The sequence below is a fragment of the Aquila chrysaetos genome, chromosome 1 (assembly GCF_900496995.4).
Source record: "Aquila chrysaetos chrysaetos chromosome 1, bAquChr1.4, whole genome shotgun sequence".
NCBI classification, from domain to species: domain Eukaryota; kingdom Metazoa; phylum Chordata; class Aves; order Accipitriformes; family Accipitridae; genus Aquila; species Aquila chrysaetos.
In genome coordinates this window covers 77,550,768-77,622,856 of record NC_044004.1, presented here as the reverse complement: position 1 = coordinate 77,622,856, position 72,089 = coordinate 77,550,768, and the positions used below count along the sequence as shown (strand labels likewise).

The following is a 72,089-nucleotide window of genomic DNA, read 5'->3' as shown; positions in this document are numbered from 1 at the left end:
TGGTTCTTTCTGCTTGTAATTCCCAAAGGGCCAAACTCAGGGCTGTATGCCTGACCCCTGTATCCAGGCCACTGGGCAGACTGAAGCAAGGAGGAGGAATTCCTTTGAAGTTGTGGAGTGACTGTGGAGCTGCTCCCCAGAAGCTGACTTGAGCCCAGTGGTGGATGCAGCTTCCCGGGGTCTTCATGCTGCCTTCCTGAAAGGGATCTGATTCCCGTTTGTCCCTGCAGCACAACCACATCAGTTCTGCTACAGTGCAGCCTTCTCCCATTGCAGAGCAGTGGGCTGAGCCTGGCTCTAAACTATCTCAGAATGAATGACAGACACTCGCAGAAAACCCCATTACAAACTTCCTTTCTTAAAAGCCAAAACACACGCTAGGAGAGCCTAGAGTCTATGACTTCCAGTTAGGACAGTTAATCAAAACGATTGCCATGTATTGTGTGAGCTCCTTCACAGTTTGTGCATTTATCTTTTAAACATCTGCAGAACAGCATGGCTTGGATAGGTTTCTGTTACTACTCTGAGCCTTCATTGGCTCTTGAGAATGAGTGAAGAGGAGCCAGACAACATAAAGGGCAGACAATCAAAGCTTTTGACGTTTAGATCCTTGCAGATGGGCCTTCTGATGAAATGACTAACAACTGTTGCCAGATCAGCAAGTAGCAACCACAAGGCACCTGTATTTATTTAACTTTCATTTTGTCAGATAACTTGTCTTTATGCTCCTGCAGTTTTAACTATGGATTATAAGTCACGAGGCTTCCTTCTGATCTCCCTAGCACAAGTGTAAAATGAGTCACTTGAGACTGATTGTTGATAAGAGTTCTTCTACTGTAAAAGCAGTGTATGCAAAGGCAGGATCAGGCCAAGGTGCAGATGATGAGTCCGGTGTCTAGTTTGTTTGAAACATCTTTATTGTCAGCCTCCAGGGTGAAGTTGACTAAGGGCACATACTAGAAGGAGGGAAGGTTTTTAGCAGCAGCCTTTGGTTATTGTTAAATAAATAAATAAAAATCAATGACCTCATCTTCCTTTTTTTGAATGGCTATGCATCTTGTGAATTTGACTCTGAAAAAAAGAAAGTGAGACTATCTGCAGCCAGGGCCCCCCAGCTACTTCAGTCTGCCCTGGGTGAGACTCTAGGTGAGGGGCAGCCAGCTTTCCTGACCTTGCAAGCTGCCTGCCAAAGCTAAGATGTTGCCAGATGCCTCGGGCTACAAACTGTGCACCTCAGAGCCCTCGTTCCAGGAATGGCTCGCAGGTGGCGTTGCCAGCAGCTCCGCAGGAGCTTCGTTGCTCCGGCCATTATGGAAAGGAACAAAGCTGTGTATATGGCTGTGTCCCAGGATGACCTAGTGGCATTGGCTTAAGTAGCTCCTGCTGTCTTGCTGCCTTTCATGGGCACAGACTCTGATTGCCCAGTCGCCCCTGTGCCAATCTAGCCCTGCTGCCAGATGCCTCAGTGTAGCCCTGGCACATGGAGTACACTGCTTGCTCATGGGTCATACGAGGCTCGCCTTATTCTTGCCCATTCCCTTGCCTTCCTTGAAGGCAAATATCCAAAACGTGCAGTGCTGAATATTGGCTTCTAACAGAACAAGTTAGAACGTGCTTTGTGGCTCTGATTGCTGCTGTTTTCAGGTGCCGTAAAGGGGCTGAAGGTGGGTGCTTGACTGTTCCTGGAAAGCAGTCAGCTTCTCTGTTCCTGGAGTCAGATATCTGAACAATGGCAAATGCCAGATCTGTAATTATTTCTGTATGTATCATTCTCTGGTTTTATAGCTGATGCTTTACCTGTGTCCTTTTGGTCACTAGTGGCTTTTGTTCACCAAATAACATCCTGCTCATATATGTGATATGGCTTCTTGACATAAGATAAAATAACAAAGCGAACCTGCTCAAGTGTTAGAAGCAACGTTGCTGCGCTACTGTGAGACTTGGCCCATGTATTTTAGCAATCCGTGTAGCTGTCCCTATAGCTTCATGACTTAGGGGTATGCTTTTGTGTCTAAACGGGCAAACGTATTCTCTTTCTGATAGCGCAAACTAGTTAGAACATAGAGTTCTGCTAAATTTGATTTTCCTTCTTTTCTTTGTATATCTACTACAAGATCTGGTAGTTTTAAAAGGCTTTTATTGTGACTTCTGCTGAGGATGGTTTTCTTCGGTCATTTCTATCTAGCTCTCTTCTGATTCCAAATACAATGAAGAGGAGACATAGCTGATATAAGTATTTCAAGCTAGTGGAATTAGACCAGATTGGTTAAAGGTATGGGTGGTAAGCATAGTACTCGAAAGCTAACCATTTTTTTCCTCCTGAGAAATGTTCTTGCAGAGGGGCTTTGAAATTCGGATTGATCCCAAGTTTTTAGTATCAGGATTATTTAAATATTTAGCTCTGCTTTATTGTTAACTTTAGGCTATAGGGTATGATCCATCTTCAAGTTAAGTAAAACTTTCCTTTGCAAGGAATTCTGCTGAAAGAAGTGAAGGGAGCGAGGGGATGCTGTGGTGTATGGTGTATCACCCAAGTAAGATAAGTTGATGTGTTGGCTTTGCTGTGGCTTCTTTTCCTGGAGTCATCTCCTGCAGGGATTATCTTGGATCTGAATTTATGCAAATATAAGAGCACTGAAAAGTGTCTTACATTGTCCAGAATTGTGATCATGAAATGAAAATGCTGGTTTTGCTCAAAGGTTAGAACTAAGGTTAAGTGCGAATTTCCTGGCCTTTGTGAATTTTGAAAATAAAATTTACTTTTGCACTAACATCACATCTTAAAATCAAATTTCCTTGTTTGTTTTTAAGATAAGGTGAAAATGAGGATTTTATTTCACCAAGAAAATGTGGTGAGGCCAATTTTGATTAGACTTTACTGAAACAAGCAAACAAATAAACTGGCCACGCTCATTAGTTGTAAATCAATGAACAATTTCAGTCAGGAATATATATTTTTTTTTTAAATTTTTTTTTCCCTCTTACAAAACAATGTCTGATGTTTGCTTCTATGCAGAGGCTTTGGCAATATTAATGTTATCACGCAGCTTTTTCTAGAAATTATCACTGGCAGCAAGTATTACATAAAGGGGTATCGACCTAGCCAGTAACTCCAGCCAGAATTTCATTCCCAGGAAATGTTAGGAAAAAGCCATCAGCATAGGACCTAGGGGCTGAAAATGAGACTATTACGTAGATACATGGTTTCTTTTTAATAATTACAGTTAAAATTTGCTGCTTTGGGAAGTAAATATTTTGTATGTTATGAGGTAGGATTGAACGAGGCATCTTTCACTATCCTATTGTTTGTTCATGATGCTTGAATCATTGATCTTGATCAAGAGTCATAAGCGAATATACAAATCCAAGCCTTTGCATGGTTCTGGACGTGATTTTGAGTATATCAGCAAAGAACAGGGGAAGGGCTGGGTTTGGGAGGCTAAGGCTGCTGTAGTAAATGTTTTTCAGTTGTGGCTTACATGGGATTTGCTAATGTTCTGCAAAGAGCTGGTTTGTCCAGCTTTACAGATAAAATGTATGATTTGCTTATCACAAAAAAAAAAAAGCATGAAGGAGGTTGACAAAGTTTTTATTTTTTTCCTGTGCAGTTCCTGTACCTGTCAAAAGGACTTTGAGAAGGAGAATGGGAGGATCTGTGGTTTCCTTAACGATGACTGAAAGGAGAGGGATTTGTAAGACAACTTTGACAGTACGTTTGTTGCTATAAGGGAACATTTGGGAAATCCTGTTTTGGGCGTTTGAGTGTGGCAATCATCCCGATGCTCTTCCTCATTGCAAACTACAATAACCCTGACTAGCATCAGAGCACATATTACCCCATTTATAATAAAGGTGTTTGTAACCCTTTCTGCACCAGTTTCTCTAACCTGGTAGCTAGGGCTGTTTGTGCTGACTCAGCAGCATTACTGGTTCACTGGCAGCACTGCACACAGCTTGCACATATGGCAGGGCTCTCTGCTTATCGCTTGGTGGGCAGGAACAGGGCACGAGAGCAGGAAAGCTAAGTATGAACAGTGTAAGCATAAGGAATGGGACTCCCGTTTATCTTCAGTGCTGCTGAAATGCTGCGCTCCGTGGCTCACACAGAGTAATGTGAACTTTGTTGCCCTGCTCTCGCTGCTGATTACATGACAGCGTTTCCTTTACTTTGCCATTAGCTAGTTCTACCTCAGACTGCCTGTAAACAAAGTAATTTGCCGCACCTGCTTCCACTTTCCATGTCATGGACAGTTGCTGGTTTTACAAAATGTTTTCTGTTTGTCAAGCTGCTCTGCCTGCCTGGAAATGTTTTGCCTGCTGAAATTTTTTAGGCTCATACCTCAAGGACTTGTTACTAGGTAACAGAGTTCCATTTGCCAATTGCCCACTATTTCCTTCTCACCGTATTACAGGCCTGATTATTAACATTTAGTTCAGAGAAATTGCTGTCATTATGTGAAGTAACTTCCTTTAGAGGTTACTCATTAACCTTAGGTATTTTACTGTGCGATTATAATTGCCAAATGCCATAGGCATGGAAAACCTTTGAACTCCTTAAGGTATTAGTGTATGGGAGAAATGGTATCAGCTGTGATTTTTATACATTCTCCACATCTCCCCTCCCCGCCCCCCAGTTATTTCTCCTTTTGACTGTATTCTCGTTCCATTCTTCTTGGCTTGCTTCATAGCATACAGAGCCTGCTCAGCTGCTGGACAAGAGAAATCAGGAAATCGGTCTCTGCTGTTCCCCTTTATAGATCTGAGATTAGCCCTAGCAAGCTCAGTGGTGTTGCAGTGCTCATTATCTGCTTACCAGTGCAACTAAGAACAGAATTTGATCTCTTGACCTTGCATGAAAAGTGAAATAATTGGGAAGCCAACAGTCTCGTGTGGCATGGTCCATGCTGTTACCATGTACAGTTTTCCAGCATTTAGGATGGCTTTTCTATATTTGCTTTGGGGAGATTCTCAATCAACTCTACTGTTATATATTGTGTTCAAGAAATGGAAATTTTCAGTCAAAAACACCATTTCCCCCCCCTCCCCCCGTTTTTTTTTTCCTTTCATTGTCCATACAAACAGAATCAGCTGTGTACCAAAGTGTTTGTCTTGTGGCAGCATGTGTTCTCTGGAAAAATCTTACTAAGCATATTTGTCTTTCTCCCCTAACCCACTCCTCCTCAGAAGTCCATCGATATTCCCGGTAACTTGATTCCTCTGACAAGATAGAGCAAAGCTGCTGTAGCTGTAGTGTAGGTCTGTCTTGCCATGTGACTTCAATGAGGAAATATGTATCATATTCAGGAAATTAGGGGACAAGTGAGGTATATACGTAGTGCTTAAACAGAACTAAAAAACCCAGAAAAAGTACACAGGCAATAGGCACATTTGTACATGGAGCCAGACCTAGTTTTGATGGTAAGAAACAAAATGTGGTGGGCAAGGAAATCTTAGTCTGGTAAATCTTCTAAAATACAACAGTAGAATAACCAGTGCTATAAATAAAAAGGGGGGGAAGCTAAGATGGTATTAACAAATGAGTACTCTCAAGTCTGAGCTGGGCAGGGGGTAGAATATAACAAGAATATCATGACAGAGCAACTTCTATCAAGCTCTTGATTTAATATTGCTTAGCCACTCTGCTCTATCCTTTTAATCTCAGCATGAGGTTTTTTGGTTTTTTTTTTTTTGGTTTTTTTTTTTTTTTTTTTTTTTAAGGGGGAAAAAGTGAGGGGAAAAAACCCCTCAAAACCAGTTATGTGCTTGTATGCTGCACATAGTACAATCTCCATGATGAAAGTGCCAAGTCAGTACCCTGCTATTATTAATAATGAAAAATGTTTAATAACACAGTTTCTGATAGTGGCCTAACTCTCCTTCTTTCTTTTTTTTTTTTATGGTAATTTGTTTCTTCTTTCATCCTCTAGAACAAATCTTGCTCCTGATTTCAGTGGATTTTCTCATTTGATGATGTGTCAGCTGTAACTTCTCAACTACTGTGTGTTGCAATGAGCTAACTGGTGGAATTTGTGTTGACATGTAATGTTAGTCCCTGGGATAAATTCAGTGATCCATGAAGTCCAAGCAGTGCAGAAGGTGGGTAACACTTTGAAAGTTTTTCTAGTAAAACGGTGCTTCGCTGACTTCATGTTTACTCCTCCTACTTAACCTGCTCACCTGCAGCTCCAGGTCTGATTCATGAGGTATATAATTCAGCACTCTAGGAATTGCTCAGTTTTCAGTTTTTGCTTTATAGGTTTATTGTCAATAAATCCACGTTACTTAATGCAAACTAGTAGTATAGCTTAAAAATAAGCAAACCCCAAACTAGCGTTAACTACTTAGAGCTCTTCTCAAGAATACAGCGCGAAATACAATTTGCTGGTGGGTAATGTGAAAATTATTAGCAAAACTTTATGCATGAGACAGCACTCAGTGAAATTAAAACACTATTAGATGCCATAATCATGTACCGTATCAAAGACTTTGGGTTGCACACAGGTACAAAAGCATGCTCCAAATCATAGTTCCTCACTTTACTTGAAGGAAATTTATGCAGAAGAATCGGGGAAAACAGGGTGCTAGCATGGCTAACACCTGAGACAAGGCGTGTTACTGCCAGCTGTGGCATGTTTCTTGCCTTCAAGAAAACCAGTAAATGCCTCAAACCATTTATTTCTTTATTTATGAAATGTCTAAACTTTTCTGTCCTCTGTGGTACAGGCATTACAAAATGTTTAGCCTTAATTTCATATATGACATTGTTTTGTTTGAGCCAGTGTCATGGAATAACATTTAGTGTCATAGGTGAGGGATCTGATGCTTTTTCTACAGAAACATCTGTGGTAGTTCAAATGTTACATTTTTTTCCATGTGTTGAGTTTGCAAGTGCAGAAGAAACAGGTTTATTTTTAGACTAAAATTAGACTACATGTTGATATACAGTGAAGTACTTTCTCCCACTGAAATTGTGGCAGATTTTATGTTAAACAATGATTATTAGGTTTCCATAGAAGACAGTGCAATGGGGTAAATCTCTCTTGTAGTAACCTGCATTGTAACTCCACTTAGGGGGGGAGAAAAAAAAAAAAAAGAAAAAAGAGAGGCTTAGAGTACAGCAAAAATGGTGCTGTCCTTATGGCATACAATAACAGGCTGAAGTTGTCATAAACACTCTTTATTTTCATAAGGTCCGGATATGTGCCTTTAAGTCTCATTGGAAGCAAGATTTATTGATCTGGAACCACTATAGAAACATCTGTGAGGTTCAGTGTATTATTTTCTTATACAAGTTTCTTTCTTTTTGAAAATGAAATGCATACCAATCTTACAAAAGGGACAAAACGTTATTGATTGGCCACCAGGAAGGTTACATTTAAACATACGGGAATAAAATTACTTTCAAGATGCTTGGTAAAATATTTAGGTGGTTTTTTTTTTTTTTTTTTTTTTTTAATCATTCCTCTTCACTAGTCCTGATGTGATCAGGTTTTTTCCTTTCATCAGTAAGGGAAAATTGGAACCTGTGCTCAGCAGCTGTAGACCTGACTGATGGTATATTGCTTACTAGGCTGGTATATGTAGGAGGAATGATTAGATGTAAGTTCAGGATGATCATGGGGAGGAGTATGTGTAGATATACTTAGGGCAGAAGTTGCTGTCAATTATGAGGCAGGGCAAAAAGACCAAGGTAGACATGTAAATGGAGAAACTGAGTACCTGGCAAATGCTGTGATCCTTCCTATGGTCCTTTTCTTCCCCCCCGCTTTCCTTTTGAATCTCCAAAAGCAGAGCAGGGTGGGTTGGTTGGTTTGGTTTTTTTCCCTGGAGGGGAGGGAATAAGAAGAAATCTTGGTCTCTTAAAAAAAAAAAGGGGGGGGGGGGCAGGCAAGAAACTGATTCTGATTACACATTGTGATTTGTAGGGCCAAGAAACATGGTGAGGTATGAGCAATAACATCTGACTTGCTGCATTGTGACTACAGTGTTTGATTTTTCTCTTTTCTTTTTTTTTCCCCTTTAAATGCAAAGCTGGGATCTGTTGTTTCTGATTAAATGTGTGGTGAGCTGTGTGCCTTTAGAAAATTGCAAAATACTCTCTCCCCACACATCCATTCCTCCTGCTCTCTATTGCCCAATGTGGAAGCTGTGGCTCTATGGGGATTTACCATTTCCTCCTAGGATCACCTGTGCTGTGGCTTAAATAAAAGTTTGTTTCTTCAGCTGTCTGACTTTTGCGTTTATCTGACTCAGGTTGACCCCTTAGTTTTATAATGAGCTAGTTTATTTGCTTGTGCAAATTGGGTTTTCTTAGACAGAAATATAACAGACTGTAAAGAGGCCAATCTTTTGATCATTTCACCTCCGGAAGGGGGAAATCTACAATGCCTTTCTGCACTCACTGGGCACTCTCTGGGTTGTTAATAACATTAAGTTACTGTTCCTGAACACTTTGTTGCAGAATTTTTTTTTTTTTTTTTTTTTTTTTAATACCATGTTGTAAAAGTCTGGTGTGTAGAAAAATGTTGTTTCTTCTGTCTATGCTAGAAATATTGATAGGGTTTAGAGCCTTATTACTTTTCTATTTGCAGGAAATACAGAGCCTTTGCTTAGCAACCAGTCTGACTGTTTCTAATTCTTCTTTAAATATATCTTTACGCTACACCTATAGTCATGCATACAGGGAAACACGAGGCAGAATGCTGGCAGAAAAGGAGGAGTAAACAGTTTGTGAAAATGGTGCCAGTTTTTCCTCGATGGGCCTCGATCCTCTAATATAGCCCAAGAAATCTGGGAGTGTTATGCCAAAATATCTTTTTAATAAACAACGTAGGCAGTAGGAAACAATACTGGTCAGGGCTTGTTTTTCTGGCTCAGAGCCTCATTCCAACCTGTTGCAACCAGCTATTGAACGTCTATGGGGACACCCCCATACAAGAGGCCCCATGGAGGAAAGGAACTTTTACATTTCTGTTTGACTGGGATCCTTGCCAGTGGCTAAGTTCAAAGTGCAGTTTCCAGTAATTTGCTGTTACTACTCTGCATGTTTGATAGGCCAGGACAGAAGCATGCAACCCGAAGTAATATTTCCTGATTTCTGACATTTCTCAAGATATGAATGGAGGTTGCTGAGGCACTAAAACTTGGAAGGGTTTTCCTGACTCCAACACCTTCGATGCTTTTCTTTTCTCCTCTTGTGTAGCCCCCTTCCCTCCCCCCATCTCCTCCTTTAGATCACATTCCCTGCTGTTGTCAGTTCCGTATTTGGATGACATTCATATTGATTGTTTCCCTATGCAAACACTGTGCGGCTGTTCTTATGCAACCAGAAAAATCCTATTGATTTACTGAGTGTGAGGGTTATTTAGATTGATATCCTTCTGTAGGAGTGATAACACTTTCATGTCCCCTTAGAATTATAGTAAATCTTTTCATTTTGGGGGGAGGGGATGCAAATGAATTTCTTTTGCCAAGTTAACTGTAGTAGGAGGGAGGTAAGCACAGGGAAAAGCCAGTAGAATAGCTACTGTTCTCTCTAACATATGCAGTTGTAGGCCATGTGTATGCCATTGTGGTTATGGAAGAAGCATCCTCTATAATTAAGATTATTTAAGCATTGCTATTGTAATCCTTTCTTTTCAGCTTTCCAAAACTTGCCTCTTTTGGGCTGATATTTTCCTGGCTTGTTCTCTGCCATGTCACAACTTATTTATTTATTTTCCAAGCAGGGATACAAATGTTGGAGAGAGTTGAAGAAATGGACCTCTCTTGCCTGTTTGAAAAAAGCTCTTGACGTTTTTGAGAAATAGACCCAGAGTCAAAATGAGCTTTAGGGAGAAAGTTGCCTAGATGTGACGGTCAAAGAGGGGAAAAAGGCTTTTGGCAAACACTATTTTTATTACTGAATAATCTACATCTGTGCAAAAAGTAATGCAAATGTGCTGTGTAAAGGCAGAGCTGAGGTTGTGAGGGCAGCCTTAAATGCTTAAAATCCTAATTATCTTTTTTTACAGTTTAAGTATGCAGGCCTCCTAGATACACAGGGGCGTGGGGGTACTAGTACATCTACCTACAAAAGCAGAGCAGTAGGAAATTTAAAGGTGTGGTATTCAGTTCTAAGTGCACCCCTACAGGAAAGTGAATACTTACATGAACAAAAGTGAAGTACTGAAACTGTGTGCTGATTTTGCACTGAAGCTTCACTTTTTGGCTGAAACTGTCATCTCACCTCTGTTTTGAAAACCAAATAAAATTCCTTTGACTAGTATGTAGCTGGAGTTTTCAAATAAATAAGCAAGCAAATACCTTTTCTTCCAGAGTGCACTGACAGGTGGTCACACCATCCAAGCACTCATGAGGTTTTAATCATTAAACTAGACAGTTCCTTGAAAGCAGAGGAATTCGGAGTTAATTCTGATCTTTATACTTGTGCTGATCACTTCATATCCACTACAGTGTGTCCACTGTGGTGACATACAGAGGACTGCCTAAACAGCAAGCTGAAGGAAACAGTGAGAACATATTTTTGAGCTGAATGTTTCAAATACTGCAACTAGAATTGCATTATTAATGATTAATGCCTTTTTTCCTGATGTTTAGTCAGAAATTCTCTAGGGGGGCAGTGGGAGAAAGCATTGAGTAGCAAATAATCACAAGATGATCTACAGTGGCAATTAATTTGCCCATGAGTGTAGTGCATCACTGGTACCAGAGTGTTTGTCATGTGGCAGGCAGCTGTGTTCCACTGCCTCATGCTCAGCCCTCCTCTTTAACCAGCTGCAGTGCATTGGCCTTCCTCTGTTTTGATTTTTGGCCAGAAGGATATGAGTGGAGGGGAAGGGAGAAGCCTGCAACCTGGACTGTGATTTTTATTTATTTATTTATTTTTTTCCTTAATTTTGTGTGAGAATAATTCACCAAATGCTGGCTGCACAAATTTGTTAAAACCACAATCTCCTGTGGGTAACAAAGCCTCTGGCTATGTTACAAGCACTGTGAAGTGATTGAAGAATGTCGGGTTGCATCATGAGACCAAACAGCAGGTAAACAAAAGGAGCATGCCACATTCAAATGAAATAACTCCTCATAAACCTGGAGGATTGCAGTGAACTTTGTGCAGCGGTGTTGCTGAATAGCTTCCTGGCCAAGAGACGCACCAAAGATGTTACACTGAATATCTGTAATGGGTTACTACGCTGAAACTGCAACCTAACTCTGTTGAGGAAGATGTAGGGCTCACTAGATCATATAGGAAGTTTTCAATATAGTTCTTTGTGTCTTCATTGTTGATATGTGAAACCAGAATGATATTCAAGAGGCTTTCTTTGGTCTCCATAATATTTGCTTGAACGTGAATTGTACAGAGGGAGTTGGTTCTGTACTTTGATATCATCTGTAGAAAATAAGAAATCATGAAAGAAGTAACATGTCCTGTTGCTCATTGTAACAATAAACGTTGAAAATGATTCAATGATCTGTAAAGTTCAGCATGGGTCTTACTCAAATAGTGAAATTTATGAGAACAGAGCAACTGTCACACTAGATTAGATCAAAGGTTATTGTGACCGAGTATCCTGTCTCCAGCAGAGGCTGGTGAGAGAGGGATTGGGAAAAGGCCTGAGAAAAGGGGTATATATTTGAAATGATCTTTCCCCTGCTGTATCTTTTCAGCTTCTGACAGTGTTGTATAGCAGCTTCCTAGTCTGATGTTTGCATTCAGACCATTGTGCTTGATAGCTGCTGCTGGATGTATTTGTCATTCATTTCTCTGATCTCAGTTTTAACCTATGTGCTTCTTTGCCTCGACCAGCCCCTGTGGGCACTGAGTTCCACACTGTAATTGTTATATGAAAAAGCAATTCCCTTTGTTTCTAAATTGCGGCCAGTTTAAAAACAGGCTCCCCGGCTTCCTTTATTAGATATGGTAAATAATTCCCTTTTTTACCACATTATTCCATTCATTATTTTCTAGGTGTCAATTCTGTCCTCTCTTAGCCAGCTGGTGTGTCCTAATTTATTTAGTTTCTTCTTGTCCAGAAGTTGTCTTCTGCCTGTTACTTTTCACATTGCCTTTTTCTCTAGTCTTGTCTAGTTCTACTGTATGCTTTGTGGGATGCATGGTGCGGAGGTGAATGCAGCGCTGTAATCAAAGGACCCTAAAGTGTAGCCCATGGTGTGTAACCCCGTAAGGTTGCTTGTATGAGCAAGTGACTGTGGACTTGAGCCAAAGGTTGTACTGATTAGCCTGAGAAGACCAGTACTGTCAGGCTTTGTCTTGTGGTGTCAGAACAAGATAAAGCTGTACAAGTGCTCCTTGTTACATGCTTTAAGTTCATCATCTCTGTTCTGAGGTTACAGCTGGGATGCCAAAGCTTTGGGTAAACCGTACTTCAAGTTCCAGTACCTAAAACAGTGGGTGCCAAAAGAAAAAGGTGATACCAGCCATCACGGGATGATGAAAGTCTGTGACATGCTGGGGGAGGAGGAGGGGAGAAGTTCCTAACTTGTTCAACAAAAAGCTATTATACGCCCCCCCCCCCCCCCCCCCCCCCCCGCCCCACCCCTGCAATCCTCAAGTCAGGTAGTTTTTCAGGGTTTTTTGTGATCCCTTTTGGTTATTTGCATATGTGGATTTCTGCTTGTGAATGCTGATTATGCATTGCCCTTGAAAAGTGATTTTTGTAGTGGAAGATGGGGATGTATGTTTGAGGCTCCTCTCAAATCGTTGGCTTCACAGAGCACTGAAGGCCCTATGCACTTCAATAACAGCCATTTGCACAAGCTTTATAACGCAGGAAAAATTCAAGTGGTTCCTTTTGTGGCAACGTTATAAGTCAATAATTTGGGCTCAGATTGTGTCCATGTCCAGTGAAGAGTGAGGATTTCATTCCCCCTTCCGCTTGCTGTCCTGTGTAGGGAATCCAGACCCATTCCCTGCAGGGAGCTGAGCAGGCGAAAGGAAGGGAGTGCCGTCCTCTTGGGAGCTGTTATGGCATCCACTCCCCCCAGGAAAGAGGAGGGAGGAATTCCGACAATTCCTTGCCAAGCTATTCCAAGGACAGAGCACTTACACCCCACCAGCTAATCAGGGCTGTTCCTGAAGGCTTTATTTTAGCATCTGGACTTCAGTAACTTTTTTAAGCCTAGTTTTGTACTGAGGATTACTGTGAATTTAGATCCAAACCATTGCTTGAGTTGCATATCCAAAATAAGCATTGTTAACAAAAGCCAAGTGCCTTATGCATTTTATTCAGTGCTAAGAGCAGCTTGACTGCTAATATTTCATGTGCTGAAAGAAATGGAGCTGTAGTGTTTCAAGCTAATTCTGGAATTTTGAAGCATATCCTGCATGGCAAACTGTAATGCCCATGATTATGCTAGTGGCGATTGGTTTGAGGCCGGTGAGACATGGGTGCGGAAAGATACAGGACTGAGTCCTTATAGGAAGACAAACGTGCTCTTTGCCATGTTTGTTTAATATTGTATTATTAGTTTTTGAAGTGCCTTTGTGTATAATGTCTGCCCATGTTACCTTTTAAAATTTGTTCCAGGTCTGCTACTGTTCAAATAAATCATATAGCAAAGCAAGAACTTATCCTGTCTCCTCCTAAAGCACGTAGGCTTAATACTTTTGCTGCCTAAGTAATTCTAACAGTCATGGTATTAGAGAGGCTTAAACAAAATTCTGCTATATATCCTAGCAGTTACTTTGGAGAAATATGTGGGGAAGGGAGGAGCAAGGTGAGAAAGGAGAGAGTGGCTGTCTGAATCGAGGGAAGGAGGAGAGCACTTACCTCTCTTCTCTTGCTGTGTCAGTCCAGCCTGAATATCTGCACGAAGGAGTTTTGTGTCTTTCACTTTGTGTAGGAATCCATGAACACAACAGGGTAGAACCAAGCAGGACTGGACTAGTCTGGAAGCTGAATTGCTTTGTGTGCCACAACAGTGTTTCTCTCCAGCTCTGGTTGAGCATTCTGGCTTTATGCAGCAGCTAGCTACACAAACAGAAGAAAAGCTTATTTTTCCTTGCATTGCTTTTGCCCTTTATGCTCTAGACTTTACAAGGAATGTAACTTTTTTGTGTATTGAGCCAAAGGTTTCCTAAGTGAAGGAGCAGATTATTTGTTCCGCAATGTGCATGTTAGTGAAAAGTGCAGAGCAATGGGTGTAGCCCATTTAATAGCTATTATGCTGTATAGTACATGGGTGTAGCGAAAGCTTCAACTTGCATGGGTGGCTTTTTGGCAAATACAAGGATACAAAAAGAAATGGAACAGTTCTATTGGTGTGTTGGAAGACAAGGCCCAGATAAGTAGTGTTATTAACCAGTAGGGAGAGCAATTAATGACCAGGTGGAGAGCATCTGTTCCAGGTGCAGAATGTGAGTATTGAAACAGCACTGACCTCGGACACTCTGACTTTTACAGTAGAGTAATAAGAATGGAATATGCAGATAAATGAAAGCTAATTTAGTGACGTCTGGCTATAATCCCTTTGTCACAACCCCCTTTATTATCTAACAATCTTATAAGTGTATGGACATCAAACCGTACGAGTGAAAGGATTCTGAATTGTCTCTCTCATTTGTCACGCCTTCTAGGGAGAAAAGTGTTGATGACCATATAAATCTGTAGAGGAGTGAGATAATAATTTGAGTATGTGTATAATGTGATATATTGTTATTGTTTGAAAGGTAGAAAAATGGCTGTCAGGAGATGATTCACAAAGCTTTTAATTGTAAATCGGGATTCCAGGTGATTAAATTCTGTGGGGACTTGATTAGATTTGCGGTCTCCCCCCCTCAACATCCTGGGATAATGATTAGTTCACTATCTCAAGCTGTCTCTAATAATGGGATGATTCTATTAGTTGGATGTTTCTGCTAAAATTGTTTGCAATAAAATAATTGTTTAGAGTTGCATTTGCATGGTAATGGACAGGTTTTGGCTGTTAAGGTAGGATGAACAGATCAGATCACAGGGTTGCTTACAGATTCAGGAACATGGGGTGGTGGTTTATAGTATCTTCACCTACAGACTGTTGGGGAGTGTGAGTTGCCCTTGGTTTGTTCTTTTGGAGATTGTTCTACTGTTCTTAAGCATTTGGGAAGCTAAAGAGATATCGCGGTTCTCTGGTCTGGTGTCTAGGATACTTAGCTGTCTGGAGGTGGACACCAGCTCCTTGCTCCAGTGAACACTTGGAATACAAATTTCTCACCTCATCTTTCTTTTGCCCGCCGTTTATACTTCCCCTGTCATCGGTCTTTTGGGATATGGAAACTGTATGAATGCAGCTGTTGGCTACGCTGGGGATGCCTGCTCTACCTACCTGCTGCCAAGAAGCCTTCCTGAAAGTTTTCTGGGGCTAGATCTTACATTGTGATTGCAACCAATGTGTTTTCTAGAGCAAGGCTTACAAATGCAGTAGGCAGAAGAAAAGTTAGCCTGAAAATCCCATCAGAAGAAAAAAGGAGCTGAGAAAATTGGTGTCTTAGGACTTAAATTCTGAATTTATCTAAGGATGAAAATCTAGAGACCTGCAGGATTAGGATTAGCTAGGTCAGGGCTTGAAGGCAGTTGGTGTTACCAGAGAGAGAGAGATGCCCAAATCTATCTTTTGGATTTAGCTTTGTATATTAACTCCTAGAAAGATGTAATGTGCTAACCACACAGTTAAGCTCAGAGCATCCCTTTCCTATTTCCCTTGGCAGCCAGTTTGTTTAACTGTAGGTCATGCCAGGAAGGAAAAAACCTGAAACAAATCAAAGCTCCTCTTCATTTTCTAGTCTGACTTTCTCACCTGATACATTGTGGTGAATCGCTGTGGGAAGCTCGAATTCTGCCATATGCTGGGGGCTGTGATACAGCACAACCTGACTTACCCACGCTGTGTCAGCTACAGGAAGTCTGAAAACGTGGTTTCCTGAAAAACAAGTGAAAGGAGGGGAAGTACGTAGTTTTTGTTTTGAAGATGGCATTATTGGAAACTCCACGAGCAGTTATGTCAAAATACCTATGAAGTAGCTATTTAGTCATAGGAATAGTTGCCATTTATTTACAAGGCATTTGTGCATGAATTAGGAAAAATCCTTTAATGTGTGTCAGACCTCACAGAGATGAGTAATTCTGTGGAAATAGTGTGCGTGTCAGACGTGACTGATTGCTTGTTACCCTATACTCTGTCCTTTGTTTTTGAGAAGACTCAAATATATGTGCTAGCAATAATTCAGTATAAACCAGGCAGTGTCTGGTATAATCCACTTGTCTCTTGCATTTCAGTAGAAGATGCAAGATTTTCTTACTGAGAAAGCATTACCTTGACAAAATCAAATTGTGAGGCAGTTTGCCAGTTGGTGTTAGCTAGTAAGCACTGGTTTGCATCAGGTTAGGACCTGATCTCTTTACTTTTAGGTTAATAACAGCTATCTTAAGAATTAATTTCCCCAAATGCATAAGCACTTGTTAGTGAAACCATCCTGTGCTGTGCAGGGGCAGTTGTGATTGTTATCTTTCTCCAATTTCTTAATTCTATGTGTAGAAAATAAAGCTCTTTGTTTCAGCACCTGTGGTCTAAGGTAGGAGTGGGGTCTGTGGTACATGGCTGATGTGTGAGGCCAGGAACTGGAATCAAACTCAGTGCTTCTCTTCAGGCTCCATATCTTAACTTTAATTACTTTTTTACATGATTCCCTTGAAATGTTTTGTGTTTTTCCCAGTGCTTTAATACTGAATGTCTTATTTCCTAGACAGGTCCCTGAGCAACCTGATCTAACTGGGACCTGCTTGGAGCTGGGAGTTGGACTAGATCTCCAGGGGTCCTTTCCAATGTACACTATTCTATGAAAAGTAAAAGATGCTTTGGGGGCTGATAGATGAGGGATAATAGGGCAAGCTGTGGAGCTGGAGAAGCCACAAGCACTCCATTTTACCCAAAGACATGAATCACTGTTATTTTCCTGTATTTGTTGTTTCCATCTTCCTGCAGTAAATTTAATGACCATTGTGCAGGACTTTCTCACAAGGGCCCTACTAGGAAATTATCTACAGAGGACTGAAGATGGAATTTCTGGTTAGCAATTTGTGTGAAGTCAACCTTTCTTAACATCAGTTCTAATTAAATTGACGTAGCTTCTGTACCTGCTTGCATATAGTTTAAGTACAGGCGGAAAGTAAATGTATGGCATGCAAAATGATGGATATCTGCAGAGAGCTTTAAAGTGAAGTGACGCAGCTTTGGTGAGCAAAGAAACATCTGGAGATGCCAGCAAGTGTAAATTGGAATATAGATTTTTATTTTTTTTTTTTTAAGCAGACAGAAGGGCTGGGGAAGATAAAATACAGAAGATACCTTGTCCCCACTGAAGATACTGGCAGACTGAGGGACCACAGCGGACCTTGCTGCCCCATGTGTTTCTGCAGGGATTTCAGTCCAGCCAGGGCAGCAGTAACCCTGCATGATTCGAGAGAAAAAAGTGCAGTCCTTTTTGCAGTGAGCTAATTTGATTTGTCCTTTATCTGTCAGAGTAGTTGCAGCCTACAGAGCAGTTGTGGGGCACCTTTGTGCCCAATTCTTCCCTGGACTGGCACTGTTGAGAATTGGTCAGCCAGTTGTAGAAAGAAAGTGTTTCTCCTGGGCCTCTATTAAATCTCTCTGCTTTGAGCTCCCTACTAACACAGGTGGCTTATGTTGGGCATGTCATTTTAACAGGCAAAAAAGGCTAAACTGTGGACCTTGAGCATGTACAGGTATGCATTAAATGCAGACCAGAGTAGTACCAGTGCTGTAAAAGCTCAGCTGGGGGTTTTGTATTATAAGCCAAAATTTCATGGTCCTTCAGTGTTATGCTTATGCATGGATTATGCACAGGGATGATTTCAGTGCTTTGTGAAATCAGTGTTGCAGACACCTGAAATAGTGGATTTTTATAAAAATGTTTGCAGGGTAAATTTAGTAATTCATCAGTCAAGAATTGTTGACATCATAAAAGCACTCTCTTGCATGCTCATGAGTTCTTCTGCATACTTGTGGTTACAAGTGTGTCTGTGTCTAAAGAATATATATGGTAACAGAAGTATAGATATGCAAGGATAGCTGTTTAGTTCCTGAAGCTAGTGTGTATACTATAAATCTTCTGAAGTAAATGTCTAGCATCTGTTTCATAGTTCACTTGTGGCATAAATATCAAGATCAGTACTTTGCTGTTCACCAAAATGTCTGAATCCTACATCAGGCTTTGTACAAAGCCCCTGTACAAGAACAGCACTTGAAAGTTTTACCTGCAAAAAAGCTTCCTGTTCAGACTTTGTCAACAGATGCACGAAGCGCAAGAATTACTGTTGACAGTGAACACTTTATTATGGGGCAAAAGATCCTCTTAAGAATGTAAGGTCAGCAGTCTGTGAGTGAAGAATTTCTTATGCATATCAACACACAAATGTTTGATGCCTAATCCTTTAATATGATTTTTATGGATTGATTTCAACAGGAATTCAAGGACAAATCTTCAGTAGCTGAACAGCCTTCTAGCAACAAGCTGGCTTTGTTGGAATTCGTGCTGAAAATTTATCTCACTCTAGTTATTTTTTCATTTTGTGATTGCTATATACCAGCAGCCCAATCCTGTAGCTCATCTTCTGTTTTTTACTACTCCTTACTAAAGCAAACTCCTATTGACCTTTTTGAGTATTTTGCTAAACTAAGTGTTTCTGTTTATACAGGGGGTATATAGAATGGTTTTCAACATTCTAATGGAGATGTCTTTAATGCTCCATTTATGGCACTGTACTTCGATATTTGCAAATTATTGGAAAGTCACAAAAAGCTTTGTGATAAAAGATAGTTCTGCTTCTAAATGCTTCCTTGCTGTTGAATTTACATTTCTTTCAGGTGGTTGTTGAATATCCCAGAACATTTCCTCTAAGAGCAGTGGCTGTAAAGTTTCACTCTTTGGCCCAATGAAGACAGCAAAGCTGTGCTATCTAATTTAAGCTTGTGTGTATATGGGGTCATGAGTGTGTGAATGCTTACGTATCTGTATGCTGCAGTGACTTAGAATTGTTTGGGATCAGAAGCACAATTTGCTGTTAATTTTATTGGTAAGTTCGTGGATAATTTCCAGCAGATGTTTCCTAATATAAAAGTAGTTTCTTATCCCTGTGTTTTTAGTGGTAGAAACTAAGCTAAGAAACTAAATAAGCTAAGCTTTCAAAGTAAAGCATGATAGTTTATGAGAATGATCTTTCCTCAGATGTTAACTGAATTCACTGATGTCTGGGAAGGCATAAAAATAAATAGTATCTATTTAATGAATGGAATCAAAGATATTACAGTTTTGTAAACTTTGAAAAAACTGCCTAGATACAACCTTTCACTGTAACTTAGTTTGTGATGCATGCTTTCAATAATATGTGTCTGTAAATCTCCTTCAGGAACTATTCGGTGGAGTCTGCTTCATCCAGTATCGGTAGTCTGAGACTTCAGTGTCACTTAACATGAGATCCCTGTACCATGATTAAGAGTTTTGCATTAGTTTTTCATTTCACCAAAAAGCTCCTCTAAAATTCCAATTAATTGCAAATAGAAAAATTATTGCAAATATTTGATCAAGCTACTAAGCCAAGCTAGCTTAGCAGTACCTGAGTATCATCTGTTACATGTGTTGTGTATGCAGTTTTGTGGTGGTTGCCCCCCCCCCCCCCCCCCGCCCTGGCCCCGTGACATGAACTACACCGATGAGAGATTGCAGTTAACCCCAAAGATTTTGGTTGTGTTGTATCCTGGGACCCTGGTGTCTTAGGGCAGGCGATATTGACATGTGGATGACTCTATCATACATGTTAGTCTGAGCTGACGTTTCATTGCCATAGGGTTTGTCAGTCTTGTAAAGTTACTACTGATTCAGAACATAATTTCCATTGTATGTATGCCCAATGGCCTTCTTGCTTTCAGCTGGACTAGGTGACTTCTCTTGCATGGCAAATTGTAATTGGTTTGAGAGTAAACTCTTAGTCCTTCAGTAATTTCTCTGTGAGAGTCCATCCTGAATGTCTATAGAGCTCTGGCATGTTATCTGGAGACTTGCATAGTCCTCCTTCCCTTCCAAAAATAACCTTTTAGCTATAAGTCTTTCCAAAGCTGTCACTACTTTTCTGTTTTGTGTTAGAATATCTTTCTGCTGTATCTTATTTTTATGCGGAACATAGCCCTTCTCTAAACTGTCACGTAGTTTGTAGTGAGCTCAGGAAGAAGAGGCATCTGAAAGCTACTAAAAACATCAAGTGCTTCAAAACCAGCTGTTGTCAGAAGTAAAGATACCTTTTGGTTTAAGTGATGGCTAAACTTTTTCCAGCTGTTGCTCTTGTCAAAGAATTTTAATTTGGAAGGAAGTGAAGGCTTTTCACTGTACTGCTCCTCCACCTGAGGTACTGCTTTAGTTCACTGCACTCCAGATATTCACTAATCTCTCTGAGCAGAGGAGCTGGACACGGGTTTATTTTGTTTAGTGTGCGAGTTCTGCCTGAACCACCCTATTTAGTGTGATCTGCCTGTTCAAGGACAGTGAACCTCTTAGACTGCACCTGTGTTACTTGACCTAGGAGGTCTTCCCAGTTCCTGGGACTGGGTGCGTGTGCCAGACATACCCTGAATCTGTATTAGGGTGAGACTCTGGGCTCAAGGTGACTTCCACTTTCCCCTTGCTTCTCCTTAGAGGCAATCCAGGTGAATAGACTAGATATGAGCTTTAACACACTCTGACAGCTCCCAGATCTGGATGGTTTGAGGGCAAAGAGGGAATGTCAAGCCTGGAAAGCATGCCAGGCTATCACCAGCAGGGATCTGGGCAAGACCTTAGAAGACCTGTTACCTACAAAGTATCTAAAGAGATTTCATCTGTTTAATTTCTTAATTTTCTGGAGTTTGTTTTATTGCAAACCTTCTGGTCATTTTACATAATGTTGCAAAGGTTATGCCATGGATTCTCCACGTTATCCCTGGAAGATGTGGGCAATACCCAGGAGAGGAGAGATTTTTAAAGGTATTTTCAGTAGCTCAAAATGAATTGGGCTTTCTTTATTGGGGCATATTCACCACTGTAAACTCTGAACATTACCTACTTTTCTGCTAATGCCTGGGGCTTTACTATCACTGCTGATACTGCATTTCTGGCACTGTATTGGCTCGAATACCCGTGCCCAAAATAAAATAAAAGCGTTCAGTTTGTTGATTGTTTTTCCAGAAAATGTTTCTTATGCTGAATTACTACATTGCTGTCTGCTTGAAAATCTGAGCGTTACACAAAAATTACTCCAGGTTTTTTCTTTCCTTCTGTAGGTGAGAATATTTAACAATATGGGAAAAACATAGGAAATGAACTTCTGTGTGGTTGTTTTTTTGGCTTTTTTTTTTTTTTTTTAAACTTGGATTTTTTTAATATGTGGACAATCAGGTAGAATAGAGAATTAAGAAGCACAAATAAGTATATGCAGTGGCTATGAAGTAGGTGGCTTGAAAGGTTCATTTTATTCTCAGCTTCCCTTAGATCTATTTGTGACCTAGTAGGCCTGTGCTAAAACTAATTTTGTTCTGTAATCTAGGGGCAGAAAATGACACCAGCAAAACTTTCAGGTAGTCCGCTTTAGTAGCAGCTACAGCAATCAAAGGCATTCAGTGCCTTTCCTGCAAGGAAAGGGTTATCTATACTCTCAAATGTGAGAGCACACCCTGCTCTAGCCTGCAGGCACACAGATAATAATAACATGGAAGGATGGCAGCCTGCGCTCTGGAACGGTTTATGAGGAGGAAGTCCGCAATTACATATTTCTGGGCAAACATTAACCAAGACTGAAGCCTAGCTTCGAAGAAAAACAACAGACTGGAACCTCCAGTAATATAGCTGTTATGCGGACTGGAAGTAGCAAACATTCATGTAGCATTAGAAGCAAAGTAAGAATAGCCTGACAACAAAGCAAAAGGCTTGATAATATTAGCATATCCTGGTGTGCACTTGCAGAAAGTATCTTTCCTGATGCAGTCCTCCAGTGATATTGGCAAGAGCAAGGAGATTTTTTTAAGTACTCTCTAGCTTTCTGAAAACAGACCTAAGCCAAAGTAATGGAACTATTGTTTGCTGTGCTAACGGCCTAATCCATTTATATCGGTGGTTTCAGAGCTTACCACCACACACTGAAGTTTCTCCTTTAAAAAACAAGTTACTTTGGGCATCTCTCAATCACTGTGGTTACCATGCTAGAAACAATTGCTATTCTGTGCTGTGGTTTTGTAAAGTAGCAGTCTTATTTAGAGCTTTGTGTGCTAAACTCGGATATGCCCATTCTATTATAGAGTCTGTGTACCTAAAAATGGAATTGTTACACTAAAATTAAGTAGACAGCCAAATGATACATACTTCCTCTCCTTTGTTTTTTCTGACAGACCACAATTACTGCAAAGAAGCTGTCCACTCATTACTGCAAGCTCTGGGGAAAAGGAGTGACAGAATATAGACCAATATAGGAGAGGAGTCTAAAGAGACACTTGCTGTGGCAAGCATAATATATAAATTCCAAAGTTAAGCACTTTGGAAAAAGTCCAAAAGATGAAGATACATACATTACTGCTGCTAGGGGGAAGGAAGGGAATCTTAAATCTCTCCATAGAGAATATTTACTTGGCTTTTCTTTTCTTTCCTTTCCTTTCTTTAAAGGGCAAGACAGCTGTGACTGAGAAACCTTACACTTGGATTAGACTATTGGAATCAGGTTTAATGGTAAAAGTTCATTTATTCTGTTTTTAGCTGTGCTAAAATAAACTAGATATTTCAGGAGATAAGTTTAGTGTCCTAACATCATTCACTGCTAGGGCAGACACGTACCTACCTACTCCTGCTAGGAACTTGAAATCACTAACATCTGATAGCCCTTAGGAAAGCTCAAATGAAGTGAAGTTACTGGCTCAGCTGACTTCATGGTGGACAGTTGTTCCTGCCCCAGTGCCTGTCTTCACAATTAGTACTGATTAACAGTCATGCTGCAACCAATACTCCACAGTGAGACTGGAATGGAAAATGCAGTCTTGGGGACTCTGTGAGGACCCTCACAACAACAAAATATCTTCAAAAAGCAGCTGATCCTGCTTTGCCTACTCTGATGATGGACAACTGTGTTCTTTGGTTTTTTTATTCTCCCTTCTCTCCTGTGCTTGATACTGCACATTTTGTAATGTCAAAGCAGCTTTTAAAAGCACTCACCTCTTCCTCAAGTATTTTAGCAGGTTAATCTAGAAGTATTTTAACAAAATGCAAAGTAAACAGTGATTTCTGTCATAGAATGATTTCTGCTGTCTCTATTCTTGCACTTTGAAAACCCAGAATATTACTAGATAAGTACACCAGTAGATTATTTTAGGTACACCTGAAGAGACCCGTTTCTGAACATTTTGGAAAGGGCCAGATTCAGAGGGATGGAAAGAACTGGCCTGTTGTGATGAGTATAGCTGGATTTTATTGTAATAAAGGAATAAAGAATACTGACTCCTAGATAAGTATCCCTCCAAATATTTTTATCTAACTAAAATAAAATCATGTCTGTGTTAAAATAGGGAAGATGATTAATGGGAGAATAGGAGGGGACATAGTTTCACCTCTTGTTGTTAAAGGAGTGCAAGTCTAAGCTTGGCAAAAAGCTGCTTTTTTTGGTTTGTTTTGAGGATGGACAAATTACAGATAGCTTACAGATAAGAGTTGCACAGGTCTTTTGGATTTTCCTTTTATATTTTATTGCATCTTTCAAATTATGTTCTTGAAGGCTGAACCTGGACTTAAGTTAATCTTTTAATAATGTGTCTGTATAAGCTTTTATAGGTTGGTATTGTTCTCTCCTGAATGGCAGCAAATTTGGTCCCTGATGAAGTAAACTGTCCTTCTCCTTTCAGGAACCTTAGTATCATGTCAGTGAACCAGTAAAGGATGAGAATCTAAGCAGAATATTCAAGTCAGATTTTTTTGCCTGTTTAAAAAGTTACTCATTGCATTGTCATTCATAATCATCTTCCCATGTGACAGGAAGGGCTCGTCAGATCCCAGAGAGATAAAGCTGAATTTGTCAGCTTCTGGAGGGCCAAAGTAAGCATCCTTCTGACTAAGGGTCTTTGAGAACTGTGTTGGGAGCGGTGTGAATTTGGAGTTACGTGCTGTTGAGTGGCACAGAAAATATGGTTGTGTAAGTGTGGTTAGTGGTTAATGATTTTTCTCTTTCTCATTCTCTCTTTGCCTTCTGTGCTCCTTGCTCTGTACGTGACAGCAGGAAGGAGGATTTGGATGGACCAATGTAACCTCTTCAACTTTTCCTAACTGAATCAATGTTGTCCACTTCTAGGAGTCATCTTTGGTCTTCTCTAAAGGACCATCAAGACATGATAGATGTCTTCTGCTATTGCAGTGTGGAAGGTGGGTCTTTAACATTCTCCTGCCCACTGGGAGCTCTGCCTGATGGCTCTTCTCTCATCTTTACTTACATCAAAACATGAGACTGCTCAGGTGTTTTCCTCTATAAGCTGCCTCTTTAAAAGGGGAACTTCCCATGAAGAATCTGTTTACAATCTGATGGTCCCTATACTCAGTAGACCTCACAAGCCAAAATGAAATGCAAAGATTTGATGAGAACTTCTAAAGGGAGAGAGGGAGCCCTGAACTCATCATCTGGTTTGGAAGAGGGCTTTTATCATCTTTATGCTGGTGGTCAGGCTTGAAAATAAAAGTGAATTAAACAGATCTTCAACAGGTGCAGTGGTTACCTAGCAGATGAAACAAAACACTAAGAATCACCTGAAATCTTACCAGTGGTAGTTAGCGTACCACATGATACACTACATTTGTCTCATTTTGACTCCCTAATGCATTGCTTCAGCACGCAAGCCTCTACTACATTGGGTGTGAGAAAGCACCTTGTGTAGGCAGTGCAGTGTTGACAAGAGCCTTGTACCATCTGCCTCCTTCCTCCACACATCCATCAGCATCCATGCACCAGCTTGTACTTGGTAAGAACACTGAAAGGAGATGTGATTTGGATTTAATCATTAGCAAATGTCCCTTGACTGTTTCTCAGTTGCCCATCTGAGTTTAATTCCAAGAGAAGGAAACTGATGTATTCCTGCCTTCAGGTGTAATTACTTCAAGACAGATTGACCGTTTAAGCACACACGACACTGCTTTGCTTTAATTAGAGTAAATTGGCAGAATTTATATGACCGGTAGTTTTGGGGACTGTCAGATGCATGAAAGTATATTTTGCATATCATTTCCTGCTGAGGCTAAGACCAAGGTACTAGCTGAAAGGCTTGTAATTAGGATAAAAACACTTTGTAAATTTAACCCTATCTCCATTAGGAGTGGAATTGAACTGGCTGAGGAAAAGGGTGGTGCTCTGGGAAGAGAAAAACATTTGAAACAGAATGTGAAGCAAGAAGTTGCTGGAGACTCTGCTATAACACAGAAAAGTGTTATTGCCAAATTGAAACCTTTGTAGACAGGCACATGTGATTTGTAAGTGCATAAGTAAGATTTATAAACCTAAAGTTAATTTTTTTGGAAGGTTGTTCTGGTATATCATATAACCCCAGTGTTGATAATAACTGAGATTAAAAAAAAAAAAAAAAAAAAAAAGAGGTTTGGCTGGATGTCCTGTCACAACAGGTCCTAATGCACTGATTCAGAGTGCTCTGCAATAACATTAGCCTTTGCTGTATCCATTCCTGACTTGACCCTCAGCTGTAACGTGCCTGTCTGCTAAGAGCAGTGCAAGCAATGAGTGCTTAGTACACAAAAAGATCCCAAATCACTGACTGAAGAGTAAGTGAAGATCAGGAGTGCTGTTGAGCCCCTTCTGTACTGAGCACTGAGAGACAGTGCTCGGAGAAACCTGAAGGGACGAGTCTCCCCTGTGCTGTGCCCTAGACCTCTTGGTTGGAGAAGCACCTTCATAAACCAGGAACAGGGAGCTGCGTGGTGCTGAGCACCTGCTGATGCCCATGGATGTTGTTAGTGTTGTTTGGATGCGGTTTACAGTCTGTCTCTGCCTGGCTGCCAGTGAGTCTCCATTTAAAAAGTTGTGGAAGATGAATGGTCCTTAGTTTTCCCAAAGAAAGGCAATAGCTGACTAGAGGTTCAAATGTGATTAACTCATTGGCACGGGGTTTGCTAACTGATCTCTGTTTGATGTTGGGAGCTTTTACTGACAGTATTCCCCGAGAAGCTTGTGAATTAACAAGAGTTGCAGGCAGCAGAATTTTTTTCTGGAATGGCCCCAAATTTATTAGTTCCTGTTTTATTGCTTAGTATATGAGAGGGGGCAATACCACCCTGCTGATTTAAAGTTTGGTGTAAAAGCCTAGTGAAAGTGACCTCGAACCTCTTCTATGATGGGGTCAGGATGGTATGTGAGTCTGTTTACCTGAAGATGCTGCAAATATGGTGGGCCCAGCATGCCTAACTATTCTACTTTCTATTTTCTTCATAATTTGTCGTGGGCCTGAGATCTGTGAAGGAAGTGGAGGGGCTGTGGTCTTTAACACTTGGGTCCCAATGCTTAAGTCGCTGAACAGCTCGGTGTTTTTCTGAGAGGAGTGTTATTTCCATGTCAGCTGCACAGGCTTAGACACAGCTTTAATTTGTTCGAAGTGTGCCACTATCCAAATGTGCTATATGTGGATCCAATAGTCCCCTGAAACTGTTTTTCTCTAGTTGAGGTGGTGGAGTCCATATGTGGATGGAGGTGGATATCTTGTGTTAATCATGAGAGAGGCTAGTCTGGCTGCTCCTTGTTTCTTGTTGCTTTCATGGGATTTTTGGCTCTGTGACCTACTTTTGAATACAGTCGGCAAGATCTATATCTGCTGATGAGTTAAGAGCTTGCTGTCAGCACCCATTCTTCCAGTGCAGTATCAGTACTTCACATTTCAGTCACTGTAATCTCTCTGCTTTCAGAAATGGAGTCCTGCATCCCTGAAAACTAGACACAGCAGAAATCCTTTTGATCTTTTTTTCCCAAGACCATGCATTGACAACGTCGTGGCAGGACTAAAATAAGAAAGTTTGAAGGAAAACTCTAGGAATTCCTTGCTGTTCATTGTTCTCCTGTCTTTTAATACAAATGTTGCAATAGCAATTTGTGATAAGAAACAGTTTTTCTGAAGTCATGTGTTCCAGGCTTAAGTGAAGTGGCAGAAATAAGGGTTTAAGATGAGTAAAGAGTATTTAGTGCAGTAGAAGAATGGTGGCCTTCTTGGTGGTTCAGCTGGGCATTTGTTTCTAAGCCCAGCACACGTATTTTCTTCTGTCGCTTTTATTTTTAGTGGGATGCTGGGGATGCAAAACAAATATGAAACGTTTAGAATGGCAGTTTGCACTGTGACTAATCTGTCTTCTGCGAAGCTAATAATTTTCCCGAATACTTTCACGAGGGAAGTCATAGACTTGTATTTTTCACTGCATGGCACATCACAAACTAGAAATGTGGTTAATGGCTGCTAACAACTCCCTGAATTCACCTCTTCAGGGAGTCTTTCCTCAGGAGAGCCGTTATCGTTAATCTGGTTAAATCTGGATGTTTTCCCTTCTTTTCTTACGTTGTTTGTTCTGCTTTGAGGTAGTTACAGTTCATTTATGTCTAGTGAAGGAACAAGTGGCATTTGCCACAGTCAGCTGCAAGGGCTCATGGGCATCCATTTGCATAGGCCTTGTTACAAAGGCAGACCACATCCTGGTGAGGACAAAGTGCTGTCTGATACCCAGCCTGCATACACCAGTGCCTCCCTGGAGGGGAGCCAGGATGTGGGCAGGCTTTGTAAGAAGGCACTGTTTTAGTCTGTGTGGAAGTTGAAGGAAGGGATAAACCAACTAAATTAATCTTTCTTTCCATTCTCTGGCAGAGCTTCCACCAGTCAAAATATGCATATGATTCACTACAGTATAAATTTTTCCTGTGCTTTTTGTTTGTTGTCATCTAGGAGAAAAGCTGTGTGTCATTCGGCTACGTTTCGCTTGGAGCAGTAAATATTTAGAGAAGACTGAAGACCCTAGCTTAGGTAACTTCTTGCAAAGATATTCTTGCTCCTTGTCTAAGAAGTATCTTTGCAACCAAGTGATAAATACAACATGTTTATCATCTTCCATCTAACAAGTTTAAAAAACCCCACACGACATAAGTACTAGGATTTAAACTTCAAGCTCTTACTGAAATGGGTAGGTAAGCATCTATGTGCTTGTCAGCTGTGTCTGATATATATGTAATAGAAAACCTGAGCTTGTGGGCAAGAGGGTGAAGATGCTGTTGTAGTACAAATACAAATCATGATTATCTGCCAGTTAAGGACAGCAAGATGAATCCACAAAGTGTTCAATAATTTGTCTGAAGTTATATTTGGTGATAAAGTTGGAGATATTACCCCATATTTCCTGATTTTGGGTGTGTAAAAAAAAAAAAACAAAAAACCAACCAACAAAAAAACCCCAACAACAAAATATCAGAGAAACAACTGTTGTTCTTTTCATTTAAACAGCACCACAAAATATGAAGTTGGTGGAATGCTGAATACAACTTAGGGTGATTTTTAAAAGGAGTGGGACTGCATAGGTTTGTGGTGGTGTTGGTTTTTTGGTTTTTTTGTTTTGTTTTGTTTTGTTTTTTTTTTTTAAGCCTTTGATTGCATTTCTTAGTTGAGAGAATTATCATGTGGCTGCAGGGTTTTAATAAACCTTTTTGCAGCTAAAATAAAACGTTGAGGTTTGATGGGAAAGCAGATTGAAGTGGAACATTGGTTACATCAGTAAATGTGCCTTATTCTCAATTGGCAGTGGTGAGTGTGAGTCAGTATGTTTGTTTCAGCCTCTAAAAATACCATATGTCTTTATAATTCCAAACAAGTCCTTATGATGGACAGAAGCAGTGCTCTTTATTGCTTAAATATGGCACAGTGTCTGCTGCGTATTGAATATCTCTGAAAACAAACTAGCCCACATCCTTATTGACCGCTGTTTTGCTGCTGTGTACCTCATCAAAAAGTGAACTTACAAAGGTGTAAAACTTCAGTAAGCTGTGGGGAGGCAGGTTCTCTGCCTTATGTTTGCAGATGCTGGAGACCAAAGTTAGTTCTGGCATAAACAGGTGAGTTTTCCATTCAAGCTGATGGGAGTTGTCCCCATCTGTGCCAAGAATGAACTCTTAAAAAATGCACTTGTGGGTGAACTCCTCACAGCTTTTGTTTATCCAGTTTTGGGTAAACACGTTGTCCTAAAAACTACTGTGTGAGCCTAGCTTTACCATATGATTCAGTATCAAAACTATGTGAAATTAGCCATTTTCCTTTGGATTGCATGATTTTGACCTGAGAATAATTCTGAGGTTTTTAGTTTACTTGAATCTCAAAGTTGAGCAAAAATGGAGTGCACAACAATTTTGTTTAAACCAACAAAAGTGCTTGGGGAAAATACCTATCTCCTAGAATAATTGCTGGGATCCCCATTGGTTTAAGATATTTAGAAGTAGGCAAATACAGTGTATGGGACTCTTTTTTTCCTCACAGACTTCCTTCAAACCTGTTCCTGGACAAACTCTGAAAGGAGGTAGATTTTGTGTTTTATTTGGAACAGACCAGCCATTCACTGATGGGATTCAAATCCAGTCACCTTGAAATCTTGGAGACCACTTGCTGGTATATATTCTGGTAGAAACTGTCATAAATCATGGTGGACATCATGTATGTATTTGTCTGCTCGACTGATCTGTAGGTGCCCTAAAGTTGCAAAACATCCTTTACAGTGAGGAGAATTCTTTTTTGAGTCTTAGAAGGAAAAAACCCACACATGTCTTTTGGTTTAGAGCTGAATTTTTTTTTTTTCCTCATTCTGAAGCTGTTACGGTGGAACACTACAAACTAGCAAGCCATTTTTACAGTCTCTCTTATGTGTTTTGTCCAAAATCTATGAATAACTTCAGATATCTGTATTCTAGATGTAGTTTTAAAATTGTTTGTTCTTTATTTGGTTTTCTGCTTTTATGACTATGGAAGGATAACTAGAAATATTTGATAAACCCATTGAATTGCACAGAGGAACTGTCAGAAGCATCATAGAGAGGATTCCTTATCCAACTGTAGTGCACCAATTTTTGTCAGTATTTGAGCATACAACATTTATTCAGACAAGTGCTGAACTTAAAGGAACCAAACTAAATACGAGGGCTGTTTCTGTGAGTAAGAACTGTGCAAATAAGGTGAGAGAATTTAGAGTTAATTTACAAATACTTACAGTGTCAAATAAATTTCTTCCTACAGTTGTTGAACCTCTTCTCTCCCAGATAGTCCCAAATCAGGCTAGCCATATTTACTTTCACAGGTGTGTGATGTGCATGATCAGGTGCATAAAATTTGACTTTACTCTTACAATGTAAACTTCCAGGACAATCTCAGGAAAATTTGATAATGGGTTTACTTTTGCCTTAGCCACAAACTGGGGTGTTCTGTTCATATTAGATGGTGAGTGTGGGAACATCTGGAAGAAAAACAGCAAATAATTTTTCTCTTAGTATGCTACAACTTGATTATGCCATTTCCACTCCTTCAGAATGCTCATGTAGCACCATTTTTTTTTGATGGTGTAACACCAGTAAGAACAGATGCCATGGAGAGGATTGTTGTGCTCTGTGCCAGCTCTTTGTTATTCTCTAATTGCACAGAGTGTTTGTCCTAGGCAACATGGAACATTATTATTGCCTTTTTTCAGTGTTGTACTTGAAAATTGCTGTGTGGTATCAGATACTCATCAGACACTTGAAATCAGATAAGACTCATGAGAGGGTTAGAGCTGAAAAACTAGCCTCTTCCTCCTCGTCCTGTCTTGTAGCTTGGCCTTTTCAGGATGGTGTTGGCTTTTTTTGGTTGGTTTGTTGTTGTTGGGGGTGGTTTTGGCTTTTTTTTTTTTTTTTTTTTCCTTTAATTAGGAACAGGGATATAGGAAGTACTAAAGCTTTACTAGAGTTGCATGTGAAGGAGTAAACTATTGTTACTTTGTGCGGGAGGAATCTGCTCGATAAGCCAATATACAGGTTCCTATGTCAGCTGATAGTACCCTTGTTAAAGCCTATTACTATAGGTCTGCCTTTCCTCCTGCTCTTGTCACTTGAAAAGCTCTAAAGCCATCACTCTCTATCTGGTTTTAAAGAGAATGGGAAGAGCTGTTTCAAATCCACAGGAAATACGATGAACAAAGGATATGATCTGCTAGGTCAGACCAATGGCTTATCTCATCTCCTAGCTGCTTTCAGCCTTTGGCCTTTATCAGTGCTTCAGACAACAGTGGTATTTCTGAAGCTGCTTCTGAAGCTGGACAAACTCAAACACAAAAAGGAAGCCTACAGAGGGTGGAAACAAGGGCAGATAGCCTGGGAGGAATACAGAGGAATTGTCCGAGGAGCCAGGGATCAGGTTAGGAAAGCTAAAGCCCTGATAGAATTAAATCATGCCAGGGATGTCAAGGGCAACAAGAAAAGCTTCTATAGGTGCATCGGTGAGAAAAGAAAGATTAGGGAAAATGTGGGTGCTCTCTGGAAGGAAACGGGAGACCTAGTTACCTGGGATATGGAGAAGGCTGAGATGCTGGGCGGAGAATGGATTGAGACCAGCCCTGAAGAGAAGGACTTGGGGGTGTTGGTTGACAAGACGCTCAGTATGACCTGGTAACGTACATTTGCAGCCCAGAAAGCCAAACATATCCTGGGCTGCATCAAAAGAAGCGTGACCAGCAGGTCGAGGGAGGTGATTCTCCTCCTCTACTTGGCTCTCATGAGACCCTACCTGGAGTACTGTGTTCAGCTCTGGGGCCCCCAACATAAGAAGGACATGGACCTGTTGAAGCGAGTCCAGAGGAGGGCCATGAAGATGATCAGAGGGCTGGAGCACCTCTCCTATGAAGGCAGGCTGAGAGAGTTGGGATTGTTCAGCCTGGAGAAGAGAAGGCTCTGGGGAGACCTTATAGCAGCTTTCCAGTACTTAGAGAGCCTACAAGAAAGTTGGAGAGGGACTTTTTACAAGGGCATGTAGTGATAGGACAAGGGATAATGGCTTTAAACTGAAAGAGGGTAGATTGAGATTAGATATGTGGAAGAAATTCTTCACCGTGAGGGTGGTGAGGCGCTGGAACAGGTTGCCCAGAGAAGTTGTGGATGCCCCATCCCTGGAAGCGTTCAAGGCCAGGTTGGATGGGGCTTTGAGCAACCTGGTCTAGTGGAAGGTGTTCCTGCCCATGGCAGGGGGGTTGGAACTAGATGGTCTTTAAGGTCCCTTCCAATCGAAACCATCCTATGATTCTTGCCAGGTATCTAGCCAAATGAGAGGCTACAATGAGGAGCTGGGTGTTTCTTCTGGCCAAAAAGGACAGTTGGTCTATACCTTGAAGCGTGTTTAATTGTTTTTGTAGCATCGGCTTTGTTTGTTCAGCAAATGTGGCTTGCACCCAAGACTTTATTCCAAATGTTTGCCTTGATGACAGCAAACATGCAAAAAGAGGCCTAAAGGCGTGACTCAGAAACAGGATCAACTTCCCTGCAGAAGCTGCTTGAAGGAAGTAACAGCCAATAGCACAGGATTCACAGAGCTTGAAGCGACAGCTTATACTCAGGAGTATGGGAACATGGAGCTTTTTTGTATTTTAGGTAGACTTGGTTCTCAGTGCTGGACACATAGGATTTCATTTTGCGTTTTTTTTGTTCCTAGCAAAATCTCTTTTCTGTTTTGTTTGATTTAGAAAGAGAGGGAGAAAGTAACACTGGGGAATTTTTCTCTTCTGTTCTTCCTTCTCTGGAGAAGAGAGGATCATGGAATTGAAAATGGAAAACAGGATAATTGAAAACCAAACTCAGAAAATCTTCATTATCTGAAAATGGAAGTGAAAAGCTTAGTTTAAAAAAACCATGATTTTTGGTTAATGGTTCTTATTACAACAGCCTTGTTTCAAATGCAACCGTTTTGTCTTAATCTTTGCTACACTAAAGAATATGGTGATGTGCTCAATCCATAAATCCTTGTTGTCACAAACTGCCCTAGAAGACCACTGTAGGTTTGGCTGTGTAACTGTTCAAGACCTCAGCATGTGTAAAGCTAGTCTTCCCTTGTGGGAGAGTTGCATGACGTGCTGTGTGTAGTGCTTAGTGCAACGGTCTCCACTCTTGAATAGCAGTTTTGAGCAGAGCTATTTTCGTGAGAGTGAAGGATCATGTGCAAAATACAGCTATTACCTGAGTGGGACCTGTGTTAGCAGCACTATGGGCTCTTGGAGACAAAGGAACTGTTTCTGTGCATAGGAGACGTTATTGGAGCACCTGTGAAAAACAAAATATTTGCTACAAACTGAATACTTACTGAGGGGAAAAAAAACCCCAAATGAAACAAGATGTGAAATTTTATTCTTTCTTTCTTTGGATTTTTTCCATTATCTCCTCTGCCTATTTTCAGGGAGATTCATAGTGATGTGCCTTGTAAGTGGCAGGCTCCTCAACACTTCCAGTGACAGAAAATAATGTGTGTCTGTGAGATATGCTTGCAGGCATAAGGATTTCTATTTTTAGAGAGTGTGAATTCCGAAGCAGTGGGTCTGCACGTAGAAGGCTTGTCCGTGGCTCTTGGAGACGTGGTAGGGGATGGTATTCCTGGATTACATGCTGTAGGAATCCTTACAGTGCTTGGGCTGGCTCGGGCAGGATTCCTTCTAGGAGTCTCTGGAGAGTGTAAATCGGAGAGACAGCACTACATCCCTACCGAGAAGAAAGCGTGTGCACTGGTGCAGAGCAAGGCTGAGATCGTGACCTTTCCCTCTTGGTCCTTTTACAGGCAGCACGCAAGTTCTCTGCCTGTTTGCAGGGGAAGAGACTGAAGATACTAGGTGATTTGCCAGGGTTTTATTCTCAGCGTGTGCATGTGTGCATTAGGAGGATCTCAGTAAGTGTCTATGACTTGTTTTTTCTCTAATAATCTAGTTGTTCTGGGACCTGGATTATCAATTTCTGTTTTATAGTCAAAGTTGCTCAATGCAGAGTGAATAAAATAGAGGTCTTCAAGAATCTTTCTGACCTTCTGTGGGCTTCCATTCAGAGATCTTTCGAGCTTTTTTTTTTTTTTTTTAATGGGCTCTCTATGTCTTCAAGCTCCACCTTCTTCTCCGCTTCATTTTGAATCTGTAAAATGGGCATAGTAGTTCTTTGTGACAGGAGGACTAGCTTAGGTGATGCATATACTTCAGTTTCACCATGGAAGAGAAGCCTCCGGAGGGAAACATACCTCATTCAGCTACTGTGCACAGTAACAGAAGATGATCCATTGAACAGATGCAGTGCTGACTGGTTTCTGTGCTGAGCTCAGATGGTAGAATTCCCTCCCGTGCAAGGGTTCTGCACAGTTGCTTTGCTTCACTTCAGTCCCACTTAAAGGCTATTTTCAATGCTTAAGTAGGACTTAAGTACTGTGGTTCTTGCTGGCACAACAGTAAGGAGGGTTATGGGTAAATCTTTCAGAAGTGCTAGGAGACAGTAACTTTTGCTTTGATGCTTCTGGTGCATTTATTTTTAATCTTATGAGGTCTTTCTTGCAGTGATGAAAATCGGAGGAATTTTGGCTTCAAAATCATGGTAGTGTGTCTGGAGTGTTTCTAAGCTGTCTGATTTCTTTCTGTCTTCATTTAATGTGTCACCACAACCAAGTTGCTAATGAAGGGACCAATTAAAGATTGTTATTTGATGGTTTCAGTTACTGGTTTCTCTTTCATGGATTTGGAGCTAAGAAAATAATTTCTCTGTGTTATCCTCCGATGCATCTTGTAGAGTCACCTTTATAGCACTTTAAATAGGGTTGCACCTGCAAACTTCTGCTTGCTTTAAGATACTTCAGAGGCTGAGTTTGGCTATCTGGTTAAAAAAAAGCTTGAATACTGAGTTGTTTTCAGGCTCCCAATTGCCATGTCCTCATGAACTTGGTAGCATCTAGATGTACAGCTTTAGCGTACCTTATCAAACTCCTTTGTTACTTGTTGATTCCATCACGTAGCCTGCGTGGTAGGGGGCGGTGGTGGTGAAATCCTGAGCTGTTAAGCATTCAGTCTTGCAAAAGCTCTTGGTTTGTAGTTTCCTCCCTTCAGTAGCAGTAAAATGCTGCTGACTCGCATACCATGGATACCTGTCTATCCACTTAACGCAACCAGATAATGTGCTTTATGGGTACAAGGGTCAACTGGACAGGTTCATGAAAGAGAAATTAATTGAGGGTGACTAAATAGATAAAAAGAAGTCTGGCACAGGAAGTCTCTGATCCTGAAATGGTTGGCTGCTGGGAGACTGCCAGGGAGGTATTGGATGTGCTCAGCCAGTTCTTCTGCTCTTTCTAAGATACCTGTTCTCTGCTACTATTAGGGGATAAGCTGTTGGGATAGATGTTTTGTTCTGAGACAGTATGGTAGCTCTTATGTTTTCATACATAACCTCCTTCTCCAAAATAGAAATTACCATAGGGTCACCCGCTTTAAACAGCTGAGACCTTATTACTGTACAAGGGTCAAGATGCAAATCTGAAGGACCTGATCCTAACATATAATTTATTTTCAAAGCTTGCTGTGTCTCAAACTTAAAAATATCACAGGCTTCAGCTGCCTGTGGGGCTCCTGTTATCTCTGATGTGGTCAGAAAGGTGAAATAATAAAATTTACATAGTCATGTAGTTGAGAAAATAACTAATTTGAGAATACAAAATGTTTGTCCTTAATTCCTATTCCCATTTCCAGGATTGGTACTAGCCTAGTTGTTGCAATCCAGACCTAACTCCTAGCCGGACAGATCCTGTAGGTAGTTGCTTGTGTCATTTTCCAAGAGTACCATGTTTGCATATGTTGAACCCATTCTTCCCATTCACTGAGTAGGTGCAACCTAAAGCCAAAGAACTTGTATAGGTTTCCACAGCTGTCAGGAAGATAACACTGCGGCCCCAGTGTCCTGGTTAAATGTTAACAATCTGCTTCTAGCAAATGTATATCCAGGGTAGTATGCGGTTACTAGTGACTGCAAGTTCAGCATACTCTAATTGGTGATATTAACATGCCTTGGCATGCTTTCAAATGTCTGTTTTGCCCCCTTACAGTTTGTTTCAGTACCATTGCATGTTCCCTGTGTTTGCATAGTCTTAGATTGGAGGCAGTTTTGTAGGGCTAAATCTCTCACTGTGAATTTGCCTTTATTGTGTTAAAATATTTTGAAGCAGATATATTGTTTGCTTTTGCCCTTAAAATTCAAACAGCGTTGGACTCTGATCTTCTACCAAATGAACAGTCTGTCTTATGTGAGGCTTACATTTTTGAGGCATTTATAGCTGGTTTAATTATTCCTGTGCTGTTTGCTGCAATTTGGATGTGGAAATGCCCAGTGAGTTCACACTGCCTTTTGAAATCCCGACGTGTTAAGGTACTACCTACTTAGGTGCTTAATTAACATAGTAACTAAGTAACTGGGCTGCAAGTAAGCTGTGTCTGAGTTGGCACCCTATCAGGAATATGAGCGGGCACTGTTAGTAGCAGCTTGATTAGCAGCGAGCGAAGCATTTCTGATAGGTAGAGAGTTTTCTGTCTGAGTTAATGAAGCCCGCAACAAAGTCGGCAAACTTGGCTGCTTGGCTGGCAGCTCCCAGATAGTGAGTGCAGGTAGGAGCAGGAGCTGTTACACACATAAGTGACAGCCCGTCTGCCTCTGTACCTGCCGACTGGGCAGCCGAACGAGCACAGGGCGAACACGTGGACCGTGCTAGTGCTGGGCTCTTCAGGTCTTTGGACTCTGGGCCGGGTTGCCCCGCTGCTGCTGCTGCTTCTGCGCAGTTCACAGTCTCCATCCCATGTTAGGTTGGGGAATGTCCCGTTGGCTTGGGCAGTTGGATTTAATGGAGCCGAACTTTCCTGTGACAGTTGTCTTATGGTGTGTTGCTACCTTACTGTGGAGACTTGTATCAGAGCTAACCTTGGGACTGGGAGCCACAGAGCATTGTACCAGCACCCTGGTGACCTGTTCCCAGTGCCATATTGGGCAGAATTTGTGTGCAAGAAAGTGTGCGCATGAGACTTCCCTGAAGGTGGTGGAAGCATTTGTTTCTCACCAGTTTCCACCTAAACTGGACACTACATAAAGGTCTCATGTATGTATTTGAAAGGGTCAGTGTGTCAGAATTAAATCATCTTGAAAGAAATTTATCCAGCTGCAGTGCCTACACACCCCTCAAATCCCGTTTAATCCCTTAAATACTTATGCAATGCTTTGGCCTTGTGCTGGCCTTCAGCATAGGGGAGAATTTCATCCAGTGTGAACAGGTCTAGAGGAATGTGCGTGATCCTGTGAAGTAGGTAACACACAGGGGTTACTTAATCCCCTGCCGAAATACAGCCACAGCAAACACCTTTTCACTTCCAAAAGGAAATGAAGAGGAACATCCAAATATCCACTTGAAGACTGAAGACATACTTTAAGCAAGTGAACTATAATGACCAGAAATGGTATTTGAGCCAGGATACCTGGGTTTACGAACCTAATGCTTCTTTCAAAACTGCCGTAGGATTTTTGCAATCACAAGTGGCCAGGAACTTGTTTTAAAATGTTGTCTGAAAGTCTGTGCCCCAGATTTTGCTGTTATCCTGACATTAAGCCACATAATTACAGGGAAGTTATTCTGTCTTTATACTGATGTAGCAAAAAAGTAATTTGGCCTGGTGTCAATGTACCGTAGAATCTATGGCACCATAAAGAAAGATAATTTGCTGTGTTTGTTTCTGTAACAGGGACAGCTCCTCACTGAAATATCACCTCTCTCTGTAGTCTTGTGAAACCACTGGAAAAAACCACAGTAACGTTATTTTGCAGGAGGAGTCTGTGTACACTGTATTTAAAATATAGCCTGCTGCAAGTATATCAGAAAACTGTGGTCATAGAAAGGTTGAGGTTGCCAGAGAGGATTTCATTATTTAAAAAAATAAAAAGCTAAAAATGAATTAATTTTTGTTGATTTAGCTACGGAGTGGTTTTTTAATTCACCCTTTACACTGCTTAATAAATATTGTAACCTTACAGGGTTAACTGTAGGTTAGAGACTGACTATCTCTATGGGACTTGGATTTGCTTTTACTTTGGATTCATTAGTAATATGATTTTTAGCATTGTGTTACATATTAAAGTGTGAGTCTCTGAGTGATGTGGGATGGTGAAAGAAATCTGTGTCCCTTTAAAGCTCCCCCACTGCCCCCAGCAAAGCAACAGCCCTCCCCCAACCAACCAGAAACAACAAAAAATTTCCAAACCAAATCTAGAACAAAACCAAACTGTGCTGTTACGTGCTCTTTGATGTTGCTTGTCTTGAGTAAATGCCTTCTTGGGCAGACTAATGATTTGAAAATTTCTTTAAGCAAAGACTGTCAGGAAGGTGAAATTCTTGTTACCTGCAACATGTTGTTACCCTGTCTTTGAGGTGTTAATGTCAAATAAGAGCTCCTGTGAGTAGGCTACGTGTATTGTTGTAATGTGCCTTTTCATTCTTCTTTTGTAAAATATTTTTTTAGTGTGAGAGGTGATGCCGAATGAAATAGTAGTTTGCACACGTGAACTCTTGTGCAAAGAAGAGTTGCAATGTTTATCACATTAGGATGCAGAGCTTTTCTTTGCAAACACAAGAGAGACTTTGTTACAGCTGAGCGGGAAAGTGATGGACAGTTCGAGAGGCACCTTCATGGCCCTAGCCTATGTTTTTATTTCTTGCCTGTGAGATATGTCAGTGCTGGAGATACTGCTGAGGGGTAGAAATTAAGCGGGCTTTGGATTGCATTCCTTTTTCTGCTGCTATGGAGTAATGAGGTATTGTGGATATATCACCTAGTCTCTCTGTTCCTTGGTTTCCTCTTCTGCAGTACGTGTGATATTTCTCTCACGCGTGTGAGGAGCCCAGGATCACTTCAAGATGGTAGTGTTGCTCAGCGGGAGAGTTATGTACCACTACATTTCCCGTTCAAATGTGTTTCCTCCTGTTACTGACTGACAAGAAGAAGGAAGGGAGTTTTTCATAAAGGGTGAAAATGAGTCTTAGACAGCTGCTTTCCAGATTTTAGAGAAAACAACTGATTTTTTTTCTTTTTGTTTTCTTCTTCTCAGAAATATGCATGTTTGCTCACTACCACTGCTGTTTTACACTATATAATACCCAAATGCGCCAGCGATTTCTGAGAGGCAAGTGAAGAAAGCAACTTGGTGTGGGAACTGCCTCAGCAGGAGCTGATGCAGCAGGCAAGGGTTAAAAATTGGCTGGGGAAAGCTGAAGGCGACAAGAATAAGCTCATGTGGTTATGCCAGAAGGAACCTACCAGCCCTGATGGTTGGACTGAAACAAAAACCATTTTTGTCACTTTTCTCTCTGGCTCCCTGTGGGAGCATGGGGGCTGTGGAAGGGCTGAATGAGGCAAGAGAGACGACCTTGTTAAGTATTCTGCCCCACTGGGTTGTGCTTTTAGCATAGTGTTGTATCATCATGAGTTTTTTGGGGAGGGAGTTTGTTGTTTGGTTGCTTGCAAAGGCTGTGTCTTGAAAACAGCTGTCTGCTGGACAATGCAGTACTAAGCACAGCAAGCTTGGAAACAGAAAGGAGTCTTTTGAAACGAAATGTGAAAATCCTGCTATCTATGCAAGTGGAGGGAAGAAAAAGAATGTCTTGTGGAAATGCTAGCAGGGCAGATGAATCTCTAACACGGTCCTGCCTCAACTTTTTTTTTTTTTTTTTTTTACCCTTTTTAATTAAAAAAAAATTAGAACTGTAATACTTGCTGAGGTGAGTTTTCTGTTGTGGTTTTGGTAATATTTTTTTTAATAGGCAGAACAAAAAGAAATGAAAAGCATTAACAGCCTTGCAAGGTCACTGGGACCTGAGCAGAATTATTAACCGGTTCTCTCTCTGTCAGGCACTCTGTATTCACTGTATCACAAGCTTGAAGCCAGACCTTATTTTACTAAGCAAAAAATGGTCCTTTTGTTGCTGTTTTTCCCCTAGTGTCATCTCTCATGGTTGCCAGGGAAACCAGTGTGTATCCTTTCAGCATAGGTTATTGGGCCTCAGGAAGGAAGTGCTCCAGTGCTGGCCTGCTATTTTTATAGAACCGTTACATAATACAATCTATTAAAGCTTCCTCTTGGTGTTTTATGGCACAAAGGGGAAATTAAGTTTGATGACTCCTAAATGTTTGATGGAGGATGTCAGGTGACTTCTGGATTGTTTTGTGCTTGCCGCATAGCAACAATATTTCTGTATGCAATTCAAGAAGAACAAATATACATTAGTGCCATTGGCAATATTTGCCTGCATGCAGATCGCCAGAGGAAATTGAATTCTAAGCAGAGCAAGTACAAACACTGTAAAATTACAGAGCCCTATCAGCTAGGGAGGATAAGATGGCAGAGTAGTTGATGTTTTGACAGTATGGGGAAAAAGAGGTTTAAAGGAAAATATTTTTTCTTTGCCTTGTTCTATTCTACTGCACAGAAACTGGGAGGCACCATAATACACTTACAATCGCTATATACATCTGTAACATGCATATTGTAGTAGCTCTTTCTTTACTGACACTGATTTCTCAGAATTTAGTAGCATGAGAGAATTTGGATTGCAGCTTTGGTGTCACAAGCCTTGATTATTTAAAGCAAGAGAAAACTGTGTAGAGTTAGTGGTCTTGGCTATATGACATACTTCAGTAGCTCCCATATATATTCCCATCCTAGGTAGGCTATTGTTTCACATGTATGCTGATTGTTTGGTGATATATTTCAAATGAATAATTCTGTTTCTAATACCTGGACAGGAAGAAATCTTTGCTCAGAGTATCAGGGTTCGCAATTCCTTTGGCTACTTCTTGCCAAGATCAGATCACCACTGTGTCTTGACTGATCAATAGCTACAAGTGTAAGGGCTTAGCATGCAAATGAGTTGCTGTGGAATAACAACATTATTGCATATCACTTGCTTCAGGGGAACTGTCCATGTACTTGCACTTGGCCTACATCAAATATGAGATAATTCAAGCCAGCTTAGCCCTCATTGTCTGTTCTTTGTCTATTGCCACGTAGAAATCAATGATCTTCATAACTTCTAGTTGCCAGTATGACAATTGTGTTGTACTTCAGTCCAAATTTAACATGCATCTAGAGTTTGTAATACAGATGACACGTAAGCGGAGATAGCTTTGTGCTGAGTCCTTGGTGCTGTCCTTTGAAAGAAGGAAATAACGGGACTGTGAATGGCAAGGTTGCAAGCTTTGGGAAGAGCAGGAAAACATCCTCCTAAAAAACTAAAGTGTGGGGGGCTAGACTGCCTTCTGATCTTTACTGCTCGTGAAAGAAAAGTGTCACTTCCACTTGATACTGAAAGCTGCCAAGAGAAAATAACTTAATTTCTATGCAGGCAGAAATTCTATTAAAGCTGAGAACTGTAATTCAAATATTTGAATTCACAGAAGTGAATGATATTCAATTTCAGTGATATTGTGCACTGCATTGGAGGGAGATTCATCACTGTTTTCAACTGTCTCTGCTTATTTAGAAGATGGCATTGCTCTTCCAAAACAGCAGGGAGCAAGTGAAGAATTTTCAGTTGCTTGTAACCCTTTGCAAGTAACAGAAAACCTTCCATGCTTGTAAAGTCTTTGCCACACCATTCAGGGAGGACATCTGAGATGAACCCTGCAGGGAGAATAGCTTCATATGACTAGGTGAATACAAAAGGAAAAGTTACAAAGACTTGGGCCTGGATGCTTTGCTCCTGACAAATAACTGGAGTTTGATTCACAAAAAAAAGTACTGCATTTTTGTCCAGGAGGTTATGTAGGACCCAGAGGATGCAAGACTTTACATGTCCCAAAGGAGGGGTGGAGGAGGAACCAGAGCTCAGTACAGTTTTACTAGGCTCCAGTCAGCATATATGGAGCGAAGTGCTGTAAATCCGTGGCCATGATTTAACGTGAAGATTAGAGCTTGCTAGGAATTTTCCAAGAGAACATTTTTTCATCAGAACTTTTCATGGAAACTTGTCACTTTGGATGAAACTTTTGTGTGGAAAAATTTCTGTGATCTGGCACTGAGTTCCTGTACAAAGCCAGAGCAAAGAGCTCAGAATAGCCAATACCCCGGAGGGTAAAGCTTTTCCTGGGAATGCAGGACATGTGTCTGCCAAACATGAGGTCTTGATTCTCAGGTTCCTGTTCCTTCACTGCTACGAGCTATGACTACTGGGCTTTTGGCTGTCCTGTGTGGATGCCTCTTTTCCTAAGGGGGGGTGGGGGAATGAGAGACATCTCTTGCTCTGTCTCCTCTTTTGTGTCCTGGTGCAGAAGAATTTGTTGTTGTAATCCTAAAAATGTTAGCAGGACAGGAAGCAAACTTTCCACCCTGTCCTAATGATGTATTTCCACATGTTCCCACCGTACAGTCTCTATTGTACAGTAGCATGTTTGTAGGCTGCAGGTCAGGTGGGATCTGATCTGCCCAGTCCTGATCACTCAGACTGGTGACGTGGCTGGAGAAATTGGGTGGTTACCCTTCTACGTCGCTGCTTGGGTTTCCTCTGCATTGGAGCCAGGCTGTGTCAGGAGACCAGGGCGGAGAGCATAGAGCTTGCCTAGATCTCTGACGTGGGGCTGGGATGTCCATTGCTGCTCAGCCACAGCAGCTCAGAAAGGATTAATGCTGACCCAAAAGGGCTAGCTACTGTGTTCCCTGAGGGAAATACTTGTCAGAGGGTGTGTCTTGCTGTAGAAATGAAAAATTTTTTACAACTTGGGTTATTTGATGATTAAAAATGAAGGAGGGTATAGCAGCCAGGTGACTATTCCAGATTCTGCTAGCATTAGGACTGACCCAGGATTGCAGGGGAGGTTGGAAAGCTGGTCATCTCCTTCTCTTCTTGGCTGGGGATTTTTTTTTTTTTATTGGCAAGTGGTTTATTTATTCATCAAAAACTTAAATGAGTATAGTTTTGATTGACCTGGGAATAGCTATGTACTTGGATTAAGTTTTTAAGATAAGTTTACTTGGATGAAGAATTAAGGAAAGAAAATCTGGCAACTTCAAAACTACGCATTTTGACATTCCCCTCACCCACGTACTAGGCTTCTGTGCATCTTGTTAATGAAGTTGGAAGTGAGTTAAGTGTCTTTCACATGAGGGAAGAAATGCTGGACTATTTCTTAGCCAGCTTCAATTTGGAGCAGACACTTTAAAAATAGGTCTTCAGACATTCACCTGATCTCAGCCTCAAAAATTTTTCTATTTTATTCTAATTTCTGATGTAGTTTGTAAGTCGTGACTCCTCCGTGGAGCAGGCTTTGGAGACCCTGAGCTAGATGACAAGCTTATCTGATGATAGTCTGTCTTGGTCCTCAATAACTTTTAATTTAAATAAAGTGGAACAACTTTAGGAGGACATGCTGAGGCACCTTTCTAGCCTAGCAGGTACGACCTTCTTTGGGCAGGTAGGAGACTAGTTTGAATTGTCTCTGAATTGGACAGAGAGGAGATAACACACTTAATGAATCTTCAGAAATTGCTCTTTTCCCACTCTTTCCCCTTCCTTTCCCCCAGAGTCACGTGTCTGATTTGAGACGATTTGTTAAAACCACAACTGACTTGCAAAACTTTTGGGATTGATGAAACAGTAATTTCTGAAGGGAACTGAAATAATGAGTGTATATATATTTTAACACTGCTGGGTTTGTGCTGTCCAGAATGAAAGTGCCCAGTGAAGAGAGAGTGAAGCAGCATGCAAAGTAGAGGAAGGTATGTGCAGGAGACTGGAGAAGATACTTCCTGTGTTTTGCTTTGAAAGCATTGATGTATAAAAATCCTTGTTTGTTTTTAGAAGGAGCCTTTGGAAGAAAACAACTGTGGGTATGAACGTGCAAAATGTAGAGTTAGAATTATCTGACTTTGTCCTGTCAAATGTTAAGCCAAACAGGAAGGTTTATTTTTCTCCCTTCTTTTTTCTTTTGGCAACTACTTCCCCAAGCTTCCTATGGGGTGGAAATGGGCAATAAATAGCAGGGTATCTAATGGCATCATTCCAGGCCTCCCAGCTACTGGTGTTGGCAAGGAAATGGCTCTCCTTTTGCTTCCTTCTTATTTTTAGAGTGCTGAGTTTTCTGGGGGTGGAGGGAGGGTCGGCTATTATCAGTGAGAGTCAAACCACAGTGGCTGCCTTCCGCAGAGCTCTTACCACCCTGCCAAACTGGAGGAAGTTGGAGTCGTATAATTCACACCACTAGCGGTTTTGCCTTGTAAGTGAAACTTCCTTTAAATTTAAAATACATGCACGCAAAACTGAACAGTCTCATTCCTATAGAATCCCTGTTTTAAATATGTTCACATTTTTGTCTTGTGGCCTCTCCTTTTTTCCCTGCTGCCACTTCTTCAAGTTTTAAAAATGCTCACTGGAGAGATGAATTGCAAACAGAACCAATGTTGCTCTTGGAAAAGTTGCTCAAAGTACAAGCCCTGGAGGACAACAGGGTGAAAAAATCATCTCTATGATTTGATGACTTCCATATAAAAATGATCTTCTCCAAAATTCTATTTTCAGCTTGGTGTATTTGAAGATATTTTCTTTTTTAGACTTGTCAGTCATGCGAACTGTAGAAAATACAACTGGGTTTATGCAAAATCAAGGTGATTTGTTTGTCATGAGGTGGTAAAAAGAACCAAAAAAACGAAGGCTGTTTTTAAGTGTCAGAAGTAAAGTTTTTTTTTCTGAGAAACTTTAAAAACTATTCTTAGTTTTTGCACAGGGGTGCTTGATTTTCATTGTAAATTTGTAAGCCAGCTCAAATAATTTAGAATTCATTCACGCACGATAGGCTTATATTTCTATTTGGCTGGGGAGCAGAGCTTTAAACTAGAGAAGTTCAGCTTGGTTTTGATTTTGACATGAACATTTCAAGCAGGCCTATTTCAACAAACTTAATGCAAGAACATTTTTTTCTGCTCTTTGTTGCATATCCTGGACCTACAGCAATCATGGCTGGAAGCTTTGATCTCCAGCAAGTACCCAGGGTTGCTCCTTCCCCCAAAGCATACTCAGCTATACCAAATTCTTTCTGACTAATATTTGACCCATTCTGAAGAGGCTCCACTGATGGACATTACACATCCTCCTTGGGCAGCATCTTCCAGTTGTTAACTAGCATTTTTGTTCCTCTGACAAATAAATTCAAGCTAACGGTCAGTGGTTTGAAAAGGGGCGGGGGCAAAAGAAAGCTTTTTCAAGGCTGTTTCCTGGCTGTTGGTCTCAGGGCTTTAGCATACATCTTGTAGTAGGGGATGCTGTGGACATACAGCATGCTAGCAGCCTATAAATATTGGGTACAGTCACAGTACCTCCCCGAGAGAATGTGAGGAACCTCCCAACTACTGGCATGTAAAGATTAAGTTCAGTTGAAGCCATTATTTATGGCAGTTGTAATAGGTGAGGTTGGTAAGCCTCAAGGTTTTCTATTGTAATTAAACAGCTTTTTAGAATTTTGCCAGACGTTTCACGCTTTGGGATGAAATGTTCAATTGTTGGATGCCTATCTTAGCCATGATGTTTTTTTGAGAAGACTCGAGCCAACCTACTTTGGCCTGCTCCCTCAAAAAGGCAAAGGGGGTGGGATTTATTTTGAAAGAAGCCTGGTGGTGATGCACAGATTCCAGAAACTTTGTGCTTTGGAGCAGAACTTTAACTTCATTGCAGAAGGAGACCTCTCTGGTCTGGACTGTATTCTGCCAGACTGTATGCAAACATATGTTCTGAAATTTCTCCTAGCAAAAGAAAAACTGATTCCTGGGCTAGATTTGTAACTTGGAGTCTTGAGGCACAAGGCTAGGTATGATACTTGGTAAGAGAGGACCGGGTAAGGAAAAACCAGAGCAGAAACCCCTGCTTATACAAGTTTAAATTCTGTTGGTCCAGATTGTACCATGGGGTTTAATCATGGTAGAAATATAGAAATCTTTGATATTCATGGGCACTATGATACAGGACCATGCTGAAATACAGTGCAATTGGTTAAGTGATTACCTGGCTAATTTTGTGCCAAACACAAGGTGTATATTTTTCAACATAGGTTAATAAGATGTGATCCCATATAGGAACATGCAGCTTTCTGTTGAATACCATAAATACAAGGATAAAGTACAGCACATGTGGCCTAACCATGGCTTTTGAAATCGGCAATCTATATATAATGAACACTTTAGTGACCTTCAGGGTGAAAATATTTACTGTTCAGAAAAAAACAAGGAAAATTTTTTTTTTCCCCCTATTGGGATGACCTGAGCTTATTTAATAAAACAATATTTTACAAAATGTATAACTTGGCATGCAATTGTTAAATCTCTTTTAAACATATCTTTGTTGCCCTCTATAAAAACTGCATAAACTGTTTCATGTGTAACCATCACAGCTAACAGTTAAGTTCAGTTATTTTCCACGGGTATCATTTGGTCTTCTAACAGGCATGCTGAGACTCTGAGAAGCACTGTGGAAGATGATTTATTTTCACACCATGTAACATCACAGTCCTTATCTTTCCATAGAAACAGGTCTGGGTTTTCCCCAAATGGAAATTTTCTACTAAAAGGTGAGTCTTAAAGTATGGTTAAGGAAGTAGCAGAGGAAAGAACATAAAAATATTCCCTCCTTTGTTTTTGTTGGATTCAGGAAGAGAACTTAATTCTGCAGGGACAAATGCAGTACTACAGTACAGGGACAAAGCAAGGTATTATGTTTCATGCTAGAGTCCCCAAGGTGGCCCGTAAGAAGGAGACAGAGAAAACCTCTGGGAGAAACCGCTGAGTGTGCTTGCTAGGACAAGGCTGCTGTTTACATGGCTGCTGGGGTGTGGTGTGTGGGTTTATAAAGCAGGGGGAACACGCGCTCTTGCCGTATGACGTGTCTGATAAAGCGGCTAAGAGCTGGTTAGACTGTGGCCCCTCAAGCTGCTGACTTGGTCATTCTGCAATTGGACTTGTGTGGAATGCCCATGGCCCCAGCGTTGCAGTTCTCGTGATTCCTAGGCAGGTTGCTTTTTAGCATGTAGATTGGAGCCGTTGTTGCCGCTGCAGTCATTTTTTTGGTCTTGTTCATTTATTTTAAGATGACCTGTTCAAAAGAGGCAGAGATAAGTCAGAAAGCAACCTTGGGGAGGAAGAGGTGGAAACCTGTTTTGCTAGGCGAGATAATCAATGGTGTAGCTCTATTAGAGTTGGTGGAATTTGACCACTGACATTTTGGCCTGCTAACAGTTAAGTCCTAGCCCAACACATGTATGGTCTCAAGATCCCATCCTGCTATGAAGTTTCTGGGCCAACACGTTTGGCTACCTCTAACACTCTTGACTGCAGCTTGTGGTGGCTTAGACATGAATATATGAAAAGAGAATGGGGATCCATGAAAATGGGCTGCCATGTTAGGGAATAGAGACAGCATCGATCTGCACAGTTTCTTGCTCTGATTTTTATTATCTTCTCTTATTCCCTTTTTCAGTTTGGTAATTTTGATGGAGGTTTGTAGGCCAGGGGTTGCTAGCAAAATGGAGATCAAGGTTAAACTGAGGAGATCAGATGGCTTACATTTTAAAATAATAATACTTATAGATTCCAATTTAGCACAGTCTTTGACAGTTATATTTGAAAACTAGCAGATGCTAAAGGACACTTCTGTCCCCCAAAGGAACACAAATATTATTATATCTTCTGATAGACAGTCTCACTGGCAATCACTGTGTTTGCATGCTGTATGTATATTTGCCTTCTGTAAAGGTGGAACTGTTCAAAGATTTGGAAGCTCCTGTATGCAGCACCTTTGTGCGGGTTCTTTTTTCTTTTCTTATAATAAAAATGAGGACAGCCCTCAGGTGTGTCCAGAGATCTCAGTGACCCGAAAACAGTACAGATTTATGCTGCTGTAATTTATTTGAAGCCTTGTTATCTGCCTTTAGTTTTGCAGCGAGATGCTAATCTTCTCAGATTTTGTGCACTGTTAGTACACGTAAAAAGCTGTCCAAAATGTTGATATCAGCATTGTTTCATGACATTTACAATGAATGTTTCAAAACATATTTGCACTAGTTTAGAGTAAGTTTTACAAACTGATTTCAAGCTTTGCAAATAATACTAGGGAAAAAGCCCAGAATAAACATTCAAGGGTTTGATTTTTGGATGTGGGCAGTACAGTGTGAACTGAGTGTGTAATAATTGAGTAAGAAGGTAGAAGTCCTGTGTGTTGAAAGGGACTTTTCCTGTGAGGCTGGTTGGTTAATTTGGTCAAAAGTCTGTGGGATGGGAGAAATAAACTTTCTGATGAAATGAAAAACTTAAATGAAAACTTTCCACTTGGGTTGAATTTCTAAGCTGTCTTCAAAAACACTAAAAATTACTGAACTGAGAAAAGGTTTTAGTTGTGAAAAACAAACAAAATTTAACTCTGTATGTAAACTGGAAACTCCAATTAAATTGGAAATGGTTCATTTTCCTAAAATGCTTTTGTGTGGGTTGGGAAGTGGGGGTATAATTTCCTGACCAGCTCTAACACGGGCTTACAGCGCTGCTTCTTTTTATACTTGTAGGCAGCCGGAACTGGTGACTAAGGTTTCGCTAATATTGCAAATTCTATGAGCTGGTTGTTTGTGAGCATGTAATTGACCTTTGCTGGCAAAGTGATGTGAAGATAAGGAAAGGGAAAGGATAGATTTCAATTCGCTTATTTTCTCCAGCTTGGAGGAATACACACCAATGCTGCCTCTTGTTTTAGAAATCCTTTAAGTGCAGTTTGTAGTAATTGTTTCAGTAGCACATAAGGCAATTGTGTGTCTAACAGTGCCTGCTTAATTGCACAGGTAGGAACCCAAAGTTTTTCACCAAACATCTTCAGTATTGAGAAGGCTCCTTATCCACAGTGATCTGATAGTAAACAATACAGTCTTCTATAGACAAGCAGTGTCCCTAATCCTTTACCATCCGTGGATTCAAAGGATGCTTCTCCTGAGCAGTGTCTGGGAGATGAAACAAAGAAAGACAGAAAGCCAAACCAATTTCTCACTCGCTGCCATATTATTTGTGTTTTCTCAGGAAGTGGATTTTCTTCACAAGTGGAAAGTATCAATTTATCAATGACAAATGGGGAAAAAAATTGTGACAATTTTTTTCAATCAAATTAGGGATGTGTGTGCTTGCAGCTTAGATTCTGAACTTAAATTCTCACCTAGATTTGGACCATCCTAAATTTGGTAATATCAAATGAAAACTCTATTTTGAGGAGAAAAAAGAGCCTACTTGAATGTTGTCCCTCACTGGCAATTTCCACATAATTCCTGACTTTGTTCAGTGACTGGATGTAGCTGAATGACACCAGACTTAAGTGTAAAGCTGCCAAGCACAGCAGTTGCAACTGTGCTTTGAACGGTACTGATTTCCAGCCAGGTAGATGTCACTGGGACGGAGAGAAATGCTGATGTTTACAAAGGGGAGGGGAAATAAAGTTTAGCCAGGGGAGGGGAGTAAACTTCTGCTGTAGCCATTTGTCATCTTAAATGCTCCAAATCCTTCTCAGTTGTGGAGTAGCAAAAGATCCAATCCTGCCTTTCTGTAGACTTCTTTCTAAATGCTCCATCCATAGCAGCATCCACAGTGGCTCTAGTGACAGAAGAAAGTGTGCATGTGTGTGTTACTGCCACGTGGCAGAGTTTGTATTGTTTTATATCCCTCGCTGATATGGCTATTTTATGCTCAGTTTTGCTGGTCTGGATTTTTTTGGCAATAGGTTCTGAAGGCAGTGTATGTTGTACAAGAGCAGGGTTATTTTGCCTTCCATAGCAGGAAGGATGGAAGCATCTCTTTCCCTCTCTCCTTTGGGGTGAGAAGAAGGAAGGACGATTCTGAGGTGCCAAATGTCCTTCGCCTATGCGGAAGTCAGTAGTAGTGATGTCTTCCTTGCACTCGTAGGACTGTGCCCAAAAAGCATTTTCATTTCAACATCACGAAGGTAGGAGCTGAGAACAGGCTGTTTTTCTCATTGTGTTTATTCAGCCGTCTCTCGTTTCTGAAGACTGGGTTCAGGAGCAAGGTACCGCGCAGTCAGCTTCTTGACATGCTGATGTTTGCACTCGCCTTCCCCTGTGACTCATTCCAAACACATCTCGTTCATTCAGGAGGGTAATTTTCTATTTCCACTTTAGTGCACTTCTCCTCCTCCTCCTCTGCCCCCTCTTTCCAGATCTAAAATGTCCTGTCAGCTGCTGTTTATCTGATGGTTCAAATGTCCATGCTTGGTTTCTTTTTCCCCGTCGCTACGGTTTCTCCTTCCGTTCCAAAGGCTGTTTTAGTTGTCATTTCTATTCCCCTGTCAGCAGCATTCTTCATCGTCTCTGGGTCAGGCAGTCTGTCTACATGGTTTTCTTTAGAGGTGTTTTTGTGCTAAATGAGTGCCTCCTAGGAAGCCCAATGTAGCATAACATAATTAAGTGACAATATATGAGGTGCCAGTCCTTTACCAGGCAGTTAATGACTGGCTGGAAGATTTACAGGCATGAGGTAGAGTCAGAGGAAATTTAGCACTCCAGCTTGCAGTTAAATGATAGGTAGAGGACATTTGAACACTCCTGTATACCAGATAGATACTAGTTTAAACTTAGTCAGTGGTCAACTTGCTTATTTCTATATTAAATTGAATGAATGTTAAACTTATCAAGGCTGGAAGATGTTCCATAATACCATTCCCCCTGGTGAATGGTATCCCTGGGTTGTCTTGGTGAGGTGGACGGTGGCAGCAGGCTTCACTTTCGTTCCATATCTTCCAATATTTGTGTGGCTACATCTGGGAAGATTTTACTTAGGGTTCTCGCTGTTTCCCCTCTTCATTACTTTAATTGTAATGTAGTGTACACTCATGATCTCACCAAAATAGCCTGGTGTATTCTTTATCCCTTATACTTACAAGCTTTGCTGTAGCAGTGTGCTCTGGAGGTCATGCCTTATGCTTCATGATCCATGTACCAATGCCCCGGGCAGGGCAAAGAAAAGTGTTTCCTAGTCCTGCAAACAGTTTGCGCACGCCTCTATCATCTTCAGGTTCCACCTTTTTTTAGACACAAGTCGATCCATCTAGTGCTCTGACAATCCTTCACAGCTTGCAGAAGTGAAGTACAGGGATGTCAAAAATGACTTTATGCTTTGTTATTTTTAGGTATCTAGATATAGTGTAAATGGATATATGTATCCCATTCCCCATTTGCCCCTTGCACAGCCCACATGGAAAGAAATACGAAGATTGTTTACCTTGGTTTGGATCTTACGTTACATATTTGAAATGTTTCCAATGGGTTCTATGCTTTTAAACATATTAAATATGAGTTTCCAAGGCCAGGGGAAATTATGCTAGCAGGACTTGTGGAAAGTGTGTGCATGTGGCACACAGAACATAGGTTGAGTGATATCTGTTCAGTTTCATCTTTTAAAAAGATGAACGGGGAAAAAACAATCTCTTTGAAACAACGTCTCCAAGATTATTCCAGGTAGGGTACTAGATCCTTCTACTTTTGCCTTATTTCTTTTTTTTCTCCCTAAGTCACTAATGTTTCCACTCATGACTTTTTTTTCTTTCTTTTTTTTTTTTTTTTTTCCTTCTTTTTCCCTCTTTTTGGTAGCAGATATACTGTGGCCACTAAGAGGTACTGTTGATACAGCTCTAGTTACCGCAGTTTAGTTACGGAAATAGAAATCTTTTTGTGTACTCTTTGCATATTTAAGCTGCTCTTTCATTGTATCCTTTTATCTGTTGTTTTTTGGGTTTTTTTTGTTTTTGTTTTAAATGAGTAGGCTGTTTACATTAGCTTAAATATTCACAGTTTTATGCCATTCAGCTTCATGCGCGTGTACAAGCCGTGTGAATTCAATGCACAGTCATATTAGCCAGCATTAGCAATACAGAGTGAGCACCTGGCACTCAGCCCCCTGGTTACCTCTCCCAGATGCTGCTGCTGGAGGTGCCAGATGCTTTGCCTGCTTGTCAGACCATGCTGATAACATGTTATGGTGGCTTTTATTATGCCTGAGGGTGATGTGCAGGCACTGTGCACCTGTTTGCAAATATATGCCCCGTCCACAGATCACCCTCTGCTCCAAAAAACTGCTCGAGCCTAGCAGTTCCTTCCCCCCAGGCCTTTAGTGAAGGGACAATTTCCCTAGAAATTGTAATGGCATCTTTCTTGGTGTGTTGTGTGGTGTTTCTGTTGGGCGAGTGGTTTGTTGAGCTGAGTGAGGTTGAGCTGCGCCAAAGAAGGGAATACTGAGCATCCCTGAAGGAAGGGTGCAGGCTCCTCCAGGGCTGCTCATTTCAGGGCTTTTGATGGTAGGGGCTGGTATATCCAGATAGTACCCAACCTTCTCGACTTGATTCAGAGCAACTTCAACTACTTCTTTTGGCTGGCTACAACCTGCCCTGTAGTTACAGGACCAGGCGCTTGCTGACCTGGTAAGCAAGCTGGTGGCTTCTTGTTTCTGGAGAGGCACGTATTAGGCAAAGTTACTGTATTCCTATTTTTGCCTGACTAGACGATCTTCCTATCCTTTGCTGTGGCTTCTTTCAGACAGGAGAATCTGGATTTGTATTTTGTTCTTAAGTCTGTATATGAATTTCTGACTCCTGAGAGGAGTTCATCTAGCCCACTGTCTTTGAATATGGAAATTTGGGGAGCTTTTTAAAATTCTTTCCTTTCGTGTCATTTCTTCTGTGATGTTTTTTGTTCCCTGAATTTGTTCTGGTTGAATCGAGCCAGCTTCTCCATCTGAAGGATTCTGGATAATCAGGTTGGAAGGAGTGCTAAGTACCACGCTGATACCACAGTACCGTTCCGGAGACACAGCACGCAAAGCAATACCATCTCTGTCAGGTGCCGATACTACCAATTGCTGTCCTTGAAACTGCTCCATGTTGACCTGCCTAGCCTGGCGCCGTGCTGTGCCTGTCTCTGCCTCCTACCTGGTTGCTCTTGCTGCCCAGATAGCCTTGGTACGAGTTTCTGCTGTAAGAAGGTTCAAGTGGCTTGTGCTGTGTGACTATTGCCCTGCAGGGCACTCACCCCTGTGCTGTCCACGCCCGTTCCTCCCAGGGGAGCCAGGGTACAGCTTCTCTTCTTTGTCGTTCCTCTTTTGAGCGACAGGTTTTGGAGTGCTTTTCAGCTGTGCAGAACAGCTTTGCCTCAAGGACTGCATTTGCTCCAGCAGTGGGATGAGCACTCCTGCCTTCTGGGTTTTCCTGCCTCCCTCAGCTGTGAAGCTTCACCATTAAGATGTTTTGTGGGATGTACGGGGCTTCTCAGTGCACTTGTGAGGGTTCCCCTATAAACTGGCTGAATACAAATTTGTTATTAAATGAATGTCTGCAGATAGCTATTAGTTACCGTAAGGTATGTATTAAACATACCTTGGTGGTGCTCGTACTGGACACATCAGAGATGCATGGAGAGCATTTCCTTGGTTTTAGCTAATCTTTGCTCCTTTCTGTTTGTGAAGTAGTCCGCTTTAAATCATGCTGGTTAATTTCTGGTGTTTTATATTAAGGAGTATTATTTTTGTCTTGAAGTTTTCTCTCTGAGCTCTACATAAAAAGGAAAAAAAGTCATAATCCAAATGAACGTCTTTGGGAACTACTGCTATGGGAAGAAGTTGGAATATTTTCAAAAAGTATAAGTAAAGATATTCATGAAAGTTTAGTAAACAGAGTTTTAGGAGCAAGTCTTTTCAGGTTTTCCAAGTGTCACTAACTTGCTATTGAAACATGCTCCAGACTTAGATACATGCTGGTGTTTAGATGCCTAAGTGCTGCTGAATCCAATGATGAAACGGCTTGCAGATATCAGCTTGGGACACTTTAGGAATCTCCTTCTTTTTCCTTTCTCCCATCTTATGTTTGTGGGTACCTATATTTAAAGAAAAATTTGAATTGTCAGCTCTTAAAGAAGTCACAAATTGCTGTGGATCTCTGCTTTCTCCCAAGCTGAATCTGTTTCTCCCACCACCATATCCTGTACCTTTTACAATTGCTTTTCAACTCCACACATTTGATCCCTCTCATTTAGCATCAAACTACCTGCATCCATTTTGAGTTGTCATCATGAGGTCACTGTATGCCATAGTGGGATTTCCTTTGATTTAATTGCGTGACCATGAGTAGCATCTGAACCTCCAGGAGAGTCATACACTCAAAGAAAGTGTGTCCAAATGCATGTCATTTTAATTGCTGTGTGCATGTGTATATCGCTGCCCTCTCCTGCATAAAATAGGTACTGCTCCAAGATGTGCCTCGGGCCATTTTATTGAGAAACAGCTGTGTCGTCCTCCTGCTGAAGGAAAAGGCTCTTGTGGCTTTGACCTGGGAGATGTTCCGTCTGCTGTTTCTGTGAAGCTCAGAGTGCCTGTGGTAAGCTGCAATAGGGTAATCCTCCGCACCTTCAAAAAACAAAGGGAGAAAAGAAGGGGAGGACTTAACCTGGGTTTGTCTCCAAGGAAGTTAGAGTGTAGCTACTGAGTTGATATGGCTTTATTATTAAAAGTACTAGGAATTAAATGATGTTTCTTTATTGCTTGTCCTAATGAGCATTGGGACAGCATCATTCTCTTGGGAAGCACTATTGGGCATTCGTATAGTATTTTCCTAAGATGGAAAGGACTATTTGGCTGTTTGATGCATATGGGCCTAACTGTCCCGCATCAAGTAATCTACGTTATAAGGTTGGGGGTCTGAATCTGAAATTGCTCACAATCGCAACTGCTTGGCTCTAGGATTTTGGAGTGGAACTTTAGAGATGGCGTGGCCAGAGAAGTTCAATGCATGTTTCCATGAAATTAAGAGTCTTCTGAACTGAGCTCATTTCTAATTGCAGCTGAAAAGGGCACTTGTAAATCTGAGTGCTCTTTGTTACTTTCTGGAAGATTTGCTATCTATTACCATATGTCTGTAGGACATTGTTGAAACCAGCTGAATCATGGTGTCTGTAAATGTTAGGAAGCATATCGACTAGCAACAGAAAGTTAGGAGTAATCACAGAAGAGGTAGAAATTCTGTTTAGTTCCAAGACTATGAATACAACAGCTGTGTGAGAGCCACAGGGCAGGGAGCTCCAACAAGAGAGTGCCAAGTGGGGGACCAGATGGCTTGCGGGATTGGTAAAGCATATGAAGTAATTTTCCTGTAGGTTATGAATTCAAGTGCAGCTCAGGCTTTTATACTGGCTAAAAGTTATGGTTATCTGCAGTGGTGCTAGACTGGACTTTGAGGTGCTAGCATATAAAATTGAGCAAAAAAGGCCCCTAATGAACGAAGAAGCAAAGGCCAGTGTTACAACTGATGCGGAGGGCTAGATTTCCAAAGAGTGCTTAGCCCTTTTGACATAGAGTGTTTTGCAAATTGGTTTGCTTCTTTAGGGAGCGAAGCTAGACTCCTTTTCAAAAACAAAACAAAACAAAAAGGGTGGGGTGCATGTCCTGATTTACTAGCACTGACTAGTATCTAGCATCCTTTGATTCCTTTGTCAAAAGCTTCATTCAAGACTGAAATGTATGACCTGAGATGATCTTAGCATGGAATGTACTTTTTTCCCTTCTTTCAGGTTAGAGTTGAATGTGGGAAATGGGTATAATCAGGCTCCTAAAAATTCAGGCAAGCACTCGGTGCGTTTATTCTGTGCGAAATTAAACTTTTTCGTGTCTGGAATCAAGGGAGTGGTAAATGTGATATCTCTTTCATTTAGAACAGATAGATACTCATAAATGAAAGGAGGCTTGGGGCTGGAAGAAAGTTATATTGTTAGCAATTGAATTTTGATTGTAGGGGCTGTTTCTTCAAAGGCTGTATTCACAGAACAAGGAGGGAGATAATATTAACACAGACAGAGAGAGATGGAAAAAGTAATTTTGAATGGTTTATATGCTGGGTGTGGATTCACTGGGGGTGAGGATAGAGAAGGGTTTGTTGACACCATTCTCCTGATTCTCAACCGTGCCTTAGCAGCTTCCCATTTCATGGGTGCTGGGTGGTGCTAAGGTGTGTTGGAGCTCCTCTCTCGAGGACGCTGTGCAGGGCTAGAGGCAACCACTATGGCAAAATGCCACATTGCCCATGGATGTGGAGGTTCAATCTCCATGTTCACATCTGTGCTGTGCCTCCATGCGCAAAATATGCGAGGCAGCCTTGGCTATCAGCTGTGATGTCTGGATTGAAAGTGAAGAAGGTATGGAAAGATTAGGAACTTGGGAGGATGAGGGCATGTTTAGAGAAGATTTAGTTTAGTAAGCCATTGCCAAATGGTTTGTCCTGTCCAAGGCTGACAGACAAGAGGGAGAAAGGTGATGGTTCAAAATGGAAGGGTGACAAAAATGTGGCAAAATTAACAACTTGCCTTATGCACTTTCAACTACAAAAACAGTCTCTCCCCTGTGATTCTTGCAAACATCTGCCACCAAATTTGCATCTACTCTGAGCCAGATGTTGAGGTTTGTAATCACGGTGAGATAAAGCTGCACATCCTGTATCCTAAGCACTCTGCTAACCAAGCATGGCTTCTATGTTCATCGATTGCTCTCTCTCTCTCTTTTTTCCCTTTTATTTTTCAAATTATTTTTATTCTCTATTTTGTGCTTTGGGCTTGTTTTCCACATTCCTGAGCTCAGTATGTCTAAAAGCAATAATTTATCCTTTGCAGCCAGAGTTTTGGGTCAGTGATGGAGCACAAATTCAAGGAAAAAAAATTTAAAAAAGTGATTCTTTTGACACATAGTAAGCTCCAAGCGTTTTTTTTTTTTTTTTTTTTGCTCAGACTTTTCAGTTTATGTAGGGAGAAGGACTTGAAATGTTCTTAGCTTTGCCCCACAGATTAATCCATGCATTTCAATGGTGCTTTTGTACATACTGTTAATATGGTCAGCTAATGAAGGTAAAGCAACTTAGACGATTAAGTTATGATCTCCAGAAAGGTAGGTCATGGTGATTACGCATGACCAACTTGTAACTGAATAAGATGGCTTCAGATCTGTGATAACCACTGCGATGTCACAACATTTTGTGAAATTTTACTATGGAGATAATATAAGGACACTGCAGTTCATAGTTACATCTCTCTACTATCTGATTTCAGTTCTTTGGCATGCTTACTTTACTACAGGTATAGAAAAATAACCTGTTTGATTGTTTTCCACTTCATCTTGCTGTTTTCATGGCTACTGCACAGAAAACGCTTTTGGAAGGTGGATGATTCTGTGTGAGGGATGGATTCAGAGAATCTAGGTATGAAGAGCAAATTATCGAGAGTTGCTTGATGAGATGTGAGGAAGGAGGAGGGAAGTGTTGAATAAGAGGTGAACAGAAATTAACAGCTTTTCCTGCCAGTTGACACAAGTCTTCACGCTGATCAGAAACCATAGAGCAGCAAACCACACCTAGTTATTTGGGAGTAAAAGCTAGATTTCTACTTTTCATGTTGCTGCCCATTTCATGCCACTTACATGTGTCTGTATATTGCATTGGTGAATATTTCCATGTGTTCTGTTTTGGTTTTTTAAGAAGTAATTTTCTCAGTATTTGGAGTCTTCAGGCTTGGTTCTATAGAATTTAAAGTGATTTCTGTATTCAAGAAGGTGCATGCAATAAGGCTTGTATGACCAAGTGTAATTGCATTTCTTTTTGTCTGGGAGGATAATAACAATTTCTTTTCAATGGTGAGGTTTCATTTTCTGACACATCAGTGAGCCACATCAAAAATATCTGACTTCAAATAAGTTTAAGAGATCTGAATGCAGCGTCTAAGGTTCTGGATGTAGAAATAGCAAACAGAGGCGTAATCTCTCTTATTATGCTCGGGCCTTTGTAAAAAGAACATGCCAGAAATATTGCCTTTCTTTGTTTTTGGCATGGCTTATGAATTGCTCTAGTCAACTGGATGTTCCTTTGGAAGGTGACAGTAAATCATGAGCCTGGACACAAGCCAACATTTCCTTCCGTGATGCAAATCTTAAAAGGTACAAAAAGACTGTGTTGGGCTATTCTCAGATACGGCTTCCTTGTGGACAAAGTCTGCTCACAAGTAATAGAGCCACAAGAGGGCAATGGGTCTTTTATACAAGCTGGATGTAGCAGCACAAAAAAAAAAAAAAAAAGATAATTCGAACAGTTAAGTCCTTCAGACAATGGTAGAAGGTAATTTAAAGGAAAACAGTTGGGTGAAAGCAGAGGAGTGTAATCCTGAAGAGTTCTGTTCAGGTCTGCAGACTTGCTCACGAATAGAGCTGTGTGTTTATTATTTGCTTAGTGGTTTTAGAAAAGTTGTACGTACTTACAGTCCACTTCTTAAGGGAAGAAGTCTTAGTTCTTGTATGTAGTCCTTATGCTCTGTGCTAGATTTATTATCAAGCTTACTGCACAGTTGGCACTTGGAGTGTATCTGGATGTGCTCAGATGCAGATGAGAGCTACTTACCCAGTCCCTCAATTCCATTGGTATATCCTTCTTCTCCTCCTTCTCCCTGCTTCCCCCCCCCCCCCCCTTTATTTTTCTTTGCTTCAAGCTATGAACAAGTGTTTTGAAAAGGTTTGAAAAATAGATTCTGAAGTTTGGCTTATGATTATCCAGGAAAAATTCTTAAGGTACTGAAGAAGTGTACAGGCATTTCATATTTCAAGACTCCCTACTAAAGAAATATCTTACCATGTTATAGATATTCACTGTATTAGATAATATTTTTGTAAATGGGAGCTCATACAGGTCTCTTGAGGTCAGTGGTCCCTTTTGAAGAAGGAATAGTGCATAAGCCTTGTTACACTGGAATTAAGATTGACCCACTAGGGTGTCTCACGTTCGTTCTCACTTAGTTTGCCCACTCACTGGTTTTTTTCTCTTTAGAGCAGGTAGTTGAAGGGAAACAAGTCTCTGACAACAGTCACCGGAGGGGAACAGTTTAGTTCTCCCCATTTCATCTGGGCGATTCATGTTGCCAGTGAAGAAGTGGTACTAGGCTGTCCTTCCCCATGAGTGCTGCGGCAGACGTGCCAAGCACAGAGCCCTTGGAGCAGGTTTGCTTGAGCAAGGAGAAAAGGGGTGGGCACCAGAGCTTGGTGTCCAAGAGGGAACAGTCTGGCTACAAATGCGCTGTGTAAATATGAAGTATTCATACTCCACAGACTGCTGATGGAGTCATGAACGGAAGGTTTTTTTATTACGAAGTTTTTTTGCATAAGTGTATATGCTTCTCTGTATTTTCAGAGTACACAATATGTGTAAAATATCTAGCTTGTTTCTCAAGTGTAAATTTTGGGGTTTTTTTTTAAGAACAGACAACCAGAAGGAAGGTGTTGTGTGAAGGAGAAGGTGGCTTCAAAGGGTTAGTATTGGGGGGTGGGGGTGGAATCTTGCACCTTTGTGGTTCATATCTTATGATTTGTCAAATAAGTAATTATACTTTTTAATAATAAAAATTAGCTATAAAATGATATCAAGGAGTGAGGTGTATTACATTTATATTTTTTAATAAGAATCATTGTTTTAATATCTTTTAAATTCTGAAAATGAATAGCAGCTTACACAATAGTTTGAAATTTGGAGTTCAGAAGCAAATAAAATGAGATACATTACTAGGCAACAGTAAAAGTTTGGACTCAGACTAATTACATGAATTTCCTTTGCCTACAAAGGTTGAACAGCTTATTTTTGCCGGAGATGGAGGCAGTGTGAACATTCAGAAGTGGGGTGGGATGTGAGCAGGGGATAGTCCTGATGATCCTGCCCTGTTCCGTTCCTCCTCTATAGTAAGTGACTTGTTTTGACATCTGCACGTACATGCAATGTACAAAAGGAAGATAACTTCCTACCTCTTCCACTCTTAGTAGGTTTTAGAAATGGCAGTGTGGCAATGCATTTGTGGTATTGCTGACATGGCTGTAACAGAGCAGCACTGTTGTGGAAACCCAATCTTCAGAGACTCTTTATCAAGTTTCAAGACTCATGACAGTTGCGAATTTTGGAAAACTTTCAGTGAGCAGTTACCAGCTCAGCTGAACTTTGGTTTCATCTATTAGTAATTACTTCCAGAAGTTAGTCTGAGTGAGAGAATAAAACCTCATCGTCTCCTGACCAGGACAATGGCTGTGTGAAAAGGACTCTGCTCGCTTTCAGAGCTCCAGGCTGGAGATATGGTCTGTTCTGGAAGACAAGCTGGGTAACCAGGCAGTTTCACTTCATCCCCTCTGCTTGTCTTGATGACCCAGTCTCCTGCTTCACTGCTAGTTTTATATGTGCTAATTATTTTCTCCTTGCCTTACTACTTAAAGCAGAGTTTCTTCAATTTATTTCTAAAGCCTTCTCTCCACTTATAAGCCTGGAAGGTCCCTGGCAACATGACAGTGTTTTCCCATTCTTTTTTTCCCTGTTACATAAACTTACTCAAGAAATCCTGTGAACTAACTGCTTGAAGTGGCTAGGAGATTGAGAAAGTAAAAAACCCCGAACTCTCAGGACAGTTCCCCCTGCTTTGGCTTCTTGGTGACAGCAATATTGATTGGTTAGGCTTCATACGGGTTGATCTCTTGATGCTAGCTCATGAGCATGGCGAAGTCACTTGCCATGTGGGTGAATGCAGATCTTGACCTGCTGGCTGGTGCAAAGTGAGTGTGCTAGAAAACTGAAGTCACTGCAAGAGCTGAATGTCCATTTAGATAAAGCCATGTTTGATAGTGACATGCAACCCAGTTGGGTGGCTCTTACGCTTGCTGTGTTTACTGATGTGTGGGAAAATCATTAAAAGATGTGGAAACATGCATAGGAGTCTCTCAGTTACTGAGGTAGAAAGAAATATTTCTGTAGCTTTCAATGACCTTGTGAGTCTAGTCTCACTCTATAATTAAAAAAAAAAAGTAGGAAGGAAGTGAGCTTTCTTGAATTTCAGGTTCTTTTTAAAATGAGTCAGCACAGTCTAATCTATACTATGATTAAGTGCCTCTAGCCAGGAGATTTAAAGAAGAAACAACTACAGTTTTGTTAGTCCCCTTCCTCCATCCTCCTGTTGTGCCATTTCTGTGCCTGTTATTTTTGCAGACTTGACAGACATGCATCCGTACGCAGAGAGGCCCACACGCACGTGTACACATTCTCACGTGCACACCCGTTCTGCTCCGTTTTAATATGATGGGGTGATGCAGAGTCTGCTGCCTGGCCTTGTCAGAACTTGATAGCTCTCTAAATATTGTATTCCTTGTTGCCATAACACCAGGAAAATAGTATGGGATACTGCATTATAAATATAGCTGAAGCCTTGGGGAATGGGAGCATTTTTAAATGACTTGAACCTATGTCAGAGCATAATTCTTATAAATAAATGGGAACGTAATTACTGAACGCTAACTGGATTTTTGCCTGCTGTGGCGCTCAACCTTGCTAGACAATTATTATACTAAGGGATTATCTTTTAACAGAGCACAGTTATCTTTTCTGTTTGTTTTTCTTATTTTACTATTCACGTAAGCCAAGGGAAATGAAAAGCATTCTAATCAGCCATGGATCTTTCTACTGAATTAGCTCTAGCTTTAGAAGGCTTTATGCAGTACATTCAGTTTACAACTGGAGGAGGGTTAAGGGTGAGGAGAGAATTTGACAGGTCTGTTTTACAAAGCCACCTCAGTGGGGACGTGAAATGGGGAAACAAACAGATAAACATCATGTTGAACTGAATTATAAATGAAATGTAAACTTGACTGTGGGAACAAAACCACATTCTTCATTTATGGAACTATGACACATGAATTGAAATATATTACCCTGAAGCAATCTTTTCATTTCAGACTTCAAATGTACTTCTAAAGAAAATAAATTATATAAAAGGTATCATGAAAAAAATGTACATCTTCCTTGCTAAAGCCAGAAGTCCAAGCTAGCTGTCATCCTGCATTTGACAAAAAAAAAAAAAAAAAAAAAAAAAAAAATCTTGCTTTGGTGTCTGTCTCTCTATACCATTTCTTAAATTTATTTGCCTGCTATTGTCTCTTCGTACCGAAGAACCTCAGCAACGTAGTTCAATTCTTTGCAGATGGCAAGTACACTGCAGTCTTCCAAAGCTTTCTTGAGACTGGACAGTGCTATGCATTACTGGAAATGATATGTGTAGCTATAGGGTGGACACTTGAGCTTTAAATACACTTAACTGTGAAAATGTCAACCCCAATTACCTCTCTTATTCTGTGACTGTCTTTTGACAGTTGTGTTTTAACAGTTTAAATTTGCAAGGTATTTGGAATGAGATTTAATAAAAGAAAACAAAAGCAACCTGAAGCTTTTTGGTTTCTAGCTTCAGTACATGCTTAGAGTGGAACTCAAGTAGTAAGGGTCACACTGCAGTTTTGATTCTTTACAGATATTTTTATTATTATCCTAATATCCTCAATACAGAATTAAATAAAAATGCCTGGTGGGTTTTAGTTTCATGTTTTGTTTTTTTTTTACAAGAGCACCAAACCTTGATTACAAAATGCAATAAACCAGAAGTGATTTCACATCCAAGTTAATGGTCTGCATCAAGGTGTCTGACTGCCAATGTATAGAAGACTTAGCTGGTAGAGGCCTGAAAGCACATAGTTGCACTCTTCTGGAGGAAACTGGTATTTATGAAAATTATTGGGAAGTAATTCAGCTTAAACTGAAATAATTTGATGTGTAGTTTTAAAATTATCTTCATTTTGGATTTTAATCAAGAAATCTGCATGAAAGTACAATCTTTACTTCCTCATCTGGTTCTACTGAAAGTTGTTCATCTGAAGTCCTAGCCTACTGTTAGTCATTTTCCTAAACGATTATTAGCAATGTTATAAACAGACTGGTAAGACCTTGGATGAAAAATTAGAAACAAGAAAGATCTCTTGGAAAGGGTGCTGATGATCCCATGCTTTGAATGGTCTTGGGTGAAGATGTGCGGAGTCTTAGGAACCAAAACTATGCACCAGAATGGCTAGCTGGGGATGGATGGAGGAGACTTACTGTTTAAGATTGTAATAATTGACCAGATGGAGCAGGCTCTTTCTAAAATCCTGAAAAACTCCATCTCTCTCTCAAAAACTCCATCTCTGTCTCAAAAAGTAAGCAGAGAGATTAGGCTTGGAAAGGTGTATAGGCACTGAAAATAACGCACTTCCAAATCTTCACGTATTGAAAAAATGGACTTAAGAACAAAAAACATCATGTAGGTTTACAAACTTTCTTTCCCCTTTTCTGTTAGTTTTGCAAATCAAACTGAGAAAATATTCCATATATTCTTGATGGAGTTTTAAAAATAAGTTCAGGAGAACTTCGTTACGATAGGGAGGTGCAATACTGGTACTCGGAAAACACAAACTCTTAAGTAAGTGCAACCCGCTACTCTGCAAGACCTTGTCTACGGTCCAAGCCAATGACCTTTGGTGAGATAAAGGCCCTCTCTGGTCCACTTTTTCAGTGAGAAGACTGTCCAGAGCAGCTGCATGCATAGCCTATTGGCTCTAAAACAGCTCCAGCCTTGCAGATTTACCATGGTCTATACACAGCAAGAAAAATGCCACTTAATAAAAATATTTGGCAGTGAATAGCATCCAAAGGTGGCAAATACCTAGCATTATTGGTTTTGCACCCAAACACAATTTATCTTCAGCTTTAAATCTGTACCTGAACTTCTCAGTTGAACCCAATCTACCTCAGCTATTCTTGTATTCATTTTCTCCCATCATCTTAATTTCACTTTTATTTAGCCTTTTAAAAATTTAAATGCTTGAACTACATATAATGCTGCCTGTTTGCAGTCTACAAGTTTAATTACAAACTACATAGCTTAAAACTCAAGATAATAGAAAATTCTAAGCTGAACAAAAGATTTTTTTTTTTTTTTTTTTTAATAAAAAGCCTGTAGAGTGAGATCCAGGAGACCTGTTTTGCACCTCTGGACTCTATATGCTTTGAAAGCATATAGACAGAGGCAGTGTCTCTATGGCAGTTGGCTTGCAGCATGCATGAGTGCGAGTGGATAACAGCAGCAGCGAAGATGCAGTGGCATTGCCTTTTTCTCTGGGCTTTCTGCCTGAGCAAACAGCGCAGCTTTTACAATCTGCACCAAATCTTGTATTACTGGTCTCTGCTGCTATAAATCTAGCCTGGCTATATATGTGGTGTAGCAAGGAGTCAGACTTGGGCAAATAAATGAAAGATAACGGATTTTGTCCTCCCTTTACCTCATGTTTTATGGCAGTCCCACAAAATATATAAAAGAAATCAGGCTCCTTCTCTTTCTATTGAAGGAAGGAGCGTTAACCTTTTACCTCTGCCTCACCTGCCTGAGCTTGCAAATATAACAGCTGCAAATGATATTAAACGTATCCACTGAGTAGCAATGAAGTGATTCAAAATAAAATACTACTTTGTCATGTTTAATGTCTTTTACAAGACCTGTATTTCTAAATGCTTTGCAAGAGTTAAATAACTGCCAATGCTACATGGTCTAAATTCCAAAACGGGGAAAAAAGGAGATGGCATATACTGAAAGAAAAACTTGAAGACATGCAAGACAAGTAACAGATGGCAAGAGAACTCGAAAGGGGCAGGCAAGGGAAGAAATTATATAGCTGAAAAATAAGTGGAGAATGGTTAAGGCAGAGGGAATTATAGAGATGATTTTGTCTCTGTCAATTGGGCAGAAAATAGACTGCTACCAAAAGAAATGAGAAAAGGGGAACAGTCCATGGCGGGGGGAGGGGGTGGTGGAAGATGCACGTGCATGAATGCTTTTAATCAATGAGCAAAAAGAGCTGGTAAAGAATGAGGCAAGCTGAATGGGAAATAATTTGTGTGTGCCTTGGAGTTCGCATGTCTATAGAAATCTGTTTTTCAGTCCATTTTGTGAGAGTTGGAAGTGACACATGCACACAGTGGAAGAAAGATAGTGACAGAATTGATCTGTACAACTATCTTGTCATATAACCTGGCTAAATCCAATTTTGATGACTTCCTAAGCTTCCACTGGAAATTTCAGTTGGAAAGTAGTACTCTTCACTTATTTTTCAGAAACCCCAGAGACAGTAATATTCAATGCAGGTGGAACGATCCCTGCTTAAGCTCTTACTATTTCTAGGTCTTTTCTCAATTTTACTGGCTCAGTATGAGTAATCATCAGCCAGGAGCCAAATTGACTTTGATGCGATCCACTGGGGACACTTGTAAGATCAGGGCTATTTCTTGTGAAGCACTCTAGGACCAGGATACTGCTGAAAAGTGAAAAGTAGCAGGTAGTGCTGATTCATAATCTGGCATCTTAGGAGGATGTCCAGCCCAGGCTCTTGCTAGTTGGATCTTGAAATATTTCGAGGGCAGAGTTTCCACAGCCTCTCTGGGCAAACTGTTCTAGTGTTTGATTAGTTTTACAGTAATTTTTTTTTTTTTTTTCCGCCCCCCCCCCCCGACAATGTAGTTGGAACCTCTCCTGGTTGAGTTTATGCACATGGTCTCTTGTTCTCCTGCACTGTTGTCCTCCTTGCACTGCTGTAAAGAGCCTGTTTCTGTCTTCTCTGTAATCTCCTCTAACGTATGGGCAAGCTGCTGGTAGCCTCCCTCAAAGACTTTTCTTTTCCAGGCTAAACAAGCCCATTTCCCTCAGACTCTGTATGTCTGTCATGCTCTCCAGCCACCTCACCATCTCGGTGGCCCTCTGCTGAATTTGGACAAGTTTCTCAACCACCTTTTAGCACTGGGATCACCAAAACTGGATGCAATATTCCGGGTATAGTCTAATGAGCGCCAAGCAAAAGGGAATAATAAAAATTCTGAAACCTTTGGAGAGTGATGTTTTGTCAAGGATAATGGATTATACCTTTAACAATGGTGATGTGATGGACCAGGAATTTTTATTGACGCTGTACCTGGCTACCATCCTAGAAACAATTCTTCAGACAGCGCTGCTTCCCTGGAAATAGGTTAGCTAGAAATTTGGAGGCTGTGGAACCATTAGGTTGCATGTCCCTTGTCTTGTAAAAATGAAAAAGGATCACAGACTTGGTCTCTAGGTTTTTTTCCTCTTCTTCATAGTGCAAAATGATAGCAGAATAGAAGCACAATAGAAAGTCTGTAACAACTGGTAATCTTATTTCCCCTATGAATGCTATAAGAGCAGTTCTGGAGCAGGAGGAATGGAATGGTATCTTGGCACCAAATTTTGGCAGGAAGAAATCTTTCTCTGTACTGACTTGGTTTCTGGAAATTCTAAAAGTCTTTCCTCATAGTGGCATTTGCAGTTGCATATGAGAACCTGATGAATTGAACAAAAAGAAATTGGGTCCAAAGTGTATGCCTGTCTAAACTCTAAGTCTAGTGAGGCTGCCTTACTCTACACCTTTGGGGGTCTAGCTTTAATGCTCTTTGATTGCTGAGGAATCACAGAACAGAATATCAAAGTATTTTAATGTCAAGTCTTAAGGATATTATGGAGGAGACTAAGGAATGGTACAAAACTTTACAGAGATGTCTGTGAAACATAGAATTTCGGTGGTAGTTCCAGCAAGAGACTGGGATGTGGCAACTGTAGCAGGGTTGTTGTTGATATGAGGGTACTACTTCATGCCTTAATTAGGCAGGCAGAGCCCTCCCACTTTATCAGCTATCCTCAGTCTCACCTGCAAGTGACATTTCTCTCTTGTTAAGGGAGGCTCAGCTGGAGGAGTTGAGGGGGATTTTTTTTTTGACTCAACATGCAGCTTTGCCTGAAAGGAAAGGATTTTTTTGTAGGCTGACCCCAGCGCTGTGTAGTGAGGAGGATTTCTGGCCTTGATCAGAAGTGCAATTGGGAAAATAAGGCCGTTTTGTTAATCAGCAATTCTTACTGAAAGGGATGGTACTCCTTCACCCCTCACGTTTTTAAATGGAGAAGAACCTTGTGCTTCAAAATCAGGAAAGTTGTAAAGTCTGGAAATTTAGCACCATTAGTAGGTTTAGTCCTGACCATTAAGTGTCTTGGTTGAGGTTTGCAGAAAAAAAAAAAAAGAATTGCATTCTTGCACTTCTGCCACAAGATCTCAGGGGACTTTATGCTCTTAAGTCTGTCTAGAAAAGAGTTGGTGTCACTTCCTACTTGGAGAGCTTCGGTAGGAGAAAATAGGCTGAGGTTTGTAGCAGGGTAGCATAAATACCTACTCTGGGGCCATCTGGTTACTGTTGAGCATGGCCTGTGCTAGCAGGTGTGAGGAGATATTCCTGCCTGCAAAATGAAGGGAGAGCGGGGAACCAAATCTGTCTGCGATGGAGATGGCAAGAAGCTAGTGGCTTGCGAAGCACAGCAGTCAGTGGTGGGTGTTGGAAGCTCAAGAAGCCACATTTGAAAGAATTTTATGAGCTTTCCTACCTCATGATTTATCAAGGAAATCAAAGCCTGCTAGTTCTTGAAAGTATGTGATTATGCTGGTTTGTTTCCTATTGTGCTCTGTGGCCTTTGTCATCATAAAGAAGGAATGGCATTTCAGTAGCTGGTGTGCCCCGTGAATGGCTGCATTGTGCCGTACAGCTGTGACCTTTTCAATATTCTGTCATCTAAATGCCAGTCGCCTCTTCAGAGCTTCAATAGCTCCTGGAAAGTGTGAGGCTATGGGGAAATGTAGACTGCTGAAGAGACGGAGTAGCGTGATTCACTGTTCTACACCACAAAATAAGAAGGGTATCACTCTGATGCAGCTCTCGGTGATTGCAATGAGGATGGGCTGAGGGTGAGCAGTTGTGTGCTCGCGGGCTTTCAGAGGCCTTCTGTGCAGAATGGTGTGGTTAGGTAAAATAAGTAGGAAAATGGCCTTTCTGTGGGTGGGTGAGGCATTGCTCACCTTCAGCAGAAAAGGTAAGGCTGTGATCCTCAGGTGCTGTGAGCTGCTGACAGGATGAAGGATGTTCTGTACCTCCTCTGTCTGCTGTCTCTCTGGTCTATTTGGGTTGTAAGCTCTTCAGGGGAAAAGACTGTCTTGCTTAGTGGGTGCCCAGTACAACAGGCCCTCCGTGGTCTTTGGCTGTTACTGTAATTAAAAAATATGATAATATTTGCACATGGAAAGCAGGGGGGTGTTGTGTTTGGGTTTTTTGTTTGTTTTGGTTTTGTTTGTTTGTTTGTTTTTAAAAATCACTTCATGATTTTTCCTTTAAGGCCCTGTCAGTGATCTCTGAAGAAAGCTTGAAACTTATGTAGGAGAGCGCTTACATGAGTGCTGAGGCCTCATGCCTGTCCAACTCTGTCTTGTTCTGTCTCCTCATCTAATGCTGTCTGATTATTACTAAAGTTGTTAGCACTCCCTTTGGCAAACCTTGAGATCATCCTAAGCTGTAAAGCCTATTTATTAGTACAGTGTATAAGTAAGTGAGTAGGTAACTGTGAGGGGAAAAATGGAATTTTAACATTTATGTGATAAATAAGTAGCAAAGCAGCAAATCTCATTTAGGATCCCCCACGTCAGGAGAACTGTATGTTTTCTCTTGTTTGCTCAGTTTCTCTGACCTTAGGCAACTCACTTCACCTCTGTGTATCAATTTTCCAAACTGTAAAGTTGGGTTTATAATCTATATCTAATTGTACTTTGTTGTCTTGATATATGTTTAGAGGAAGTCATGTTGTAGTTGCATAGTTTCGAATTATGTTGGAAAGTGCTAAAAGCCAGGGAATAAAATGTCAGTATAGCATCAGTCTGTTTTCTCCTTCTGAGTCTGTATTCTTGCTCGCAAATAGTAAGTATTTAAAGAACATATGAATGCTTTACTGTGCAACAAGTTACAAAATACCAAAATTGTTAGCCCACACTTTTTTCCCTACAAATTCCTTAATTCCTACATCATTGAGAACATCAGCGCTTACTGAATTCTGTATTATGTTTTCTATTTTTTTGTTCAAAACATGGCCTGTGACTCATTTGCTGTGTGTTTTTCAAACCCTGCTTTGAATACTAACTTGTTAATTTTCTTCTTGCTTTTTTCCATGGCACTTATTACTGCAGGAACCATGCTGGGAACCAGTGTTTGAGTTTTGTGGTAGTTTGGAAACGTGAAAAATGTTGCTGTTCCAAGTCAGTGTTTTCTAGAGAACAAAATTCTGAATTTATATTTTGGAAGATCTAGTGGAGATGTGTGTCTATGTATGTATATGCATGCATCTGTGTGTGTAAATATAAAACACTTCATTAAAAATGTTTAGCTTTGATGATTCTGATTTCAATTTACATTACAAAGTTGAAATATTTTTACTTTTCAAAGGTCAAGCTGCTGTAATAGTCTAAATGTTTAGACTTATTGCATTAAATATTGGTAATTTTACTTGGTAATTAACATGTGTGTATTTGGTATTTAAAAAAAGAACAGAAAGATTTATATATATTATGCTGTAATATTAAGACCCTACCTCGCCCACTGAATTTGGGAACCTACCATGTGTGTAGTCAGAGGACTTGAGGAATTTAGCAGCTAATAGGGGAGGTAACTCAGTTTATTTGGTTTCTGTTGAAAGGCTCAGAGGAGTTAATGGTACTGCAGTATGTGTGCATTCCACTGAAGCACAGTTTTCTGATGGAAACTTTTCAAACAGCTTGACTAATTATACATATAGTCGTCGCCCGCCCCCCCCCCCCCCCCCCCCCCCCCCCCCCCAATGATTCCTTCTGCTGAGGTCAAATGTGTTGGCAGTTCAGTCTAAGATGTTGAAGATAACTGTTTCGGAATAGTTTTGCAGGTTGGTGTGTGGCCTTCTTCTGTACATGCCATCTCTGGAGTACCATCGCATACATGCTTGACGCACGCCTGTTCTGCATTACCGAATAATGTATGAATGAGGGATTGCATTAACAGTGAAAGTCAGTGAGGTGCTTAAGTCTTTGCTCCAGTGGCTTTGCTCTGTGTGTAGTGCAAAACAGCTGGGAAGCTGCCTTGATGAGAGAAGGGAAGATTTATATTGGCTTAAAGGTAGCTTGGGATGTCTGTCCTTGCATGACTGGAAGGAAGGAGGGTGGGAGCGGGAGGAGCGCTGCGTGGCTCTGTGTTATCCAGGGACTGTGTTTACCTCTTACTTGGCCCAGACTTAGGTGGCAGTAGAGAAAAGAAGATAATGCAGTATGGCTTAGAAATCCTATTGCTCTCTTTTTCCTCTCCAGCCTCTGGAGCAGGGAATTCAGTCCTTCCGGAATACTTCTGCTAATCTTGCCGTTTCATCTTGAAGGTTGCATGTGTGTCTTTTAAATGTAAGCATGTCTGTAAGAAGGACTTTTGGGATGTGAATGGCTTCAATTGCTGGAAAACCCTATGTGCTTTGCTTGTTTTTTCTTCAATCTTTTCTTTTTTGCTTAATATTAAGGCTTCTAACTACCTTTAACCCTTAAACTTACTCCTGTCTCGTTTTTACTGAGAAAACAAGGAGGGAGAACATTGGTACTTGAAGGTATATGGGCTTTTCTCATCTCTGTTTTTTCTTGTGCTGGTATCATTTCTGTTCCCTCGGCCCATACCACAAATCAGCAAATGTTGTTCTTTCCTAAATCTAAAAGATTCTTCCAAAATAAGAAGTCCTTCCTTCCAAAACTACAGCATTTTTGAACATAATCCTTAGCGGACAGTCTCTGCCCATGAGACTGGAACTTGTATTAAAAGCAATGTTTACAACATTAAAATGGAGTAATCTTGGAGTTTCAGAAGTACAAAAGGTTCTTATGGATCCTGTGACACATTTGATTAATTTTGGAAAAGCACATTCAAATAGATACTAGTTCTAGTTGTAGGGAAGGACAAACAATCTTTTTGAAAGGCAAGCATAACGAAGACTTGCATATTTCATGATATATCATGTGCTGCTCAGGTGCAGAGGCAAAAATTCAATACTTTACAAGCGTGTCTGCCCAAACTGGAGCAGAGGTAGCTATTTTGCATCCCGCCAAAGTGTGTTTGATCTTGGAAGTTATAGAATATTTGTTTTATGACTATGAGAGTGCCAAGAAATTCTTTGAAGCAAAGTCTGTAACCTCCGAGGCTGAGATGGAATAGGATGAAACAGGAAAGTTACTGGAAGATGACATTGTTAAAAAAAAAAATACAAAAAAACCCCAAACCCAAACACAACCACCTTCCCCTCCAACTCTTTTTAAGCGTACCTCTTTTAATTATAATGCCTGTCATGACTCTAATTCTTTAAATTAATTATGGTGACTGATATGGAGTCTGAAATACCTTTTCCAATGTGTATGTGGTATGATGGATTGTGATTAATTGAAATACAGAGGTCTGAAGTTTGATAGCTTGTGAGGTACAGTCTGTGATACAGCCTCAGCTTCCATTTTTTTTTAATTGAACTATGTCTTTCTGAATGTCATTTGTCAGAGTATTGGACCCAGAGGAAGACTATATAAATTACAGATCACTACTGAACAAAATTCCAAGTTTTCCTCTTTTCCTTCCAGACTGAGGGAGCATATTGCACTACTACCCTGACTGTTTTTACAGGCAGAAAAAAGCAGTGACAAAACCTTTCATTTTAAAATGAAATCTGTACTCACATAGTAAAGCATTTACTGTACAGGTCCTTTGTGGACTTGCCAGGGTAGCACAGTATGTAAGTGTAGCTGAAACTGTTAAATATGAATACATATGCCAGTCCCTGCGAGGTGCTTGTTGTTTTGTCTCTCGATTTTGGGTATTGAGTTCATCCCCCTGCAGTCAGTTGCGTGACACCATGCTGGAAATGTTCAGTAGAGGGAGTTGGTTGGTGAACAGAAACAACTTCAAATGTCAGACTTACCTAAATGACTCCCCTTATTCTAGTGTTTAGATCTGACCCAAAGTCTTACTTTAGTGGGAGGGAAGGGGTGAAAGAAAGTTCTGGGCAGCTCTGTGAGAGACCTTGATAACTTCAACAACTTGATTAACTCTTCTTACAAATAATCCTACAGTGAGGGTGTGGGGTTTTGGGGGATGATTCT

At 40.7% G+C, this 72,089-nt stretch overlaps 1 long non-coding RNA gene across 1 annotated transcript; it reads right to left on the bottom strand.

The window, feature by feature from the left end:
• Positions 1 to 32,248: 32,248 nt before the first annotated feature.
• On the bottom strand, positions 32,249 to 50,946 carry LOC115342530. The gene is made up of 3 exons (XR_003923809.1): positions 50,933 to 50,946; positions 48,853 to 48,857; positions 32,249 to 32,354 (listed from the first exon to the last, which is right to left on the bottom strand). It is a non-coding gene; the product is annotated as an uncharacterized LOC115342530 (long non-coding RNA).
• Between the last annotated feature and the right edge of the window lie 21,143 nt (positions 50,947 to 72,089).